Source organism: Chelon labrosus (assembly GCF_963514085.1).
Source record: "Chelon labrosus genome assembly, chromosome: 1".
NCBI classification, from domain to species: Eukaryota; Metazoa; Chordata; class Actinopteri; order Mugiliformes; family Mugilidae; genus Chelon; species Chelon labrosus.
The window spans coordinates 25,244,094-25,316,182 of NC_140337.1; the positions used below are offsets into that span (position 1 = coordinate 25,244,094).

General features: G+C 40.2%; 2 long non-coding RNA genes across 2 annotated transcripts; one reads left to right on the plus strand and one right to left on the minus strand.

The window, feature by feature from the left end:
- Positions 1-35,311: 35,311 nt before the first annotated feature.
- LOC311487705 lies at positions 35,312-36,748 on the minus strand. Its single transcript, XR_014699046.1, has 2 exons — positions 35,530-36,748; positions 35,312-35,382 (listed from the first exon to the last, which is right to left on the minus strand). It is a non-coding gene; the product is annotated as an uncharacterized lncRNA (long non-coding RNA).
- A 5,027-nt stretch (positions 36,749-41,775) lies between these two features.
- Positions 41,776-45,414, plus strand: LOC311487711. Its single transcript, XR_014699047.1, has 4 exons — positions 41,776-42,000; positions 43,341-43,396; positions 43,522-43,878; positions 43,981-45,414. It is a non-coding gene; the product is annotated as an uncharacterized lncRNA (long non-coding RNA).
- Positions 45,415-72,089: the final 26,675 nt, after the last annotated feature.

Genomic DNA, 72,089 nt, shown 5'->3' on the forward strand with positions numbered 1-72,089 from the left:
GGCAGCTAGCCTCCTGGCTGTCTCTGTCAGGTTAGCAATGTGCTCCGACACATGGTCAAACTCTGCCTCACGCCCTGACGTACCGGTACGAGCATCATCCATCACCTCCTCCTTGACTCTCAGACGAGCGTCGGACCTTTCCCGCCACGCTGCCATACTTCAGAGTTGACGACCAGTTAGCCGGGTCCGGGCTAGCCGCGTCAACGGAGGTTAACAAGTCAACCTCCGGCGTTTTACTTCTGACACCAATGTAACGTCCGGCCGGACGTTAGAATGATGACACGGAGTTGATGGCGAACCAGTCTTTTATTTAACGGAACCTCAATAGTTACTGTCGGCCGCAACTACGCCAAAGAAAACAACAACGACTCCTATATCCAACTTTTCTCTTTTTTAACTTCCGCCAACACAACACACATGACCCTCACTTCCTCTCTCTCACCCCGCCCCCTCGCTTTCTCATCCAACCACATATCTGCCTGTACCATATACATTCACAACCTGTCGGAAATCACAGAACTTAAACATTACAACATTAACATTCCTACAGGTCGTTACAATACAGACACACTGAAAGTGACCGTTAGCCAAATAACAGCAGCATGTTTAACAGCATGTTAACTTAGGACACCACGCAAAAAACAAAACAAAACAAAAACTCTGTCCGGATGATCTGTGGAGAACAAATGACAAGCTTTACGCGGGCCATTCAGAGTCAGAGAAAGGGCAGTATACGGCAACATAATTACAACAATTAGCCCATTTCAATAAACATGTTATTTAAAAATAGACAGCACTGGCTCTCAATCCACCAAAGCTGCTTTACACCGTTAGCGCATCGTGATTTACAAGTGACAGGCTGTCACTGACAGCTGCAGCAGCCTGAGGAAATGGGTGGGACTTACCCACATGGACGAAATGTGATTGGCTATCAGCAGGCAGCGATACATGAACACAATAGTCTATCACAACAATAGCCGCCCGACCCAGCCCCCCAGCCGACCACAACGCTGTTGGCCGTTGTGATACACCCCCTATCCCCCTTTATTTTTATTTTTCCCATGGCCCGGACCACCGGGGAAATCCCCGGGGAAATCACCGGTGTCCCCGTACGCAAGTCCGCCCTTGAACAGTGCGTCAGACACATCGTCCCCGACCAATCAAACCAGAGAACGAGGAGTCTTCATTCGTGGGTCTTCGTGTTTTTTTTCTGTCTCCTCACAGCTGGTCTGGACTGTTGTAACATGGCGTAGAGAGTTTATCAGCAATTTATCCTTAAAAGAGGAAAGACGTATACGTCTTTCCTCTTTTGGTGAGTAACTTATTTTAGTAGATAACTGATTATGTTATGATGTTGTGTGTTTGTTGTTGTCCAGAATGATTTCTTTACTGTATAACGGAACAATGATCAGGTCTGAAGAGTTATTGTTGTCAGGGTAGTTTTTATTGCGAAAACTGGATGTTTTGTGTTCACTGTGGGTTAAGACGAGGTGTTGTGATGCAGAAAGAATGCGTAGACTGAAAGAAGACTCCCCCTGGACAGAAATGTCCTACACAGTAAAGGGCACTGTGCCGTGGCGTGCCGTGAGAGATCGTCAAGTGTGCCGTGTCAATTTCACTTTATTTTTTTATTTTTTTGTTTTTTATTTTAACATTTTCGGTTGGTGGTGTGCCTTGTGAGTTTTTCAATGAAAAAAAATGTACTTTGGCTCAAAAAAGGTTGAAAAACACTGTGGTAGAGATCACAGCGTTTACCTCTGTTTCTGTGGTTCCTTGATCAACAAAGGTTCTGTCAAGACGCCTTAGAACATAACAAATTAAAAACTGTCTATTTAAGATTAGAGACCCATTGAGTAATGTCGTAAAAGAGGAACTAGGCAGGGATGTTGCCTCAGCTCTTCCCTCTTCATGTTATATATTGAGCCGTAAGCTCAAGATATCAGACAAAATAATGAACTAGAAGATATTAACATAGCAGAGGAACACAAAATAGGTCTGTTTGCTGATGATATGCACCTACTTAAAAAAACCAAAGGTAATAATTCCCAGACTTCCCAGAATAACACTGGTACTCTGATTAAATTACATACCAAACAGCAAAATTAGGAGTAACTATGAACTGATCAAATATCTAGGAGTAATAATCACACAGAACTTAAATAGCCTGTATGAATCTAATTATTGTACTTTGAGCGATAAAATTCAGAAAGACATAACATGATGGTCAACGTTAATTTTGGATTTCAGTTTGAGGACAGAGGTGATAAAAATTAATGTTCTTCTCAGGCTATTATGACTTCATCTCACTCCTCGTTAGGATCCCACAATCCCAGTTCTCTGCATGGAACAAATTAATATCTAGATTTATTTGGCAAGCGCTAAACCAAGGATAAAACTCAGAACACTGGGTTTAGGTCTGTGTCTAAATAATCATTCTACTGATATGAGTTTGCTGATTGACAAAGTTACCTCAGCACTTGATGATATTTGATACAGATAAGTGCAGAGTAGTCCCAGCACACCTGTTACCTCAGCTAGTAAACCAGCGTAGATGGGTGGAGTCTTTGTGTCCACTGATCCTGCTCTTTGTACTATCCTGTTATTACAGAGTAAATGTTTCAGGAAGTAGCTGCAGCAGAGAGTTTACCACTGACAGAACAACTGTATCAGAAGTGTCACCTCCTAAAATGATGGTTGTGATCATTGTTGGTGTTTGTGTCTGTGTAGAATCACAGTGTGAATGGAGGAGTCTGGAGGGATTGTGTTTCAGAGACCAGTCAAATATTCTCAGCAGTTTGATTTAACTCATGAACTCTGGATGTTTGAATCTGATAGAATCAATGACTCATGAATGAAAGAAGCTGTGTTCTCATTTAATGAAAAATAGATTCAGAGAGATTTATTGATATATGAAGGTGCTTTCTATTACTTATTTAAATGAAGGAAATCTAAGAGATTATTATCATGTCACTATTCAAAACCTCACTGGTGGAGCAGTCTGTAATTCATACCTTTACCTGGAAAATACCACATGTGGTTGGTCTGGACTTGAGTAAACAGTAACTGATTGGTTAATGTCAAACTACATGTCCTCATCACTGAAGGAGGAGGAAGCAGCAGTGAAATAGAAACTCTCTGCAGCATTTTTTCAAAGATGTGGTGTCTGGACAGAAGCCTGTGGTTTGGTAGGGTGGGGGTTGGGTTGTTTCCAGGGTTCTCAGTTTATTTTTAGGTGAACAGTCATGAATCTTCTCTATGTTGGTAACTGAGCACTGTTCCACTTTATTCTTAATAACTTCTTCCATGGAGGTTATGAGCTCTGATTGTTCTACTTGACTAATAATTCTATCTTCTAACAGTTAACAATGATCAGCAGCAATAATGAAACAAAGGCTTTATTCATGTTCTCATAGTTGAAATAAACAGAAACACTTTATTTGAAGATACAACATTTCACATGCTCTCTGTTTGAAATGTTATTTTTAAATGCAGTAAATAAATGTTCTTTTAAACTTTTACTGTTGATCCATGGTGAACAGAACCTGATCTGGAACTTGAAGATTTCTCTTTAGTGCATCAGTGACAGAAACACATTTGTTGATCAGAGAAAACTTCAACAAACAGCAGGTTTTTCTAGTGACTGCTTCCACTGCAGCGGTTGGAGTTGATGGAGTTTAGTCAGAAAGTTCTTTGGTCGGTGGTTTGGAACAAACAGGATGAAGAACAGGATCAGATGTTGGAACGACTGAATGAAGTCAGACTGTAGATTGTCCTTGTTGTATCTGCAGAGAGTGACCTTTGACCTCATGTGTTCATGACTCTTCACCTCTGTCTCCTCTCACAGGGAGAAGATGATCTGCAGGATCCTGCTGCTCATCATCCTCAACTCATGTGTCTGTGGTCAGTTTAGAAATTGACTTGATGAAGTCCAAATCAATTCTCAGTCTTCAATGATGGAGTTGAAAGACTCCCATGTTCCAGTTCTCAGTGTGTCTGCTCCTCTCTTTCTCTCTCTGTCTCCTCAGCAGCAACATTTGAAGTGAATGTGACACAGAGCTCCTATCAGGCAGAGGAGAACCACAACATCACCCTGGAGTGGACCTTCACCACCAAACCTGAAATGTCTTTCACTTCACTTGACATCCTCTGTTACACAGTAACTAAGGGGAAAGTCTCTGTCCTGTATCGTCTCCATGAAGGTGTTGAGGTGTCAGAGTCTCAGGATGAACGGTTTAAAGGACGAGTCCAGGGAGACAAAGATGTCTTCAGAGAAGGACGAATCAGACTTCATGTGTCCAGACTCAGGACTGATGACTCTGGTCTGTACCAGTGTGACGTGAACACAGATTATGGCTTCAGATCTGGCAGATGTGAACTCAACGTCACTGGTAAGTTGATAAAGTAGAAGTTACTCGAAGTCCTTTATAAAGATGCTGACTGATTTTTGAGACATGAAAAAGTGTCAACTAATATCTTGATGTTCTTTCCAGCAGCTGCTGGTCAGCCTCAAACTCAGAGACCAACGTTGAGTCTAGAACCAGAGACTGGAGGAAGGAGGAGACTAAATGATGGACTAACAACAGTAGCAGCCTTAACAGGGGCAGCATTAGCTCTACTGTCTGTCTGTGTTTTGGTTTGTTGTCAGAAATCAAGAAAAAAAGACAACCACATGTGTAAAACCTAAGACACAAAACCATCAGACTCCAAGACTCTTCTCCTCCAACATCACTTACTTATTCATGTTTTTCATTGTTAAATAATGTTCCTGTTACTCTGAGTCAGAGTTTAAATGATTTCTTCCATCATTAATAACTGATGTCAGTGTAAATGATTCTTCTAAAGTCTCTTTATATTTAGTCCAAAGACTCTAAACTGTCACCAGCTCCACTTCTTCTGATGTGACTCGTCATGTTTCTTCATCTAAAGCTCCATCCAGATGTTAACAGCTTTTATCATCACTGATGTCTTTCCTAATGTACAGTGGATTATAATTACTATTTGTTTATTGCAGAATGATGCTGCTGTTGTTATTGTTCATCAGAATCAGAATCAGAATCAGAAAAGACTTTATTGCCAAGCATGATCGTACATACAAGGAATTTGCTTTGGTGTTGTTACGCCTAAAAATAAAATAAAAATAAAATATAGAAACTATATTATAGAATAAATATAGAAACTTGCTCTCAGATATATAAAATATAAAATACAATGAATGACTTGTAAATAAAACGGTTGATCTTTAAACTTTTAACTTTTCTTCTGGAGTTTTGAATGGTGACATGATATTATTCCCACATTTCCTCCACATTCATTTTCCATTGATTAAAAGTCCATGTAATCAAACAGCACTTCAGTCAGACTAAGAGCAGAGAAACAAACTAATAGCTGTTGTTGAGGCTCCTTAAGCTGCTAGATACAGTATGTGATGCTGCTAAACAGGTTTCATTGAAGATAGTAGATATGGTGAAGACGTGGACTTGATGATGATTCATGGGACATCTGACTGAACTGTACTCTCAGACCAGCGTTAGCTTTGAAAAACATCCTGACAAATAAGTCGCTGTGTGCATCATATGAAATGATTTACACACTCAGAACAATGAGCAGCCACACATGTGGTGACCAGGGAGCAGTTTAGGAGGTTAGGGGCTTTGCTCAAGTGGAGGAAAGGTGTTGGAATTATAAGCATTTTATACATAGTCCTTGATTTTCAGAAGGGACTCAAAAGCTCTTTCATGGACAGATATGAGATATTCCTTCATTACTTCTTCATCAGTTAAGCAGATAAAATGACTGAGTTATCTCCCAGTGTGTTACTTGATTTGGAAATTGTTGCTGCAAAGTCAGAAGATGTGTTTAAAGGAGCTCCAGTGAAACTGGGCTTGTAATTCCTCCAGTTTGTACGTGAATATCCTCAAATTAAAGCTGAGAGTGTGAACTTTAATCCCAGATTCATTATAGAACTGTAACTTGAATATGTTCTGATCAACAGGTAAAACAACAGAAACAGTGTCCAAACACATATGGACATGAGTGGATTTATAAAAGTGGTGTTTTATCCCACGGGACTTGAATGCATCAGATCATTTCACAGCTTCTAAATGTGGTTTGATCTCCCTGATAACATGTGATGAAGTCAAACTGTGGACAAAGTGAGTTGAGGAGCTTTAACCTCCACTACATCCCTGGTTAGCAGGATGAAGGCGCCCTCTTGTGGTCTTCATCACATTTCAGAACAGATCTGATTTGTGCCTGAAGAAGCCTTGGATGAGTGCTGGAACGTCTTCAGGAGACAGTGAACTAACTGTTATGACCCAGGGTCATAATTTAGTATTTCTGTGGGTCGTGATGTGTAATTGTTCTGTGCTGTTGTTCCTCCCTGCCTGAGGGTGGTGGTGCTACCACTCTTGGGTCTCTCCAGGTGCTGGCTGATTGGACGAATGGACGGATGGACCAGCTATAAATGGCCGCCGCTTGAGACCTTCTTTCTCTCTCTCTTGGCCCTACTCCCAGCTGCACCAGGCTATATTGTACTCTATCCTGTGAATTTGTATTGTTGTATTGATTGTTAGTTTAGCAGTTCAGGTAGTAGTAGGGGTGAGTAGCTCTTTTTGTTTGTCTCCGTTTTCTCTTGTTTATTTTATAGGGAGTCAGGTTAGAAACCTGTATTTTGTTTTTCTTTGTTTTCCTGGTTAGGTAAGTTAGCTTTGGGTCAGATTGTTTTGTTTGTTGTTTTGGGCCATGCTCACCCTGAAGCTTCATACTACCATCATTTGTAAATAAATGAACTTTTGTTGGACTGCAGCTCTGTAGTAATCTTCGTCCTTGGGAGTGGGGAAAAGAGGGGAGCATTTATACCTTTTTCTTGTTGCGTTTGGTTCCCCTAGGCCGGACGTAACATAACACAAGTTATGAATATGTGATGTTTACGTTATCAAAGCAGCAGATGATGGAGAAAAACTCTGACCTTCTGGCCTCAAATGAGCCTTTAAATCAGAGGTCCTCATTTAGCAGGTCATGGACCAATACCAGACAACAAACCATTTACTACTGGACCATGAGGAGACAATATGATCCTGCAAACTCCCTGAATAATGAACACATCATTGTAGGTTATCTGTGCTGCAGACTCACTGAACTTGTCGTGTCCTCTCACCACCAGGGGGAGCTCTCTGTTTATGAGCTGCTGCAGAGAAACAACAAATGTCAGTGTGTGATAAATATGGGAACACAACCAGATCTCTTTTTACAGTGTTCCTCCAACACATTTCACAACTTTTAAACTAAATGAGTCTCTTTTCTTTGATTGGATTCAAACATCCAGAGCTCATGTTGTCATAGAAACTGAGTCAATGCTTAAATTCAAAAAAACATCTGGATTAAGACTGATACTAAATGAAAATGATTAAATGAAACTAAATGAAATGATGAGTGAACATGAGTCTTAACTGAATCTAAATGAGACTTTAGCTGAAGTCAAAGTGAACACAGCTCAGAGCAGAACACAGGACGACATGAAGACATGTCTGGAGCAGCTTCTCTTCAATGATTCCATCAGTCAGTGACAGAAAAATAGCTCAAAGAGTTGATGTTGTTGGCTTCACATGATGAAGCTGCTGTTTGTCACACATGAAGAAATGATCGTCTCCTGTCTTTATTCCAGGATCTCAAACAAAGCCCATGGAGAAAATGTGGAGCTAATATGAGAGTATAACTGAGGCAGTTTTCCTCCCGAAACAAAAAAAAAGTGACTTAAAGCTACACAACACATCTTTGTTGGTGTCTGCCTGTGGTTTTAATGACGAGTTCAAGTTTGAAAACACTGACAGTCATAGAGACATTTTGAAACAGGTCAGCATGTGACAACAGTAACACACATGACTCACGTCAGAAAGAAGTTTTCATCAGTGGATAATTTAACCTAATACGTTGTTTTGATTAATTACTGTCAAGTTGAAACAAGAATCAATCCTTACTTATAACTCAGCTGTTTTCATTTTTAAGGCAGGAGAGCTTTTAACAAGTTTTACTGACTTGAAATGTTTTACAGTGTAGTTTATTATAAACTGAAGTTTTAATGTTGTGGTTTTGTCACTGAAAAGAAGTCAACAAACACATTAGAAGCAGCAGGTTGATCAGTGAACTGTGGCGGATGTTTGAATTCTCCTTTAACCACTGTTCTATGATCAATGATGAAGCTTTAGAAGGAAAAAAAGAGCGTTCAACCTCTAGATAGATAGATAGATAGATAGATAGATAGATAGATAGACAACTTTATTGATCCCTTTGGAAGGTTCCCGCAGGGAAATTGACATCTCCATCGCATACAACACTGTCAGACATACAAAAAGTACAGTAAGCCAAACACCAAAAACACCCAGTAAAGAATAATAGATAAATAATAAAAATAAATACTGTGACTGTACATAGATGGTTGTTGCATAAATAGAGAAATACCGGGTACATTTTTATTGCACATTACTGTTGTAGGTTAGGTTGAAAAAAAGTCATTCAGGCACTTTTCTTTTTGTCCTCCTCCCCCCAAGTGAGTGGTGGTTGTACAGTTTGATGGCACGGGGGACAAAGGAGTTCCTCAGTCTGTTTGTCCTGCACTTTGGGAGGAGCAGCCTCTCGCTGAAGGTGCTTCTCTGGCTACTGATGATCGTGTGCAGAGGGTGGCTGGCATTGTCCAGGATACTCGTTAGTTTTTTAAGTGTCCTGCTCTCTGCTACAGTAGCTAGAGGGTCCAGCCTCGTGCCAACCACAGAGCCAGCACGCCTGATCAGCTTCTCCAACCTGTCATCAGAACCAACCCTAACTTTTACTGCTCTTGTTATTGTTAAATGTTAAATAGGAGTTCACTGACGTTTTTTTCTCTCTCTGATAAGCTAATAGTGCAGGTTGTCAATCAACCTCTGTCCACAGATTATATTGGAGCTGTTGTTAAGCTTTTGGTTGGCATATGTGTTGACGTTAAAGCCAAGGTGTAAGACTGAAGCTGCCTGTAAGCCCATGTGTATCAGCTAATTAATGTAACACAGTGATGGTAGAGAGCATGATCTTAGAACATTTGTAATGTTTTCAAGAAAAAAGAACCATGTTCAGGTGAGAGAGTAGCAGCACAGAGTGGAGAGAGGATGGAGAGGAAGAACCAGGTGAGAAAGTTGATAGTTAACGTTAGTCAGACCACATACTCATAATGCCATAGGACGGAATGATGTTGTCTCATATCCTCCTGACTACCAGTAGTTCAAGTTTGTCCTCTGTGGAGGACATTTGTAAACCTGAATATCTCCCACCCACTGCATAGTACTGAATTAACTCCTTTTGCTCTCTACAGAGGACGTTTAGGGCTTTTCAATGACACCAGATGTGAAGGGGTGGGGCTTTGGTAGCTTTGTCTTTCTCATTGAGGAAAATGTCTCCATCAGTTATATGATATCTTAAAAATAAAAACTTTTTTTTCTCAAAAAATAAATAAATAAATGTTTTCAGTATTCTAATTGCCTTACAAAGATGGTGGCATTTGTCACTCTTTGTTCTTCATTTTCTCATTTAAATGCAATTTCTTTTTTTTTCTTCCCATTTATTTCTCTTTTAAACCAAATGATAGTTTTGTGACTCAGCAGTTCGCTCTGCATCCTAAAGCTCTGATCCTACAGTCGCCCCCGTGTGGGTACAGTGCGTCATAGCAGACACATCGTCCCCGATTAATCAAATCAGACGAAGAGGAGTCTTCATTCGTGGGTCTTCGTGTTTTTTTCTGTCTCCTCGCAGCTGGTCTGAACTGTTGTAACATGGCGTATAGACTTTATTAGCAGTTTATCATGAACTACGTCTTTCCTGTTGTGGTGAGTAACGTATTTTAATAGATAACTGATTATGTTGTGATGTTGTGTGTTTGTTGTTATCCAGAATGATTTATTTACTGTATAACGGCACAATGATCAGGTCTTAGAGTTATTGTTGTCAGGACAGTTTTTATTTTATTGCGAAAACTGGATGTTTTGTGTTCACTGTGGGTTTAGACGAGGTGTTTACATCGTCTATCCAGAGCAGAAAGAATGACGACTGAAAGAAGACCCCGCCTGGACAGAAATATCCTACACAGTATTCTGCAGCAGAGACTGGAGAGTTGGTAGAGAGAACCGCATTTACCTCCGTCTCTGTTTCTGCGGTTCCTTGATCAACAAAGGTTCTGTCCAGACGCCTTAGAACATAACAAATTAAAAATTTAAGATTAGAGACACATTGAGTAATGTCTTAATAGAGGTACAAGGCAGGGATGCTGATTTGTTCTTAAATGCAGGATAGTCCCAGCACACCAGTTACCTCAGCTAAACCAGCATAGATGGGCGGAGCCTTTGTGTCCACTGATCCTGCTCTTTGTACTATCCTGTTATCTCAGAGTAAATTTTTCTGGAAATAGCTGCAGCAGAGAGTTTACCACTGACAGAACAACTGTTTCAGAAGTGTCACCTCCTAAAATGATGGTTGTGATCATTGTTGGTGTTTGTGTCTGTGTAGAATCACAGTGTGAATGGAGGAGTCTGGAGGGATTGTGTTTCAGAGACCAGTCAAATATTCTCAGCAGTTTGATTTAACTCATGAACTCTGGATGTTTGAATCTGATAGAATCAATGACTCATGAATGAAAGAAGCTGTGTTCTCATTTAACTTCAAATAGATTCAAAGAGATTTATTGATATATGAAGGTGCTTTCTATTATTTATTTAAATGAAGGAAATCTAAGACATTATTATCATGTCACTATTCAAAACCTCATTGGTGGAGCAGTCTGTAATACATACCTTTACCTGGTAAATACAACATGTGATTGTTCTGGACTTGAGGAAACAGTAACTGATTGTAAAACTAAATGAACAGAAAATGATCAAGAGCGACTCCGTTATTAAGAACATTTTAGCAGACCTCAGGAGGAGGAAGACTATAGACTTAAGGAACAATAGTCCTCTACCCTGGGACAGCTTAGACATATGAAAATCCTCTTCACTGACATACCTGATGTATTAGACTATATATTGTATTGGAATGTGTATGTGTGTGTAGGTATGTACACGTATATATGTGTGTGTGTATATATGTATGGAAGTGTATGTATATGTATATATTTGTATGTATGTGTGTATATATGTGTGTACAAATATGTATATATATGTATGTATGTATGTATATGTATATATGTATGTGTATGTATGTAGATATAGGTAGATGGGTGTGTTAAGGGCGTATTCACACCAGGAAGGTCCGTTAGTTCACTTGCTTTGGTCCGGACCAATTTATTTTTATTTTATTTTTTTTTTTAGTGCGGTTCGCTTTCACACTGTGATTAATTGCACCAGAATTAGACCAGAATTAGACCAGAATTTATAAACAAAAACACATGTGCTAAGGTCGTTCAGCCATTGGCTGGTAAACGTATAGGCGGGGTAAAGAAGGAAGCCAAATGTCCCACGTAAATAGGCTACAATGGAGACTTTGCGTACTGTAGGTCTACTTGTTATTATGCTAGCAATATGGTTTATAAACTGAGCGCTGGAATCCCCTCTCTCTCATTTGTTTACTTAAAATCTTGTATACTTCTGCATTTTTATGTGTTTTCTCCAGCATTTGAGATATCTGGACATCTGCCCAGATATCAGCGTGTCTCCTCAGAGCTCCAGGTGAAGCCACGGCTCATCTCTACCTAACCTACCTGCGTTTGTTTGCTTCACGTGTCTCTCTCTGTTGTGTGTGTCACTGGGCTATCCTACATTTCCCATAACTAGTGCAGTGCCCGTCGGAAGTATGTATTCCTATAGTGGGAGCTGAAGAAGATTTTTCAGTTGTGACCATTGTCGTGACCCATGTCTCCTCCCCACAAAGACATTAATTGTAATGTTTTTACTGGTGGTTTTAACTGTATTAGCAGTGCACATCTTTGTGCCCGTAGCGAGACACCTGCCCAGTTTCAAATCAGCGTGCCACAGACAGACAGACAGACACAAACTCACCAAATAAGTTAAAAGAAATTCTTGATTTATAGATAGATGATCAAATCACTCATGTTTTGTCTGTAAACTGTAAAATAACGTTGAGTCTCCGTTGCCATGGTTACCATCTAGCGTTTGAGCCAGCGCAATAAGAACTGTCATCAGGCAACTGGAAATATTAGAGCGGAGAAAACCTATTTTACCGATATATTTTACATTTCTTATCCAAACAACGTCAAACTTAGCAGTGCACATCTTCGTGCCCGTAGCGAGACACCTGCCCAGTTTCAAATCAATCGGGCCAACGGTTCGCGACATATGCGTGCTACAGACAGACACACACACAGACGCTTCTTGATTTATAGATAGATGCGCGAAAACTACGGGAGCTCGTCAAATCCAAAAAGGTAGATTTTTGCAACTTGGGTCGGATTGAGGTCGGGCTGCTTTCACACCATAAAGGAACCGCACCAGGGTTCGGTAGGAACCGCTCCGAGACCACCTCCTCAGCTGGGTCTAGGTCCGCTTGTTTGGTCCGCACCAGAGTTCGAGTGATTGTATTCACATCAGTCAAAAAGGTCCGAACCAAGCAAGGAAACGAACTTGAGTTCGTTTTAATCGAACTAAACAAGGCAGGTGTGAATACACCCTAAGATATGTGTGAAGATGTAGGGAGTGAGTATACATGGAAATATGGGTGTGTATGTATGAATGAAGGTAGGCACACACTTTTATATTTGGAAGGATTTATATAAACACAGGTAAATTGAAGAATGTACCTTGTCAATGGACTGTCTTGTACTGTGGTGTGGTGGAATGTGACCATGTTTGTAAACCATGTTGTTAAAGAAAATTGAATAAAGTATCTTTAAAAAGTTGAAGGAGGAGGAAGCAGCAGTATGTGTGTCTGTAGTGAGATAGGGCTGGCTTGTTTCCAGTGTTCTCAGTTTGTTTTCAGGTGAACAGTGATGAATCTTCTCTATGTTGGTAACTGAGCACTGTTCCACTTTATTCTTAATAACTTCTTCCATGGAGGTTATGAGCTCTGATTGTTCTACTTGACTAATAATTCTATCTTCTAACAGTTAACAATGATCAGCAGCAATAATGAAACAAAGGCTTTATTCATGTTCTCATAGTTGAAATAAACAGAAACACTTTATTTGAAGATACAACATTTCACATGCTCTCTGTTTGAAATGTTATTTTTAAATGCAGTAAATAAATGTTCTTTTCAACTTTTACTGTTGATCCATGGTGAACAGAACCTGATCTGGAACTTGAAGATTTCTCTTTAGTGCATCAGTGACAGAAACACATTTGTTGATCAGAGAAAACTTCAACAAACAGCAGGTTTTTCTAGTGACTGCTTCCACTGCAGCGGTTGGAGTTGATGGAGTTTAGTCAGAAAGTTCTTTGGTCGGTGGTTTGGAACAAACAGGATGAAGAACAGGATCAGATGTTGGAACGACTGAATGAAGTCAGACTGTAGATTGTCCTTGTTGTATCTGCAGAGAGTGACCTTTGACCTCATGTGTTCATGACTCTTCACCTCTGTCTCCTCTCACAGGGAGAAGATGATCTGCAGGATCCTGCTGCTCATCATCCTCAACTCATGTGTCTGTGGTCAGTTTAGAAATTGACTTGATGAAGTCCAAATCAATTCTCAGTCTTCAATGATGGAGTTGAAAGACTCCCATGTTCCAGTTCTCAGTGTGTCTGCTCCTCTCTTTCTCTCTCTGTCTCCTCAGCAGCAACATTTGAAGTGAATGTGACACAGAGCTCCTATCAGGCAGAGGAGAACCACAACATCACCCTGGAGTGGACCTTCACCACCAAACCTGACTCTTCCTACAAACATCTGTTTATCCTCTGTAGCTTGATAACCTATCTGAAGGAGTTTGTTCTATATCGTATATATGAAGGTGTTGAGGTGTCAGAGTCTCAGGATGAACAGTTTTCAGGACGAGTCCAGGAAGACAAAGACGTCCTCAGAGAAGGACGAATCAGACTTCATGTGTCCAGACTCAGGACTGATGACTCTGGTTTGTACCAGTGTGAAGTGGAGACAGATTATGGCTCCAGATCTGGCAGATGTGAACTCAACGTCACTGGTAAGTTGATAAAGTAGAAGTTAAGTTGATTTTTGAGACATGAAAAAGTGTCAACTAAAGTCTTGATGTTCTTTCCAGCAGCTGCTGATCAGCCTCAAACTCAGAGACCAACATTGAGTCTAGGACCAGGGACTGGAGGAAGAAGAAGACTAAATGATGGACTGACAGCAGTAGTAGTAGCAGCAGTAGTAGTAGCAGTTTTACTGGTTGTTTGTATTCTTTGGAAAAAGAGATCAAGATGATAAAGAAGGGAACAGAGTGAGTTATCAAGCATTAGTTCAAGACCTGAGTCACAAGATTAACTGATAAACTGTCTGTCTTAAATGATGGCCTTATTACTAAGGTTAGAAGTTTATATTAACAGTCTTCATAACCTTAACTATTATTAGTGTCTATAATGACTAAATCCTGACAGATTTGCCTTCACACAACTTCATACAACTAAATCCAGTAATGGAAGATTTTGGAGTTTTAAATAAGAGATGGACAGTTTTCAAGACTGTCCATCATTTAATGGGCCAGCTTATATATTTAAAACGATTTTCTCTTTAGGACAAGAGCAAGAACACAAAAACCACTACCTGATCTAACCAAGTGCTCCTCACTACAAAATACTAACAGTGTGAGAAAGTGTAATAGGTGGTTTCGACTTCTGCCTTAAATTGACGCATAAGCTACAGCAACAGCCCAAACCCTACGCAGACCCTAGAGGTGCAGCTGACGTGCACCTCTCCAGAATTATAACTATTCGCCATGGCAACGCAGACCGCAAGCGACCGCTTTAATATTTACGGCTGCTTCTCCATGTCTGCAGTTTTCAAATTAATTGATTGATTAATTGAAATTTCGGCGAAGATTTCAGTCGTCGTTGTTAAAAGTGAAGCAGGAAGAAGAAACACAAATTAACCCGACTGGCAAAAACAACATAGCACCGACTAGCCTTTGGATTGAGTTGCTCCAAGTATAAATGGCTCGCACAAGTGCAGGCTGCGTACGTACGTTGCGCTGTCTATGTCCTGCAGTACTATAAAAGAGCCTTAAGTGTGTGTGTGTGTGTGTGTGTGCATGTCATGTTCAGAAAGAATGTGTTTTGCTTTGTGCTGCCTCTGTAGGTTGAGCATGAACACGTGTGAGGTCAGAACAAAGAAGTTTGAGTCTAGTCTAGTCTGTGTTTATTGCTTATTGTTTATTGTTTATAGGATCCCCATTAGCTGGGGCTTACGTCCCAGCTATTCTTCCTGGGGTCCGACAATACAGACAGATAATAAATAATTTAATCATAGTTTATGATCTGTGTAGGACAACAAGAGGATGGAGGTGCTAACACCAACTCAGTGGTGTGGTGAAGCCAACTACACAACTAGACTATGAAGATTCAGAGCAATAATGCTCAAAGAATAACCCACTATATCACTACATCAACTGTACCTAGCCATGTGAGCTCAGAGTGTACACCATCTTAGCTGTGCATGTGCACTCAGTTAGCAGTCGTGAGAGGAAAGGAGTTCCTCTGTGTCTGCAGCTTTGTTAGCTGGTGAACTTGTCTGTTGTGGTTGCAGTTTGTTCTGTAGCATATTAAGTTGCTGAAGGTCGGTGGACTGTGCTCTGACAACTGACACAGCTAAGTTACACATCAGGTTAGCTTAGCCTGAGCGTTAGCCGCTAACTGTTTGTGGCCTTCATAGAAATCAAACCCTACCACAACCCGTGCCTTATACAATGTGTGATAAAGGAGGCTGTGGACTTTTGTACTGTTCTATGTAGATTTTTCAAAGCATGCTGACTGCCACGGTCCTCCTCTTCAACATGTGCTTTTGCTGACAAGCTTCTGTGTTATTGTCATTGTTCTCCATGTAATACATGGCAGAGAAGATGGTTTGTCTGTTCACAGCTACAGGCTAAGTTAATCTGATATAGTAAAGAGACACAAGTGATTTGTTTCACACGCAGACAAATGAGCAGTGCAGGTGCTTCCAGCTGTGGCTCAGCAGGTACAGTGGGTTTTCCACAAACCAGAGGCCTGATCCCTGGTACATGGACCACATGCCAGAGTCTCCTTGAGCAAGACACAGCAGGTCCAAGCTAGGCACTGGAGTATGAATGTGGGTATGCTTGTGTGAATGAATGTGTAGATGTGTCATTGCGACTGTGAAGCTCTTTGAGCACCAATGATGAACAAATACAACCCCATTTACACCTACTGCCCAACGGCTGCAGCCCAGAAACATCAAGAACACTCAAGATAAAAATACACCACCACACACCAGTGGATCCTAAGTGATTACTGAGACTGAATACTACTGTATGAGTCTAAAAACTGCTTTGAAGAAAATCCTGCATGTGATACCTTTAACTAAGGATGTTTCTAAACTATTTCATTGGCAAGTTTCTTCCTGAGATCAAGGGTCTTGTTGTGAAAGAAACACTGAAAAGATTCTGCTGACTGATTGTGAAAGCTTTGAAAGGAGCAAAGGTCCAGTGTGAAGGACATAGCTGAATATTAGAAGACATTTCTGACAGAGTGGAAATTTTAATTATTTGCCAATTTATGTGTTATTAAGGGACAGTAACATTCATTCATGCAAATTGTGCACTTTTTTGTGTTGGATGTTGTAGATGTATTTTATATTGTTGTATGTGGATGTCAGAGTATCTATGTTTGCCTACTGTAGCTAAACAAGACAAAAAACTATTTTGTATATATCCTGTTCCACTGGAATGTTTGTATATGGTAAATATTAATTATAATAATTTAATAAGGTATACTGTATTAGAGTTACAGTTGGAGCAGAGGGCTGCTGCCTCTAAAGTGTTACACCCAGGGAGCAATGTGGGGTTAGGTGTTTGCTCAAGGCAGCTCAGACATGGGCTGCACCTCTAACCACAACTCCACAGCTCCCTGTAATGAATAAAACTCTATTTACATGAAAGAAGTGTTTCTAGCTCTTTCATTTCTAATACAAGAGGTAAACTGAAAACACTTTATTACAATTATTTAGTAGCAATATTCAGCAAACAGCCTCACTGAAGCTGAGCTGCAATTACACCAACTGTTCACATGGTGGCACTATGAGTTTATAGCCCAGGGCCTTGGTTTGAATGAGGAAGACACACAGAGCACTGAGAACGCTGAAAACTGCTACAACAACATGCTGGGTTCTGCTCAAGGTTTTTTCCTGTTAAAGGGAGTTTTTCCTTGTCACCGTCGCCTTCAGGCTTGCTCTGGGGGTTTCAGGCCGGGTTTTGAAAAGCGTCTTGAGACGATTTGTATCGTTATTGACGCTATATAAATAAAATTGAACTGAATTGAACATACACACGACTACTTTCAGAACAAAACACTTTACATTTATACTCTCAAAAGACATTTGTTGCTTTGAAGCTACATGTGCAATGTGACTCATATGAACAAATTAAATAATGTCATTCTATTTTACCCATGCACGAACACAAATCTGCTTCCCAGGAGCACTGGTTTAAAAGTCTGAGACATCATCCTTGCTAGCATGACTTATTTTTTGTTTCTTGGTTTGGAGCTCTTTAAGATGATGAAGTGTTTCCTCTGATCTGTCATAGATCATGGAGTCAATGCTAAAAAAAGAAAAAAAAAAAGAATTGCAGACCAAATTGCAGTTCAGAGCTAAACAAATCAAAATCCAGAAAGTCCACGACGAGACAGAACGAGTTACTGACAATTTAACAGAAGATAACAAAGAGCAGAGTCCCAAAAGGAGGCAAAGGAGGAACAGAGGTAAACTGAAGAACTTAAGCCTGAGCTTAAAATCAGTTTATGGCTTGACTGGATGAGTGGACACAGGTTAGTCAGCAGCCCAGTGTAATGCACATGACCACCAGCAGAGGCACACCTGAGGCACAGACAGGAACACAGGGAAATGGCAGGTCAGCAGCAGGTTACAAATCTCCTCTTAAAACTAAAAGACTGAGCTGAATATTTCTAATAAATATTAGAAATTAGTAGAAGTAGAATGATTGGATTCTCTTGTAAAGACACACAGCTGCATTGCCATACCACCACCTACATAAAAACATTTTTCAAAGGTCAAAAAGTAGCTTACCCTTGGGCTAGCCTACTACTCACTACTTTTTTATTGATTTTCAATTTTCAATATATGTATAGATCGATATCTATCTATCGATCTATATATATATATATATAGAGAGAGAGAGAGATGAAGCAATGACCCTAACGAGCATGTCATGTCAAACCAGAGGAGGAGTCTTCTTCCAAGTCTCCTGTTCCTCTTTTGACTCTGAGTTGGTTCCTAACAGCAGTTCAGTAACAAGTCAGAGATAACAGCAATCATTCATCTTCTGCACCCGCTTATTCCTGTTAAGGGTCGTGGGGTCTGCTGGAGCCTATCTCAGCTGTCATTGGGCGAGAGGCAGTGGTACACCCTGGACAGGTCTCCAGTCTATCACAGGGCTAACACAGAGAGACAGACAACCATTCACACTCACACCTACGGCCAATTTAGAATCACCAATGAACCTAACCAGCATGTCTTTGGATGGTGGGAGGAAGCTGGAGAACCTGGAGAGAACCCACGCAGACACAGGGAGAACATGCAAACTCCACACAGAAAGGACCAGTCGGCCGAGACAACAGCAGTTTGTCCGTAACTATGTTTTCACTAAGTGTGGGATGTGTGTCTTTTGGTGAGTAACTTCTTTTTCTAGATTGATTATGTTGTGTTGTTGTGTGTTTGTTGTTGTACAGAATGAATTCTTTACTGTATGATGGAACAATGATCAGGTCGTAGAGTTAGTGTTGTCAGTACTTTTTATTTTATTGAGAAAACTGGATGTTTTCTGTTCACTGTGAGAGAATGTCGACTGAAAGAAGAAATAACCAGACAAGTCAAGACGAGTCTTCTTCCTACTTTATTGTGTTATTACAACTAAAATGAAGTGTAGTCTAATTTTTTCTTTGCTTTGTTGTCACGGTGACATTCCACAGTATTTAACAGAGGTTTCACAAAGTAGTGAAAAATGAGAAAAAAAACTCAAGACTTTTAGACTTTTAGAGTCTAATGTTGGTCCTCATTGTACTTCATAGTTTCATCAAGTTTCTTTTAGGCGAGTATGTGTGTCATCTACGGGGGTTTCTGAGGAAAACTTGAAGTGTTTCAGTTACAAAGCTACTCGACTTTTGTCCTTCTGCGTCAATTTGACCCAGGCTGGTTTGACTGCTTATAAAGCATGATGTAGAAATTTTTACAAAACATTTTTATGTTTCACCTTTTTATTGAACTTGTTTCCAACACATTAACATCAAATGTATATTTAGTTATGAAATTTATGGTATGATAGACCTAATTTACAAAAAAAAAAGTACAAATTGTTTTTCACTCTGCTTATGATCAGAGACATATGTGTTGATCCATTATCACAGACTGGTAGATGCCAACGTCCAGTCAGGATATTGTTTTGAAATCTTTTTAATGGCAGCAAATAGTCACATCTGTTGTTCTCCAGGTCAGTTTGACTCAAGATGCTTATAACACATAATGTGTAAAATGATCACACCATTCTGTGTTACATATTTTTAGCCAACTTCATTACAAGTCATCACCACAAAATTTAAACTTCTCCTACATCTGTATTTATGAAAATAATCCTAATTTACATGAAATTATTAGTTATTTGGGATAATTATTGATTGGTATATGTCAAGCATTAGCCAGGATACTCCCAGGTCAAAACCGACTGACTGTTTTCATCAATAAGGATAAGATCAATAAGAGAGTGAGATCTTTGACCTTCTTTATGAAATAATAAACACAGTGTGAGCGTGTGTGTGCATGAGGGTCCTGTTGGTCCCTGACAGGGGTCTGTGATCTGTTTACAGCTGTATACACCAGTGACCTTCAACAAAAGTAATAAACAACAAATCATTCAAAAATTAATTCTCATTTCACACAAGAATGCAATGGATTGATCTGAATGATTATCGACAAATATTACGTGAAAAAAGAGCAATACCTTGTCGAGACTGTGGACTCCCTCTTGTTCTTGTTATAGTCCAAGATGATCTGGGGCTTTTTGTCCTCCGTGGTGCTACTAAAAGCACTGTCCCAATGCTCAGTGCTCATGAGAAGCAGTGTCTAAATGCAGTGCTCATGTGAGGCGGTTATGGCTCAGTAGGTAGAGCGGCTTGTCCACGAACCAGAGGGTTAGATCCCCGGAATGTGCCAAAATGTCCTTGAGCAAGACACTGCAGACACCCCAGTTGCTCCCAGTGCATGGCACTGGTGTGTGAATGTGTGTGTGGGTAGATGTGTCTGTGACTGCAATGTGCTTTGAGTACCAATAGTTAGAAAAGCATGATATAAAAGCAAGGCCGTTTACCATGAGAAGCCATAGAGAATGTCTCCTCTATGTCACGCTGTCTCAGAGTGAAATGTGAAATTCCCCAAAGACGCTGTATTTATAATCTCAGTGTTTTAGTTTATAATTATCTTGTTCAGAATTGGAGAAAGGCAAAGGACAGGTGTGAAATTAACATGTTTACAAATGTTTACAATGTTTACAATGAATGTCTTTGACATTTGGTGTTGTCTGGAGGCTGAATCACATCAGAGATTGCAGGTTTTACACTGAAAGAATTGGTGTGTGTGTGGGTGGTTGTACGTGTGTGTGTGTGTGTGTTCATTGTGATGCAAAGCACAATAGTGTGACCCATTGCAGCTCTAAATAAAACCGGGTCAAATTGACCTTGGAAGACAACAGGTGTTTGATAAAACACACATAATTATAATAAATATAATCAGAATTAATGTGACTTGTAAAGAGCATAGCAGGGGACCATCCATGTAATCAGGCAATATGGAAGAAAACCACAGTTATGACAGTTTACATTCTGAAATGGAGTCAAATTGACCCAAAGACAACAGGAGGGTTAAAGGAAGGAAATCTAAGACATTATTATCATGTCATTATTAGAAACTGCACAGTTGGAGCAGTCTGTAATTCATATCTTTACCTGGTAAAAACAACATGTGACTGGTCTGAGGAAACAGGAACTGATTGGTTAATATCAAACTAAATGTCTTCACCACTGAAGAAAGAGGAACTCTATGTTGTCACAGACATGGTCTCTGAGCGGAAGCCAGTCTCTGTGGTTTGGTAGGGTTGGGGCTGGGTTGTTTCTAGTGTTGTCAGTTTGTTTTTAGGTGAACAGTGATGAATCTTCTCTATGTTGGTAACTGAGCACTGTTCCACTTTATTCTTAATAACTTCTTCCATGGAGGTTATGAGATCTGATTGTTCTACTTGACTAATAATTCTATCTTCTAACAGTTAACAATGATCAGCAGCAATAATGAAACAAAGGCTTTATTCATGTTCTCATAGTTGAAATAAACAGAAACACTTTATTTGAAGATACAACATTTCACATGCTCTCTGTTTGAAATGTTCTTTTTAAATGCAGTAAATAAATGTTCTTTTCAACTTTTACTGTTGATCCATGGTGAACAGAACCTGATCTGGAACTTGAAGATTTCTCTTTAGTGCATCAGTGACAGAAACACATTTGTTGATCAGAGAAAACTTCAACAAACAGCAGGTTTTTCTAGTGACTGCTTCCACTGCAGCGGTTGGAGTTGATGGAGTTTAGTCAGAAAGTTCTTTGGTCGGTGGTTTGGAACAAACAGGATGAAGAACAGGATCAGATGTTGGAACGACTGAATGAAGTCAGACTGTAGATTGTCCTTGTTGTATCTGCAGAGAGTGACCTTTGACCTCATGTGTTCATGACTCTTCACCTCTGTCTCCTCTCACAGGGAGAAGATGATCTGCAGGATCCTGCTGCTCATCATCCTCAACTCATGTGTCTGTGGTCAGTTTAGAAATTGACTTGATGAAGTCCAAATCAATTCTCAGTCTTCAATGATGGAGTTGAAAGACTCCCATGTTCCAGTTCTCAGTGTGTCTGCTCCTCTCTTTCTCTCTCTGTCTCCTCAGCAGCAACATTTGAAGTGAATGTGACACAGAGCTCCTATCAGGCAGAGGAGAACCACGACATCACCCTGGAGTGGACCTTCACCACCAAACCTGACATGTCTTTCACTTCACTTGACATCCTCTGTTACACAGTAACTAAGGGGAAAGTCTCTGTCCTGTATCATGTACATGAAGGTGTTGAGGCGTCAGAGTCTCAGGATGAACAGTTTTCAGGACGAGTCCAGGGAGACAAAGACGTCCTCAGAGAAGGACGAATCAGACTCCATGTGACCAGACTCAGGACTGATGACTCTGGTCTGTACCAGTGTGACGTGAACACAGATTATGGCTTCAGATCTGGCAGATCTGAACTCAGTGTCACTGGTAAGTTGATACAGTACTGTATATACACCGATTAGCCACAACATTATGACTCAGTGTTCTGCTGGGAAACTTCTGGACCTGGCATTCATTGGTGTGGATGTTACTTAGACATGTAGCACCCACCTAGACCAGACCAGGCACCCCCACCCCATAGCAATGACACTCCTTGATGGCAGCAGCCATCCCCAGCAGGATGCAGCCTGACACAGACACACACACAAAAACGCTTTAGGAACTAAAAAAAACAAACAAACAAAAAAAATGGCCTCCAAATTCACTAGATCCCAAACTGATCAAGAAGACATCACAGGACAGCCTCAGAAGGCCCATGTCCATTCTCTGATGAGTCACAACAAGGGAGACCTACACAGTATTAGGAAGGTGGTCATAATGTTATGCCTGATCAGTGTATGTACAGTATTTTGTATGTAAAACTATGTATATAGAACTATTTTAATAAACAGTCTGCTCACCAAGGTGTTCTTTTCTCAGAATGAAACCTGATAATTAAACTTTTCATTTGTCCTCTTCTAATGTTCTCTCTACCTCTCTCTTTCCAGCAGCTGCTGCTCAACCTCAAACTCAGAGACCAACGTTGAGTCTAGGACCAGAGACTAGAAGGAGGAGGACATATCATCAACTGATAGCATCAACAGTAGCCGCACTACTGCTGGGTCTCTGTTTTATACTTTTGACTGCTCAGGGATTTCAACAAAACGGAAAGAGACTAAGCAAGATGTTGAGTGTCTGTCAAAGAAAAGACCCATCAAGATCAAACAGACCCTGACATATCGCATTAAAAAATATATCGATATATTTTTTAATGCGATATGGAAATAGACCATATCGATATCGATATAGTTCAGATTTGACCTGTGATCCTTGCTCTATCAAGCTGCTGACCCGGAGCTCTCTGCACTGCTCCCCGCGAACAGGCCCCTCCCCTTTCATGCATAGAAGAGGGGCGCAACAACGTCTGCGGGAAAACAAAAGTTTGGGCTACCGACACGTCTTGTCCGTACTTGGACCGGGACTGCTAGGCTAACAGCTCTTAGATGGCACTGTAGGGTTGAAGTGCTTCGGTGGTATCCAAACTCTTTTATTTTGCACAATTTGCACAAAAACTCATCAGTCCCAGCAACGTGCTTTCATCCGATTCCTCCATTTTGGTAGCCGTTAGCTGAGACAAGAGACAATTAATAATGTCACCATGTAGTCAGGGGTGTGAATTGCAATCTGTCAAAATGACAGCTGGCCTTCAGATTTTTCCGTCACAGTTTTAAAAAAAACGGTCAATGGGGGAAAATATTTGGTTAACGCGACCCCTGGTTATACAGTAGGTTGTGCCATAAACAAGTTACAGCCAGGGGTGGAAGCACTACAAATCTTTTTCACCACCTAAAAAAGTGGCACAAGCTGCAGCTGCAGTGGCACAAGCTCCATATCGTATCGTATATCGATATTCAGCCTAAATATATCGGGATACTTTTGGTCCATATCGCCCAGCCCTACTTGATATGTTTGTATGTTGTTGTTTCTCTTCCGCTGCATGGGCATAAATTACATTTGCATATGTTAATTAATGTGCATGCTCCCTGTAATTTTAAGCTATATAATAAATATATATCCTTGGTGGTCTCATGTGTTTCTGTTCATTGTTGATGTTTAAAAACATTGAAAAGACTTCAGATGAATTGGATAAAGTTTGGCGGTGAACACGTTTAGTCCTCAGCAACTGAAGATTGTAGATATGTTGAAGACGTGGACTGGGCTTGTAATTCCTCCAGTTGTATGTGAATATCCTCAAATTAAAGCTGAGAGTCTGCACTTTAATCCCAGATTCATTATAGAACTGTAACTTGAATATGTTCTGATCAACAGGTAAAACAACAGAGACATTGTTTAAACACATATGGACATGAGTGGATTTATAAAAGTGGTGTTTTATCCCACGGGACTTGAACGCACCAGATCATTTCACAGCTTCTAAATGTGGTTTGATCTCCCTGATAACATGTGATGAAGTCAAACTGTGGACAAAGTGAGTTGAGGAGCTTTAACCTCCACTACATCCCTGGTTAGCAGGATGAAGGCGCCCTCTTGTGGTCTTCATCACATTTCAGACCAGATCAGATTTGTACCTGAAGAAGCCTTGGATGAGTGCTGGAACGTCTTCAAGAGACAGTGAACTAACACAAGTTAAGAATATGTGATGTTTACGTTATCAAAGCAGCAGATAATGGAGAAAAACTCTGACCTTCTGTCCTCAAATGACCCTTTAAATCAGAGGTCCTCATTTATCAGGTCATGGACCAGTACCAGACAACAAACCATTTACTACTGGACCATGAGGAGACAATATGATCCTGCAAACTCCCTGAATAATGAACACATCATTGTAGGTTATCTGTGCTGCAGACTCACTGAACTTGTCGTGTCCTCTCACCACCAGGGGGAGCTCTCTGTTTATGAGCTGCTGCAGAGAAACAACAAATGTCAGTGTGTGATAAATATGGGAATACAACCAGATCTCTTTTTACAGTGTTCCTCCAACACATTTCACAACTTTTAAACTAAATCAGTCTCTTTTCTTTGATTGGATTCAAACATCCAGAACTCATGTTGTCATAGAAACTGAGTCAACGCTTAAATTCAAATAAACATCTGGATTATGGCTGATACACATGTGTTGAGAAGTAGACTCTTACTTTCACACTGTCATTCTACACACACACAAACAACAAACACACTGCCCACATGGTGACAGATAGATGACTTTCAACTAAATATAAAGAGACTTTAAAAGAATGATTGTGCTGCCCTGGCAGAGCGTTGACTGTAGCAATGCTGTAGACAGACAGTCAACAATCCCAAGTCCTCCAATAAATACACAGCCTTGACTTTTATGGTATTTTAATAAAAACTTGTTGCTTCATTTGCTTTGTTTGGAAAACTGAAACATTACAAAAAATATACAGTTCAGTTAAAACAATGGAAACGTTTAAAACATGACATAACATAAAACAAGAAATATGTCAGAAACAAAACATATAATACTATTATAGACATATCACTTCCAGACAATTCGTTTCCAAGGCAGAAGTTTATCAGAAAAGAAACCAGTGACTGTTTTACTCTGAGCTCAATGAAAACTGTTAGACTGTATTTTACGTATTATATGTCGGACCCCAGGAAGTGTCAGTAAATAACTGTTTTTAACCTCTGAACTCATGAAGGTCAGCTTTCAACTTATTTAACTTAAAGACAATACAATTATAAACACTGACATTAGTTATTAATACTGTAAGAACTTCATTTAAACTCTGAGCAATATGAACATTTAGCACAGGAAAAAGACACTCTGAGACGTGGGTTTTCCTTGTGCCACTTTTATTTCTGGATTAAATACAGATTTCAACTGATCACACAAAGACCCAAGTGTGTTTTCCATCATTACCATTTGAATTTACTGTCGATGTTTATTTTAGATTACAGATATACAAATAGGTCAGCACAAAGCAGAGCTAGCTGTTATTCTGTTACTGGTAGTAGGAAAGGACATTCTGGTGACGGAGAGAGAATTGTGTTAGAGGGAGGAAAAGGAGGGTTAGAGGTTGGAGAAGGAGGTGAGTTTGATGGAGTTTGATGAGGAGCTGAAAGCTGAAAGGAAGAGATGTACTTGGGAGAGTAACGGTGGAGTCTGCACAAGCTATATATTGACATGTTAATGCATCTGTAAGCTGTTTTGATGTTGTTTCTGCTTTAATCTCAGAATCATTTGATAGTCGTAGTAGGTGGTAGGCAGTTGCAGTTTTTGTCAAGTTTTGTGTAAAACTCAGTAACAGTTGTGTGGAGAGGACATTCTGATTTAGGAAACACTTCATATTTTCCTCCCAGTTTCTCGTGGAGCTCCTCCAGAGTCTTAGTCTCCAGGTATTGTTCTGTAGGTTCAATGTTCTCACCCCAGTGTGCACTTGCTAACAATTTCTTCTCTTTGCTGCTGTAGCAGCAGAATGCTGACCAGAGCATAGAAGGAATATTAACCATGTTGTTGAGGGTGTTGCTGGGGCTGGGCTGTGCTCCGATTACTACAAAACCTTTTTTATCATTGTCGATGATGCAGTATTCATCCATAACACATTGGATGCATTGCTCCATGTTGGTCCAGCTTTCCTGGTTGAATTTTTCATTTTGTGGAACAATGTTGGTCAGGGTAAAGGTGGATAGTATTGCATCTTGATTAAATCCATAAGTGCTTGGTAACAAATGGCCTTTGTCAAAACCTAGCTCGTTTTTGTAGTCGGTGTACACAGCCTGGTGGTTGAAGGTTATCTTATTGTTTTCTGGTGTCATGTTGTCATCTAGGTTTTCAAGCTGTAACAATGAAAAACTAAATTACTGTTTCATACAAGGTTACATCAAAGTAGATTCAAAGTAAATATAGTATTAAGTTCCACATAAGTATAACATAAAAGTAAATTCAGATTGAGAGTTTAGACAATAATTTGGTCTCAACAATGTCCAAAGAGTCAGGTAGAGTAACTGACACTGAGGCAATGCACTGCAGCATCATAACAGTTTATTTCATGTATTTTCAACTGATTAACAACTTTTAACTGATGTCAAATAAAATGAGACTTGTCAAAAAACATCTACAAATACTTTAGTATTATGGTATTTTCTTTGTTAAAAAGCTCACCTGTGGTTCAATCATCCACTTGGATCGCTTAGGTCTTTCACCTCCATGACTCCCTCTGTAGTTTGCAGCAGAAAACACTGGGATCCTGTTCCTGGTGTCGTAAAGCGTCACAAAGGTTTCTTTGCCGTTCAAAGTCTGACAGATAGGTTTGTATCTGTTCTGGTCCAGGATGTTCCCTCCCTCCAAGATTCCTGGGATATTTGGTGGATTATTGTTAAGAAAGAATTCATTACACTCTTCCATCGATTTCACCACTTTAGTTTCTGTGGGAACGACGGACAGAAGGAGGAGAGCAGCGAGGGGCAGGAGAGCCTTCAGTAATGTCATGGTGGATCACTGTAAAAAAAAAAAAAAAAAAATATCAGTGTATTATAGTTTGTTGCATGTCAAGTTAAAGTTAAATGAACTGATCAACTGAAAGGACTCACAAATGTCACACCTCTATAGAAAGTCTCTCTCTCACGTATTTTCACAGTAAATAAACCAATAATAAACCAAAAGAATGATCTATTATTGAGGAATGATTTTAACCACTTCAACTTCAAGTGTCCATTCATAGTGTCTCCCTCCATCCTCATGACTTTTAACCATATATTTTTTCCACCATAAAAAGTAGGAGTTCACACTGTTAATAGCCTTTCAGTTCATTTGTCATTGTTTCCAACTGATATCCATATTGATAAGGAAAAGGCTGGATAAATAAGTCTAGATAAACTACCCATGTTAGATTAATAATGTCCTTCCAAAGATGGTTTTAAGCAATTCAGTTCTTAGTAGAGTTTTGGAAGAAATATGAATATTAGAAGAAGCTTTGGCAGAGTGGAAACTTCAGGGGTCCCAAGCAGAGTTCATTTTGATAGGCACTTTTAATTTAGTCTTAGTCCTCACATAGAAATGCTCATTAGTCTTGACTCATCTTCATCTCTCATAATTTCACTGCATTTTTGTCCGTTTTTAATTGTCACATTTAGTCAAACTGCAAGTAGCAACATTTACTTTATACGTTGTCTTTAGAGAAAATAATAATTTAGAATTAAGCTTATGTGCGACACCCTAAAAGAACAATATATTTCTTTATAAGAGAAGTTATTTGATGGATGGTAATATTAAAAATCTGTTAAGAAGTAAAAATAAGGTAGTATTTAATGGGATCGATTAAAACATCTAAAATAATCAAAATAGTTAAAAGGTGGTTAAACTGATAAAAGTGTTATTTTATATTGTATACTTTGTTGTTTCTCGATTGATCTGATTTCTAATCTGCCTGTGATCAACACAGTGGTCTTGCTCGTACAATCTGATCGATTGCTTTCGTCTCGTGCCCACGTACCTGGAACTCTCGTGGTATTTCATTCCAGTAAAATCCCTGCGGAGGAAATCTCGTGTTATTATTTACCCCTATTTTCAGGTATGTTACAGGTTGTGTGGGGTGTAGGAGGAATGCTTTTGAAGCGTATTAGTAACCTAAAATTAAGTTTGCCCATTGTTAAAAAAATGTATGTGTGTGTAGCGAGTCTCCACTTTGTCATAGAGACGTGATTAGTAACCCTGTGTGTGTCTACTAACTATCTGGTTAACTCTGATTCAATATGTAGATGTATTTCGTGTTATTTGTACAATATTGTTACGTGCGGCTGCTCTTCCCGCCTCCCCCTGGTGATAAGGAGGCGAGGGAGGCGTCTCTCCCTCTCTCCCCATCGCTGACGCACGTTGAGACAACGCCGGCCATGTTGTGTCCATGTCCGTGTTTCTTTGTGTTTAAGCAGGACAGGCGGATTATTTCTTTAATCTATGAAGTGTTAAAGCTTTGTAGGCTTTATTATTTTAGTTTGGATTGTAGGTGACCGGTAGTCCTGTTTTTGGTTTTTGTTCATTTTGTTTAGGCAGTGGTGGACAGTAACGAAGTAAATTTACTTGAGTAGCCTACTGTACTTACAGGTTTTGATTATCTGTAGCCTACTTTACTTGAGTATTATTTTTGGGGGATACTTTTACTTTCACTCCACTACATTTGAAGGACAAATATTCTACTTTTTACTCCACTACATTTCTGTTGATGCTCTCGTTACTCGCTACTCGTTATGGTTTGTCTTAGTCGTATGCGTCATGCCATACAATCCATACAATGCAGGAAGAAACTGGAGAAACACCTGGAGAAACTCCCACCGAGCACCCGTGGCCTTATCTCAAACTCATGTTTGAGATTTTTGCCACAAAAACTGATGCGTTTCAGTTTAAATGTTTGTTGAGAGAGAGAGAGAGATCCTGTTTATTTAAAAACAGTAATCTAATGTTGTGATACATATTTGAACTGGCAAGATAAAAGCTAATTAGCCAACCAAAGGATCAAATGTAACTACAATATGTACAAATAGCATTTGTTGATGAATGCAGCTGAGTCTGTGTTCTGAGGCTTCTTGCCTTTATTTGTTTATTTTAGAGCTAAACATATCTGTAGCAGAATCGCATCGGTGGATTATATAATCACAATAAAGCTACTTTCCTTTCCTGTATTTCCTGAGATACTTTTTAAATACTTTTACTTGAGTATTTTTTTAAGCAAATACTTTAGTACTTAAATAATATTTTGACTAAGCTACTTTTACTTGTATTGGTGTAATATTTGACAAGGAGTATCTGTACTTTTACTCAGGTAGTGAAGGTGTGTACTCTGTCCACCTCTGTGTTTAGGTTTAGCTTAATTTAATCTAGTTGGAATGAGGCTGGGGTCCTACGGCCCTATGTGGGCTGGCCCCGTTTCCGAGTTCCTCTTTTGTTTTTTTTTGGCCGGCACCTACTGTCCTTTTTAGTTCTTTGAGTTTGTTTGTTGTCTTTCTCCCCTGCTCTTGTTTTGAGTTGAAATAAAACACACTTTTTATAGAACCTCCAATTGTAGTCCGGCGTCCCTTTTATGTTGTGTGTCTATTGAGCCGTTTAAAAGAAGAGACGGTAACAAATATGTTTTATGCACTTTAAGTTAGTTAATGAGAAGTTTGCTGATATTTCATGGGTTTGCTGTGATAGCTAAAAACTAAATGAACATAAGGATTTTTTCTTCTGTAATACTGCAAATGTGTACATTCTGAAATGTAGATTACTTCTTTTGTGGATTGTTCATTTTTGTATATTTGCTCAGTAAAATCCTTGCTGAGGAAAACATTGTGTAATTAGTTCTCCTCTGCAGCAGAAATTTGAAATTTGTATGGAAACAGCACTCAGCTCTTCATATTCGTCTCCAGAGTTGGATATCAGCCCACTGTGCTGTCCTTGATCATTTGGATCAGACATTACAGAGAGATAAAAGAGGTAGCATAGCTCAAGTAAAAACCCTTCAAAACCATTTTCTTTGGTCATTTCTGTTCTGAAACTTCAAAATAAAATGTAGTAAACACAGACGTTCAGAAGCAGTACAGTGACTCAACACATATTTCTGAAATAATGTGTCTACCAGTGCATCAAAGAGGACAGAACGCAAAACAGCAACTTGTAAAGTACATAGATGAGACTAATTTAACTTCATAGCCTGCTTACCGTGATGGAGGCTGCAGGAATAGCAGGGTGATGCTCCTTCAAATGTCATATACTTCCACCTAATTTATAGTCACAGGGCTGGAGACACCTGGCAAGTTTTAGCCGCTAGTGTCAACTGAGATCAGATAGGCAAATGCCCCTTATCCAATCCAGGGGCACACACTTTGAAAGACAGTCAGCCCCCAGGTATTTTGAATGTCTGATATTCAAATAATATCTTAATAGTTTCATCTGTCCAGAGAATACTACTCATGTTCCATTTTTTTTGTCTAATCTGGCCTCTCTGTTCTTGAGGTGAATCATTAGTTTGCACCTCATGGTGAACCCTCTCTGCTGTATAACATGGAAGGATACTGTTTTCTTCTGTGGACTTTCAGACCTTTTCATGTTGCAGAGTTCATCACCGTGTTCTTTTCAGTGTTCAGTTCATTAACAAAGACGTTGATAAGTTAAAACTAATATATTAGTCATCATATATTAAATATAGGACAATGAAAACAATGACGGACATTGTGGCTTTCTCTGTTAATGAGTCGAGACTAGAGTGTTATTTAATATGATAGATGTTATTTGAATATCAGACATTCTCTTTGTACGGGCTGACTGTTTGCCTAGGTTGTTTGCCTATCTGATCTCAGTTGACAGTAGCTACCAAAACTATCAAGCTGCCTGAAGCCCTGTGGCTACAAATTAGGTGAAAGGATACGACATTTGAAGGAGCATCACTCTGATATTTATGCAGCCTCCATCACGGTCAGTGAGATAAATATGAAGTTAAATTAGTCTCATCTAAATACTTTAAAAGTTGCTGTTTGCACCACATTTTCACTGACACGTACATTTAAACAGTGTACAATAGAGTGTGTAAAGGATTAGCATTTAGCAAACTTAAACTGTCCATAAATGTACAGTCAGGTCCATAAATATTGGGACATTGACACGATTCTAATCTTTTTGGCTCTATACACCACCACAGTGGATTTGAAATGAAACAAACAAGATGTGCTTTAACTGCAGACTTTCAGCTTTAATTTGAGGGTATTTACTCACCAATGGTTTACATCTTGTGGTGAACCCTCTGTATTACCTCTGGTGAATTATTCTCTTGATTGTTGACTTTGACACACATACACCTACCTCCTGGAGATTGTTCTTGATCTGGCCAACTGTTGTGAAGGGACAGAATTCTTCAGTCATCCACCGCAGTTGTTTTCCGGGTCTTCCGGGTCTTTTGGTGTTGCTGAGCTCAACGGTGCGTTCTTTCTTTTTAAGAATGTTCCAAACAGTTGATTTGGCCACACCTAATGTTTTTGCTATCTCTCTGATGGGTTTGTTTTGATCTTTCAGCCTAATGATGGCTTGCTTCACTGATAGTGACAGCTCTTTGGATCTCATATTGAGAGTTGACAGCAACAGATTCCAAATGCAAATAGCACACTAGAAATGAACTGTAGACCTTTATCTGCTCCTTGTAAATGGGATAATGAGGGAATAACACACACCTGGCCATGGAACAGCTGAGCAGCCAATTGTCCCATTACTTTTGGTCCCTTAAAAAGTGGGAGACACATATACAAACTGTTGTAATTCGTACACCGTTCACCTGATTTGGATGTAAATACCCACAAATTAAAGCTGAAAGTCTGCAGTTAAAGCACATCTTGTTTGTTTCATTTCAAATCAACTGTGGTGGTGTATAGAGCCAAAAAGATTAGAATTGTGTCGATGTCCCAATATTTATGAACCTGACTGTACAACCATTCACACTCACACCTAGCAAAAAACTGAAAACCAGTCATGTTGGTTTTCAGCTGCCCAACTAATCCAACTAATACACATTAGAAACTCTGAGAACACGTTGGAGAAACTCCAAAGAGAGAGAGATAAGATGGTGGAGCTATAAGATAATTAACACAAAGCTGCTGACTCTCCAACTTTATCCACCAGGTTTCTTCTTGGATGTGTTTAAAGTTTCTCTGGTGAGCATGAGCCTTTAAATTACACTCACGAGGAAACAGCTGATGTGTTGCTGGCACATCACTACTAAATGAGTTACCATGGCAACAGCTCCACTCATACAGAAAATAGAGTTAAAATATATTTTCAATTGTTTATCAACTGGAGTAAACAAACAATACTGGAGTAAACAACAAGACATTCATTCATTCATTCATTCATCTTCTACACCCGTTTAGTCCTGTTAAGGGTCACGGGGGTCTGCTGAAGCCTATCCCAGCTGTCATCGGGCGAGAGGTAGGAGTACACCCTGGACAGGTCGCCAGTCCATCGCAGGGCCAACACAGAGACAGACAACCATTCACACTCACACTCACACCTACGGCCAATTTAGAATCACCAATGAACCTAACCAGCATGTCTTTGGACGGTGGGAGGAAGCTGGAGAACCTGGAGAGAACCCACGCAGACACAGGGAGAACATGCAAACTCCACACAGAAAGGTCAGTCGGCCCATGGATTTGAACCGGTGACCTTCTTGCTGTGAGGTCCACCTCGCCACTGTGCCGCCCAACAACAAGACAACAACAAGAAAAATAAATGAAACTAAATGAAATGACAAGTGTATATGAGTCTTAACTAAATTAAATGAGACTTTAGCTGAAGTCAGAGTGAACACAGCTCAGAGCAGAACACAGGACGACATGAAGACATGTCTGGAGCAGCTTCTCCATGAGTCCATCAGTCAGTGACAGAAAAATAGCTCATAGAGTTGATGTTGTTGTCAGGAACACCAGAGATAAAGAGGAGCTCAGGAGGTAGACATGTTTCTCAGCATCAGTTCAATGAAGTGATCAGTGCAGATTTCAGACCTGATGACGAGTCGTAAACTTTGGCAGATGAAGTGATGCACCCATCATGCCTAGTGTCTACTGTACAAGCCTGTGGGGGCAGTGCTATGATCTGGGGTTGCTGCAGTTGCTCAGGTCTAGGTTCAGCAACATTATGTGCCCAAAGAATGAGGTCAGCTGACTACCTGAATATACTGAATGACCATGTTATTCCATCAATGAATCATATTCCAAGATGACAATGTCAGGATTCATGGGGCTCAGATTGTGAAAGAGTGGTTCAGGGAGCATGAGACATCTGTCCAACCACCTTCTCTTGTTGTTTCAGTTCATGTTTTCCACAGAGTGTAACAAGGACTTTGACTTGTTCCAGCAAAAGAAATGTAGCTTTGGAACTGAGACACTTCTGGTTTTCCTGCTTGGAAACTAACTTCCACACGTACCTTGACAGTGTGTTCAGCTCCTCTTGACTCGTCTGGTTATTTCTTCTTTCAGTCTACATTCTTTCTGCTCTGGATAGACGATGAAAAGTATCACAACACCTCGTCTAAACCCACAGTGAACACAAAACATCCCTTGATTTTCAGCAGGGACCCAAAAGCTCTTTCATGGACAGATGTGAGATATTCCTTCATTACTTCTTCATCAATTAAGCAGATAAAATGACTGAGTTATCTCCCAGTGTGTTACTTGGTTTGGAAATTGTTGCTGCAAAGTCAGAAGATGTGTTTAAAGGAGCTCCAGTGAAACTGGGCTTGTAATTCCTCCAGTTTGTACGTGAATATCCTCAGATTAAAGCTGAGAGTCTGCACTTTAATCCCAGATTCATTATAGAACTGTAACTTGAATATGTTCTGATCAACAGGTAAAACAACAGAAACAGTGTCCAAACACATATGGACATGAGTGGATTTATAAAAGTGGTGTTTTATCCCACGGGACTTGAACGCACCAGATCATTTCACAGCTTCTAAATGTGGTTTGATCTCCCTGATAACATGTGATGAAGTCAAACTGTGGACAAAGTGAGTTGAGGAGCTTTGGCAAAAACTCATTAGGAAAAGAAAGGATATTAAGTCGTGGTCTTATCACCCTCTCACGGTGAATAGCCCGAATGATTTGTGCTTCAATGTCAATTGGATCTTCCTCAAAAGGAAACGTCATTGTGTGACAAGTGTGGAAACAGCAGCCTGGCTGAACGTGCACTTAAATACCCGAACATAACCTGAACAAAACCTACCCCTACCAGGTTAAGTTCAGAGCCTATGTTACCATAGTTACTTACATAGCCTGATCATTTCTGAGCGTTCTGGAACCGAAATCCCAGGTTTACCGCTAACTCTGGGTTTACATACCCAGTTAAGCCAGTAAACCTGCTTTCTGGAATACCCCCCTGGTAGCCTTATTATTATTTTTCTGCTTTCAATAAACAGAAGTGCCATTCATTTTCAAAATTACTTTGTATGACTGTTTATTTTGCAAAGTTATATCATAGTCATATTTAATTAAATGCACTGCAACATGAATGTTTAGTTTTGGCCCGTGAGCCTGTACCCTGATTCATTTTTGGCCCTCCACTGAGAAGTATTTGGGTACCCCTGCTTTAAGGCATCCATTTTTACTGCATTTGTGGTCTTTACCGTCCCTTGAGCCATCACTTTATCATACGATGCTGTAGCGTAGCTCCGTGCTGTGTTGTTTGACCGTGGAGTTCACAGACAGAGTGGCGATGCATGCGGTAAAGTTCTCCCTGGCGCCTCGCTGGGTGAAGTTCTCACTGTAGCATACCCTCCGACAGATTGTGGACCCAACTGATGATTTTATCCAAACTGTCTTTATTTTCACAAACAGCTCCATAAAAACCAACTTGTAGAAAATCAACGTGAGAACTGAAGAAACACAAAAAGTACAAATACATTTATGTTTCCACTCTGCACTGTACAATACACCGTAACTTCATCTCAGGTGAGCGAGAATTAGCTTAGCTTTAGCATAGTAACGTAAATTGTAAATATGACCGTAACACACACACTGACCTTATGCCTCCTCGGGGGGTAGCCAATACAGTCTTTGGTGTTTTATTCTTGAGTTACCGTTGCTTTATTGCCTTATTTTCCTTAGTTTGCCTTAAAACCTTTTACTTTTACCGTCAGCTCACTCATACCGTTCCTTAGTTTATACCGGAAGACAAAATATCGCCAGGAAGTAGCAAGGTATGTTAGCGATCTCTTCAAAATAAAAGCTCATTACAAAAATAACCTTAAACGGACAATATACATATAAAACCAGATGAATTACATTTTAACATAATGCACTCAGATCATGAAATGTATTTATGTAACAAAATCATGTCAATGCATTTAAAGTAACTTAACTATTAGTTTTTAAAGATCTTATTTAACCATTTTAGCAATACAAGGCTGCCCTCTTGAGGACAAAATAAGTAACAGCAATACATAAAACCAAAAAGTGGTTTGCTACAGGGGGAGAGCACGCTGACAGCGACCAGCGGAGAGAGAGGCGGAAGACCAATAGCCGGTGTACTAAAAACAAAAGGTTTATTAAAAGAACTTAAAACAGTAAAACCTTAAAAGGTTTTAAAACCAAAAGTTAAAAAGATGCAAACAAACATTAAAAACTGTCCGTTACTAAAATAAAATTAAAAAGAGTCCATCATGGCCGCCAGACCGGGGACGAGGCGGCTCAGAGGGGAGAAGACGGAGGCCTTCCACCGCTCCAGGTGCCGCAGGCGCCTCTTCTGGCCCTTAGCAGTGGGCTACCCGGCTGACACCTGGAAAATAAAAAAAGCACATGGCCAGTACGGGTGTCCACACATCGCATGGATTCCGGTGCCGCCGCACAACTACACACGAGAGCGTTACTGACGGCCCATAGGGCGAAACTTACCCGCCAGGCAGGGCTCACTGCCCTGCCGCTGCGAGAACTTCATGTAGTAACGCTCCGCGGTCTCTACATCCGTGCGGCCGGCACACCCGCTGCTGGGACACCCGCTGCCTTCGGCCGTTCTCTTCTCGTTCAAGGCCTCCTCCTCGTTCTCCTCCCCTCACGCCGCTACGACGTCCCTCCGGCGTTCTCCTCACATGATGACTCTGGTTCTTGGTCCTTGATCAGTCCTCACTCCATCCGTCCATCCGTCCATCCGTCCATCCATGGTTCCCTTTTGTTCCTACATATTATTTCTCTGTCGTCTCTTTCCCCATCTTGCCTTGCGTGTCTTTTCCGGTCGTACCTTTCTTTATATCCCTCCGCCACTCTCCCCCGCTGCCGATTGGTTCAGTGGTAAGGGGAGAGGGCGGAGCCTCCCAGGTGCACAGCGGTGGTGTGTTCACGGGCAGAAGTTAGTAAAAAACCACACGCATGCATTAAAAACATAATAAATAAAATGGTTAAAACAACACAAGTAAAAGCATGCAATGTTAAAATTCAGTAAAACAAACAATTCAAATCATGCTAAAACCCACACTTCTGCCCCGTGACACAAGTATTAATAATCATTTGTCATGATGATTGTCTCAAAACGGGTCAGCATTTAAGAACAAGAAAATTATGTGGAACCAGATTTTAAAAAGAGGAAGATGAAACAGGCTGTTTATTTGGGTTTTCTGTGGAACCAGGAACTCTCCATCGCATATAAGCCCATACATAGATGTCTGTAGAATCCAGGCCGACTGGGGTCTTTCTATTTGTGTGGAGTTTGCATGTTCTCCCTGTGTCTGCGTGGGTTCTCTCCAGGTTCTCCAGCTTCCTCCCACCATCCAAAGACATGCTGGTTAGGTTCATTGGTGATTCTAAATTGGCCGTAGGTGTGAATGTGAATGGTTGTCTGTCTCTCTCCCTGAGATAGACTGGAGACCTGTCCAGGGTGTACACCTTCCCCTCCAACACCCCCACGTTCCTTCACAGGGCAAGTGGTTATAGAAGATGAATGAATGAATGAATAACTGTTGTCAGACAGTCGGAGGTTTCTAGTTCAGGACCAAGGTCATCACTGAAACCTGGACGATGACTTCATGTTCTCAGACTCTGGTCCACTCTGAAGACTGCAGCGTGATCACCACCTTCCATTTGTCTGCTTAACCTGGTCTAGGTCCTTAGGTCCACTTCACCTCACACACCATCTACTCCACCTGGTCTCTGCCTGATCTTCTTCTGATATGGGCGGTCTTGCTCCTCTATATGCACCGATCAGCCACAACATTATGACTACCTTCCTAATATTGTGCAGGTCTCCCTTGTTGTGACTCATCAGAGAATGGACATGGGTCTTCTGAGGGTGTTCTGTGGTGTCTGGTTAACAGGATGTTGTTAGTGGGGGGCCTTGATCAGTTTGGGATCTTGTGAATTTGGAGGCCAGGTCAACACCTTGTGCTGTTCTTCATGTTTGTTTGTTTGTTTGTTTGTTTTCTTTTTTTTAGATGTTCCTAAAGTGTTTTTGTGTGTGTCTCTCTGTCAAGTTGCATCCTACTGGGCCTACTGGGGATGGCTGCTGCCATCAAGGAGTGTCATTGCTATGGGGTGGGGGTGCCTGGTCTGGTCTAGGTGGGTGCTACATGTCTAAGTAACATCCACACCAATGAATGCCAGGTCCAAAAGTTTCCCAGCAGAACAATGAACTGTCACAAGATGGTCAATGTTATTTCTCCCGTCAGTGGTCATAATGTTGTGGCTGATTGGATACATTTCTTCAAAAAAATCACTTTTAAAACCTGGTTATTCTGTTTTAGTTTATGCCAGTTCAAACCACAATGAGCTGTGTTGTTTGAAAAAGGAAGCTGAGTCTCTGAACGTGTGAAGGAGAGACATCGTGTGGTTTAGTTTCTTCAGCTTTCTCAGAAGTCTGAAAGGTTAATGCAAATTACAGGGATACTAGGAATTTTCATCTCGCTTTCATCTCCTCATCAAACTCCATCAAACTCACCTCCTTCTCCAACCTCTAACCCTCCTTTTTCTCCGTCTAACACAATTCTCTCTCCGTCACCAGAATGTCCTTTCCTACTACCAGTAACAGAATAACAGCTAGCTCTGCTTTGTGCTGACCTATTTGTATCCATAATCTAAAATAAACATCAACAGTAAATTCAAATGGTAATGGAAACACACTTGTGTTTTTGTGTGATCAGTTGAAATCTGCATCTTATCCTGAAATAAAAGTGGCACAAGGAAAACCCACGTCTCAGAGTGTCTTACTTCTCAATAAACATCTCCAATAGAAAACACCAGCTTTGTTAATAAATGGGAGTTTCACACATATCAACATCTAGACTGATGGGAAAGTTGGGACATTGTCATCAACTAACACTGACAAAGTCTGACCTCTCGTCAAAATACAAGTCAACTGCTTTGTCGTTCCTTAAGCAAGAATCTGTTGTTTGCTATTCCTTTTCTTTAGTTTGTTGCTGCACTAACTTGTTGGCAGTAAATTTAAATAAAGATTCAGGCAACATCCACAACCATGTGTTGTTTGTTGTGGCAACTGAAAATCAGTCGCTTGTCTAGTGCAGATGAGAATTGGTCAAAATACCAAGTTACGACACAATACTTAGTTTCTAGAAACCTTTATTGCTTGCAAGCAAGAGCCACTCATCAGCGACGGATGATGACTGAAGAGAGGCAGTCTCTCCTCAGCGTTTATACTATCCTAAACAATGTTCATATCTGTAGCCACATCATAAGATTACCACTAACATCTCAGCATATATCTCATGACACACATAACACTTCTCCTTCACTTTAACCATCATTGTGTGATATACAGTGACCTTTTTCCAGAACACATATACACGGAAGAGGAACCTCAATTTCCCTTTCAGGTGGAACTCCTTAAAGTTAGTTCCTTATGTTAATTCACATAACATATTACGCAATGGAGCATACAACAACATATCCATTCATACCTTGCAACCACATGATTATCACAAGGCAGAGCTTCTGACCATATCACAAGCTTCCACCCTCCATACAATCTAATGTTGCATCCACATATGTTAGGTTTCATATATAATATTAAAATAATAAGGGACATTTAAGAATTTCCCACTGTTCACACTGTTCAGTATATTCCTGTAAAATAACAGTAAAGAACTGGCAGCAGGTTTTCCATTATCTTACTGTAAAATTTACATATTTTTACTGTCACTATAATTTTCAGTTTTGTACTGTTATTGAAAAATACAGCTTTTACTGTTTGTTAAGATTACTTTCACAGTATTTTACAGTCAACTGGTTTGTTTAAAAATACATTATCAGTCTTCACAAAATCTACAAACTATGTGCTTTGTGAAAAAACAGATCAGCATGTAATTGCACTGTGGAAAAAAGAAAAAACAAAGCTTCTTAATGCATGAAGGACTTGAAATCCTCTTTCAGATCAGAACTTACAAGTTCCTATTTTTACATTCATTTAGCTTTATGTCCAGGAAGGTGTTTTAATGCACCAACAGACTAAAGGAGCTTCCTGCTTGGATGCATTCAGGAGCTGCTTTCTACCAGTGTGGGTCTGGGTGTATAAAATCATTTTACTGATATCTGCTGATTGACAGTTACCTCAGCACTTGATGATATTTGATACAGATCTGTTGTTCTTAAATGCAGAGCAGTTCCAACAGATGCATTACCTCAGCTAGTAAACCAGCGTAGATGGGTGGAGTCTTTGTGTCCACTGATCCTGCTCTTTGTACTATCCTGTTATTACAGAGTAATTGACTTTGACTTTTATTTTAACATGAATTTAGAATGTTCAGAAACAGGACACAAATAAGTCGGCGAGAATAACAGGGATTCAGACCTTCTACCCTGTAAGAATCAGAATCAGAATACTTAATTAATCCTTCAAGGAAATTGTTTTGTTGCTGTTGCTCCCCTAAAGTGACAGTTGAAAGCAAATACAATAGAATAAAAGTAATACAAACACATATAAAAAATAAAGTAAGATGCATTTTAAAGTAAAATAAACAGTATTGCACAAGTATTCACAATATACACAGGTAAAGAGGTTGCAAGTAAATTAACCGCGTCTGAAGTGTTGACAGTGTTAAGAGTTGAGCGCCTCCTGTGGCGTTCTGTGGTGCATTTGGGTAGAATGAGTCTGTTAGTAAAGGTACTCCTTAGACTGACCAGTGTCTTGTGGAGTGGGTGAGATGAGTTGTCCAGGATGGTCTCCACTCTTGCCAGCATCCTCCTCTCAGACGCTGTGTTCAAAGAGTCCAGGTCCAACCCTACAACATCACTGGCCTTACGGATCAGTTTGTTGAGTCTATTTGCGTCTGCCACTCTCAGCCTGCTGCCCCAGCATGCAACGGCGTACAGGAGCGCACTGGCCACCACAGACTCATAGAACATCCTCAATATTGTCCGACAGATGTTGAAGGACCTCAGTCTCCTCAAAAGGTAGAGTCGGCTCTGGCCCTTCTTGTAGAGTAGCCTCAGTGTTCTTTGACCAATCCAGTTTATTGTCGATGTGCACTCCCGGATACAAGAAAGAGGAGAGAGAAAGAGGGTGAAATTGAGAGGGAGAAAGAATTAAAGCAATAAGACAATCTGGTGTCTTCGTGTGCATGTGTAATGTGACTGAATAATCTCACCATTTTTAATGAAGTCCCACTGAAGTTCCATGAGTCTTCTCAGCAGGGTGGATGCATGTGGGTTGACTGTTGACCTCTTTTTGCTGGTGGCTTTGCCAGTTTTTTTTTTTACAAGACTTTGTCATGTCTTTGTCATATTCATCTCTTCTTGAACATCAAGGGCCTATTCATTCATTCATTCATCTTCTGCAATCGCTTGTCCTGTGAAGGCCTATCCCAGCTGTCATTGGGGCGAGAGGCGAGGTACACCCTGGACAGGTCTCCAGTCTATCACAGGATTAGAATCAATTAGAATGAACCTAACGAGCATGTCTTTGGATGGTGTGAGGAAGTTGGAGTACCCAGAGAGTAAATGTCTAGAAAATGAAGCTAGCTCATCACTAATATTAACAGCTGTTTGTGTTGTTGTGTGTTTGTTGTGGTTCAGAATGTTTTTTTTTAGTGTATATCAGAACAATGATCAGGTCATAGAGTTGGTTTATTGAGAAGACTGGATGCTGCTTTAGATGAGGCGATCTCTTAGTTTTATAATTCATCCGGGACAGAAGACAGAAAGAAATGTCAGAAATGCTGTGGGGCAAGTTGCTGGTTTGGCAGCCTCAGAAAGGACTTTGGGTGTGGTTTAAGAGTCGTCTTTAAAAACCGGTTGCGCTCACATGTGGGACAGTAGAGGGAGGATTTTTAGGCTGTAACGTTGGGGAGACAACAACAGTTTGTCCTTAACTATTTTTGTGTCTTTCCTCTTTTGATGAGTCTGTTTTTATTTTATTGAGAAAACTGGATGTTTTGTGTTCACTGTGGGTTCAGACGAGGTGATAGTTTTCATCGTTTATCCGGAGCAGAAAGAATGTAGACTGAAAGAAGAAACAACCACACGAGTCAAGAGGAGCTGAACACACTGTCAAGGTACGTGTGAAAGTTAGTTTCCAAACAGGAAAACCAGAAGTGTCTCAGTTCCAAAGCTACATTTCTTTTGCTGGAACAAGTCAAAGTCCTTGTTACACTCTGTGGAAAACATGAACTGAAACAACAATGTAGAGAAGGTTGTTGGACAGATGAGTTTTTCTTTGTTGCAGTAAGAAGGACTTGAAATCCTCTTTCAGATCAGAACTCACAAGTTCCTATTGTTACATTCATTTAGCTTTATGTCCAGGAAGGTGTTTTAATGCACCAACAGACTAAAGGAGCTTCCTGCTTGGATGCATTCAGGAGCTGCTTTCTACTGTAGTTCACCAGCCTTTTAGAAACACTAGGTTCTGGACCCAGACACTGTCCGAAACCAACCTGGACCTTTAACTGAGAAAATAAAGAGACTGATTCACCTTTTGATGGAGGATGTTATTATTATTTATTTAAATGAAGGAAATCTAAGAGATTATTATCATGCCACTATTCAAAACCTCATTGGTGGAGCAGTCTGTAATTCATACCTTTACCTGGAAATACCACATTGTTTTGGACTTGAGAAAACAGTAACTGTTTGGTTAATGTCAAACTAAATGTCCTCACCACTGAAGGAGGAGTAGCCAGCAGTGAAAGATATGAAACCAGACTGTCATGACAGATACTGTGTCTGGAATGTGGTTTGGCATGTTAGGGCTGGGTTGTTTCCAGTGTTCTCAGTTTGTTTTCAGGTGAACAGTCATGAATCTTCTCTATGTTGGTAACTGAGCACTGTTCCACTTTATTCTTAATAACTTCTTCCATGGAGGTTATGAGCTCTGATTGTTCTACTTGACTAATAATTCTATCTTCTAACAGTTAACAATGATCAGCAGCAATAATGAAACAAAGGCTTTATTCATGTTCTCATAGTTGAAATAAACAGAAACACTTTATTTGAAGATACAACATTTCACATGCTCTCTGTTTGAAATGTTATTTTTAAATGCAGTAAATAAATGTTCTTTTGAACTTTTACTGTTGATCCATGGTGAACAGAACCTGATCTGGAACTTGAAGATTTCTCTTTAGTGCATCAGTGACAGAAACACATTTGTTGATCAGAGAAAACTTCAACAAACAGCAGGTTTTTCTAGTGACTGCTTCCACTGCAGCGGTTGGAGTTGATGGAGTTTAGTCAGAAAGTTCTTTGGTCGGTGGTTTGGAACAAACAGGATGAAGAACAGGATCAGATGTTGGAACGACTGAATGAAGTCAGACTGTAGATTGTCCTTGTTGTATCTGCAGAGAGTGACCTTTGACCTCATGTGTTCATGACTCGTCACCTCTGTCTCCTCTCACAGGGAGAAGATGATCTGCAGGATCCTGCTGCTCATCATCCTCAACTCATGTGTCTGTGGTCAGTTTAGAAATTGACTTGATGAAGTCCAAATCAATTGTCAGTCTTCAATGATGGAGTTGAAAGACTCCCATGTTCCAGTTCTCAGTGTGTCTGCTCCTCTCTTTCTCTCTCTGTCTCCTCAGCAGTAACATTTGAAGTGAATGTGACACAGAGCTCCTATCAGGCAGAGGAGAACCACGACATCACCCTGGAGTGGACCTTCACCACCAAACCTGACTCTTCCTACAAACATCTGTTTATATACTGTAGCTTATTAACCAATCACAAGGTTCTGTATCACGTATATGAAGGTGTTGAGGTGTCAGAGTCTCAGGATGAACAGTTTTCAGGACGAGTCCAGGGAGACAAAGACGTCCTCAGAGAAGGACGAATCAGACTTCATGTGTCCAGACTCAGGACTGATGACTCTGGTCCATACTTGTGTGAAGTGAACACAGATAATAGCTCCAGCTCTGGCAGATGTGAACTCAACATCATTGGTAAGTTGATAAAGTAGAAGTTACTAGAAGTCCTTTATAAAGATGCGGACTGATTTTTGAGACATGAAAAAGTGTCAACTAATATTTTGATGTTCTTTCCAGCAGCTGCTGATCAGCCTCAAACTCAGAGACCAACGTTGAGTCCAGGACCAGAGACTGGAAGAAGGAACATAATTTATCATGCACTAATAGCAGTAGTAGTAGCTCTGCTGTTTCTCTGCGTTATAGTTCTGATTCGTTCCAGAGTTAAAGGCAGAGAGAAAACTAAAAAGAAAAAAGAGAAAATCTCAGTAGTTGTATAGATGCTTAGTGTCTCAAAGAGACAGTGCAGGGAGGTCAAACATAAAGCCTGAGCCATTTTCAATAGAAGTAACTGATATAACTGTTTCTCTCCACTAGGGGTCGCACTGGTTTAGTCAGAGGAGCAGACATAACACAACACCCAGAACTAAACAGCAGATATCAGCAATAGCACGTCTGTTTTCCTTCTTCAGAGATTTCAGGTTGTTCATAAAATGTTTTTTATAAAAGGAAAGTTAATTAAATGTAAACATTGTCATAATGTTTTTGTTCTTCTTTGCACTAAAACAAAGAGAAACATCTGGAGTTGTGATTATTTACAGGTTATTATGTTATTATGTTAGTGGCCCCCTTGAGGTCACATTGAACTGTGGCCCCTGATCTAAAATGAATCTGACAGCCTTGCACTAGTGTGTGTGGAGGACCTCTCTACATTAGAACTATAGTGTCACGACCTGGCTCATAAGCCATGACAAACGACAAAGAAACGCGGTAAAATACAAAGGTCAACTGATTTATTAAAGCAAACCAAAAGAAAAACCCATAAGAATGAATGAGATTTGTGTGTGAAGATCAGTGTGTCTGTTGATGGGTGCATGATAGTGTAGGTGTAGTGTTGAAAGGTGTTAAAACAAAACAACCAGGCCAAAGCCAACACAACCAAAACCCATGTTGGAGTCCAGGTGGTAGATGAGAGAGAGAGAGAGAGAATCATGACTGCCAGGTTTTGTAAGCTCTGGGAGACTGGCCAGGTGCTCCCAGTTGCTCATGATTAACCCCGCCCACTGAGGTACCTGCAGAAACAGAGAAGACAAGACAAGGGAAAACACACAACAGGCCCTAGTGGCAGGTGGCCGTCACAATAGTCACAGACCTGAGACTACTCTCCTTTGTTTCCATATTTGTCTGTGTTAAATAATGTTCCTGTTACTCTGAGTCAGAGTTTAAATAATTTCTTCCATCATTAATAACTGATGTCAGTGTAAATGATTCTTCTAAAGTCTCTTTAGATTTAGTCCAAAGACTCTAAACTGTCACCAGCTCCACTTCTTCTGATGTGACTCGTCATGTTTCTTCATCTAAAGCTCCATCCAGATGTTAACAGCTTTTATCATCACTGATGTCTTTCCTAATGTACAGTGGATTATAGTTACTATTTATTTATTGCAGAATGATGCTGCTGTTGTTCTTGTTCATCATAAATTGTTCTATGACATGTAAATAAAATGATTGATCTTTAAACCTCTAACTTTCTTTCTGGAGTTTTGAATGGTGACATGATATTAATCCCACATTTCCTCCACATTCATTTTCCATTGATTAAAAGTCCATGTAATCAAACAGCACTTCAGTCAGACTAAGAGCAGAGAAACAAACTAATAGCTGTTGTTGAGGCTCCTTAAGCTGCTAGATACAGTATGTGATGTTGCTAAACAGGTTTCATTGAAGATAGTAGATATGGTGAAGACGTGGACTTGATGATGATTTATGGGACATCTGATTGAACTGTACTCTCAGACCAGCGTTAGCTTTGACAAACAACAAATAAGTCGTCATGTGCATCATATGAAATAATTTGAACACTCAGAACAATGAGCAGCCACACATGTGGTGACCAGGGAGCAGTTTAGGAGGTTAGGGGCTTTGCTCAAGTGGAGGAACGGTGTTGGAATTATAAGCATTTTATACATAGTCCTTGATTTTCAGCAGGGACTCAAAAGCTCTTTCATGGACAGATGTGAGATATTCCTTCATTACTTCTTCATCACAGCAACAGAAACAGCATCCAAACCCACATGGACATGAGTGGGTTTATAAAACCGGCATTTTATCCCACGGGACTTGAATGCACCAGATCATTTCACAGCTTCTAAATGTGGGTTTCATCTCCCTGATAACATGTGATGAAGTCAAACTGTGGACAAAGTGAGTTGAGGAGCTTTAACCTCCACTACATCCCTGGTTAGCAGGATGAAGACGCCCTCTTGTGGTCTTCATCACATTTCAGACCAGATCAGATTTGTACCTGAAGAAGCCTTGGATGAGTGCTGGAACGTCTTCAAGAGACAGTGAACTAACACAAGTTATGAGTATGTGATGTTTACGTTATCAAAGCAGCAGATGATGGAGAAAAACTCTGACCTTCTGTCCTCAAATGACCCTTTAAATCAGAGGTCCTCATTTATCAGGTCATGGGCCAGTACCAGACAACAAACCATTTACTACTGGACCATGAGGAGACAATATGATCCTGCAAACTCCCTGAATAATGAACACATCATTGTAGGTTATCTGTGCTGCAGACTCACTGAACTTGTCGTGTCCTCTCACCACCAGGGGGAGCTCTCTGTTTATGAGCTGCTGCAGAGAAACAACAAATGTCAGTGTGTGATAAATATGGGAATACAACCAGATCTCTTTTTACAGTGTTCCTCCAACACATTTCACAACTTTTAAACTAAATTAGTCTCTTTTCTTTGATTGGATTCAAACATCCAGAGCTCATGTTGTCATAGAAACTGAGTCAACGCTTAAATTCAAATAAACATCTGGATTATGGCTGATACACATGTGTTGAGAAGTAGACTCTTACTTTCACACTGTCATTCTACACACACACAAACAACAAACACACTGCCCACATGGTGACAGATAGATGACTTTCAACTAAATATAAAGAGACTTTAAAAGAATGATTGTGCTGCCCTGGCAGAGCGTTGACTGTAGCAATGCTGTAGACCAGAGGTCTTCAACAGGGGGTCCGCGACCCCTAGGGGGTCCGCGGAGGTACTGCAGGGGGGTCGCGAAAATGTTTTGATTGATTAGACATTTTTTTATATTCACCTCCACAATTTTTTTTAAACACACATGAAGTTCTTTTTAAATGTTATACAGCTTGGGGATTATGGGGAAAAGAATCAAGGCTCTAACTATTATATAACATATATTTATGGGCGATTTCCTGATAGTAGTGATCATAAACGGCAACAGAGTCAACCATCTTGATGTAAATAAACGATCTATGCTGCTGTGCCATACTATAGGACCGGTTTAATATAAAACACAATTTTATACAATATATATATATAAGTAGGGGGTCCCCGCTCCATCTCTCCATCAGATTGGGGGTCCTTGGCCTGGAAAACGTTGAAGACCCCTGCTGTAGACAGACAGTTAACAATCCCAAGTCCTCCAATAAACACACAGCCTTGACTTTTATGGTATTTTAATAAAGACTTGTTGCTTCATTTGCTTTGTACGGTGGCCGAGAAGGGTCACAACACATGCATATTCAAAACTATCTGCAACGTCAAAAAAACACCAGCAAACTCAGAAATACACCTGCAAACTCACCTGGAAACGAACTGCAAACTAAATGAAACGAACTGCAAACTAAATGAAACGAACTGCAAACTAAATGAAACGAACTGCAAACTATGACAACGGAAATGATGTTTCCAGGGGACTATAGTCAGTGACGGACCCACATACCGTTTCCTCTGCTAGGTCAGAGAAAGTCTAATAGGAAGAGAAGTGGCACTCTCTGGTTACTTCCGGTTTCTGGACTGGCTGCAGTAACACGTCTCTGTCCATGCGGGGGCGCTCACAGGCGAGTGCAGAATGAATTGGAGCCTATGGGGTTTCACCCCCAGAATCCACTTTTCTCAGGATGTAATTTTTTATCAAGCAATTTGAAAGTTGCATTCGAAAGGGAGGGCTAAGATAATACACTCAGCTGAAAATTGCATTTTTAAGTTCATTTATCTGTTCTAAAAATCCGTTCAAAAAATGTGATGACGTCACATATTTTCATACTGCCAGAGGTGCTGCTTTACGGCAATTTCACCCGTGTACTTTTTACAGCACATATATAACGATATGAAAATAAAAGTGTCCGCAGGAAAACATAAATACAGCACACAAAAATTAACTTCAACAGAAAGTCCTCCTTAAGAAAATGTTTCTGATTCTGCTTTAGCTTCAGGTGCCATCAAACGAGGTCTCTGGTCGTAATCAGTCGCAAGTCCGTCACTAACCAATCAGCATTCATTAGCAGAATGCTAGCGTGTTCCGGCCAACAACGGCCCAACCTGTAAGAAATTGAAAAGACATAAGTACTCATTCATTCGACTTTTGGACTATAATCTATATTGAACTTGCGGAATCAACAATAAAATCTACGTTGATTCAACGACAAGCAGGAGAAAGAGATACATTTAGCCGTCTAGCTCCATAGAGTCCCATTCAGTCTGCACTCGCCCGCGAGCGCCTCCAGATGGAATTCTAATGGAACTGCAATCAAGATCGATACAATGGGGCTAATGGGAAGTGCCACGGCTCTCCGTAGACGGGCTCTGGCTAGGTCCAACCTGTGTCCGAAAACACTCCCCAACCACTATATAGTGCACTATATAGTGACCACGCCATTTTGTAGTGGTGTCCGAATGTTTAGTGTCCACTATATAGTGCACTGCATGTATCCCACAATTCACCGCGAAATGTAGTGAACATCCGATGGTCACTAACCGGAGCAAGATGTCCCATCATGCATTGCCAGAAGTTCTCTTGGCGCGGAAAGTAAATTAAATATGGCAGAAAATAAATAAAAAGTACAGGACAGTAATCAAAAGACTCTAATTTAATAAAAATGCAGTAGTAGATGGACAAGTATTATGTGAGAAGACATTAATGTGGTACGTTTTAATTGTGCGACAGCGATGACGTAATTACCGGCGCCAAGAGAAGTGTCCGAAAGTGTCCGATTTTTTTTTCTGTTGAGCTCACTATATAGTCCACTACATTTATTTACCTATTTAGGGAGTAGGGAGTAGGGAATGAGTGAGTGATTTCGGACAGACTGTAGGTTGGACCAGAGCCCGTCTACGGAGAGCCGTGGCACTTCCCATTAGCCCCATTGTATCGATCTTGATTGCAGTTCCATTAGAATTCCACTGGAGGCGCTCGCGGGCGAGTGCAGACTGAATGGGACTCTATGGAGCTAGACGGCTAAATGTATCTCTTTCTCCTGCTTGTCGTTGAATCAACGTAGATTTTATTGTTGATTCCGCAAGTTCAATATAGATTATAGTCCAAAAGTCGAATGAATGAGTACTTATGTCTTTTCAATTTCTTACAGGTTGGGCCGTTGTTGGCCGGAACACGCTAGCATTCTGCTAATGAATGCTGATTGGTTAGTGACGGACTTGCGACTGATTACGACCAGAGACCTCGTTTGATGGCACCTGAAGCTAAAGCAGAATCAGAAACATTTTCTTAAGGAGGACTTTCTGTCGAAGTTAATTTTTGTGTGCTGTATTTTTGTTTTCCTGTGGACACTTTTATTTTCATATCGTTATATATGTGTTGTAAAAAGTACACGGGTGAAATTGCCGTAAAGCAGCACCTCTGGCAGTATGAAAATATGTGACGTCATCACATTTTTTGAACGGATTTTTAGAACAGATAAATGAACTTAAAAATGCAATTTTCAGCTGAGTGTATTATCTTAGCCCACTTGTTTGAATGCAACTTTCAAATTACTTGATAAAAAATTACATCCTGAGAAAAGTGGATTCTGGGGGTGAAACCCCATAGACTCCAATTCATTCTGCACTCGCCTGCGAGCGCTCCCGCATGGACAGAGACGTGTTACTGCAGCCAGTCCAGAAACCGGAAGTAACCAGAGAGTGCCACTTCTCTTCCTATTAGACTTTCTCTGGTTGGACCTAGCAGAGGAAACGGTATGTGGGTCCGTCACTGACTGTGGTCCCCTGGAAACATCATTTCCATTGTCATAGTTTGCAGTTCGTTTCATTTAGTTTGCAGTTCGTTTCATTTAGTTTGCAGTTCGTTTTCATTTAGTTTGCTGTTCGTTTCATTTAGTTTGCAGTTCGTTTCCAGGTGAGTTTGCAGGTGTATTTCTGAGTTTGCTGGTGTTTTTTTGACGTTGCAGATGGTTTTGAATATGCATGTGTTGTGACCCTTCTCGGCCACCGTAGTAGCTTTGTTTGGAAAACATTACATTACAAAAAAAATTATACAATTCTTTCACTGCTGGTTCCTCCTCCTTCACAGGTGACTACATTCACCAATCAGCTAATGTTTCCTCAAGTCCAGACCAATCACATGTGGTATCTCCAGGTAAAGGTATGAATTACAGACTGCTCCACCAATGAGGTTTTGAATAGTGACATGATAATAATCTCTTAGATTTCCTTCATTTAAATAAATAATAGAAAGCACCTTCATATATCAATAAATCTCTTTGAATCTATTTTAACTGAGAACACAGCTTCTTTCATTCATGAGTCATTGATTTTATCAGATTCAAACATCCAGAGTTCATGAGTTAAATCAAACTGCTGAGAATATTTGACTGGTCTCTGAAACACAATCCCTCCAGACTCCTCCATTCACACTGTGATTCTACACAGACACAAAGAGGAAGAAAGGATGTCAACATGTGTTTCTGGGTCTAACGTCTACATATTCCTCCAGCATTAAAGACGCAACCTGTATACACACTGGCTGCAGATAACAACATCGTTTGGAGCACAATACCAAACCAACAAGTTCTGTCTACAAGGAAACACTCTACTGCACTTAGTGTCAAACTCTGGCTGGTAGAGAGAGAGAGAATGAATAGTGACATACCTGACATTCTCTGAGGGTTGAACAGTAACATTCCATGAGTGAAGTAGTAGACATAAAAATAGAGCTGGGTCTGTAGTTATTAAATCAACATGGCTGTTAAACAGACCCACCAATATGAACGTGTCACCATCATTTCTTTCTGTTCTGATGGATTATAAAACTATTAGATCACCTCATCTACAGCAGCAGCCTGAAAACATCCAGTCTTTTCAATAAACCAACTCTATGACCTGATCATTGTTCTGATATACAGTAAAGAAATCATTCTGAACCACAACAAAAACAGCGGTTGATATTAGTTATGAACTAGCTTCATTTTGTTTCTAGACATTTTCCTATTATCTGTTCTTGAATATCAGGGTCTTAGAAGAATAGATGTATTAATAATTATCATCATGATAATATCAAACAGGTAAAACAGTCAATACTGCAGTTACAAATATAAAACTAGATAACAGCCATGTTGATTTACAGTTTTTCTCGATTGTTTACACACAAAAACTGGTACTTGAGACACAATGACCACAACATGTAACTCGTGCACCAACCCCCTGAACCAATTCTGCTAAACTACAAGCACAATTCCTGCTTTACACTCAAATTGCAATTCTACAACACACTTTTTTCACAACACTACACACAATTCTCTGCATTTGGCACAATTTTCATGACGGAAATCTCTTGTTTTCACAAGGAACACACTACCATTCAAATTCTAAAGTTAAGTTGTCCTACTATGCACACTGACTCATCACATGGGTAAACACCTGTCACACAGGTTTACAATTAGCAATCAGAGCTTTAGCATAAAAAGGGCAACATGTGAGCTCTGTTTTGGAGCAATGGATGCCAACACTGGTTCATTGTCCACCCAAGTTTTTTAGTTGTTTATCTCCCTCCATATTCCCCATTCCTAAATCCTATTGAGGAATTTTTTTCTGCCTGGAGATGGAAAGTGCATGACCGAAGTCCACAAACGCGTATACCCCTTCTCCAAGCTATGGAGGACGCATGTAGAGACATAGCAGTTGATGCTTTACATGGCTGGATTCGCCATGCTAGGCGATATTTCCCCCGCTGCTTGGCCAGGGAAAACATTGCTTGTGATGTGGATGAGGTGCTGTGGCCAGACCAAAACAGAAGACAGGATGCAGTATAGTTTTTTTTTTTTTTTTTTTTAACAGTAACTGTATACAGTAAATTCTTCTGTTTTGTATGTAGACCACTGTACAGTATGTGGAACTTTGTGTTGGTTGGGATGTACACTGTGTACATTGTTTTTGTGGGAAAAATAAAATATATTTATTACCGTGTGTTTGTGTGTTCTGAGTATAAAAACAATATTCTCAAATATTTTACATTACAACACACTTATGTATATACTGTCTGTAGTAAGTGTAACACTGAACAAAAAAGGCCTCAGTCATTACGATGAATGGAGAAGTGTGTTTTACATTGAGCACGTCAGTGTTCAACTGGTTCTTATAAATGTCTATTGATATGATGGTTTGTGTGTGTCATTTGAAAACAAAATACCATTTTGAGAAGAAATAACATTGTTTTGAATGTGAAGTTTAATTTTGCAGGAGAATTGAGAGGTTTTGCCCATTGTGTGTGTTTTTGGATTTGTGTGTAGAGTTCTGAGAATATGAGGCATGCTTTCAGAAAATGTGTGTAAACAATCGAGAAAAACTGTAATAACTACAGACCCAGATCTGTCTTCATCTTTTTTGCTTTACTCCTCCTCAGAGTTACCTCAGTCAGGTCACATTGTAATCTGCAGTCATTTCATACAACTACTTGGAGCTGATCTTAGACACACCCTAACACATCCATACAGAAACTGGTTCTACTCTGTGTTACAGTAGACAGAGGACTTTGAGGCTGTAACATGGTGGAAAACAACAGCAGTTTGTCCTTAACTATTTTTGCGTCTTTCCTCGTTTTGGTGAGTCAGTTTTTATTTTATTGAGAAAACTGGATGTTTTGTGTTCACTGTGGGTTTAGACGAGGTGTTGTGATAGTTTTCATCGTCTATCCAGAGCAGAAAGAATGTAGACTGAAAGAAGAAACAACCAGACGAGTCAAGAGGAGCTGAACACACTGTCAAGGTACGTGTGAAAGTTAGTTTCCAAGCAGGAAAACCAGAAGTGTCTCAGTTACAAAGCTACATTTCTTTTGCTGGAACAAGTCAAAGTCCTTGTTCCACTCTGTGGAAAACATGAACTGAAACAACAATGCAGAGAAGGTTGTTGGACAGATGAGTTTTTCTTTGTTGCAGTAAGAAGGACTTGAAATCCTCTTTCAGATCAGAACTCACAAGTTCCTATTGTTACATTCATTTAGCTTTATGTCCAGGAAGGTGTTTTAATGCACCAACAGACTAAAGGAGCTTCCTGCTTGGATGCATTCAGGAGCTGCTTTCTACCAGTATGGGTCTGGGTGTATAAAATCATTCTACTGATATTTCCTGATTGACAAAGTTCCCTCAGCACTTGATGATGCATGATACAGATGTGTTGTCTTTAAGTGTAGAGTAGTTACCTTAGCTAATAAACCAGAGGAGATGGTGGAGTCGTCGTGGGTCTTTGGGTCCACTGCTCCTCCTCTTTCTACTCTGAACTGCTCACAACAGACATTTGTTGTATCAGAAGTGTCGCCTCCTAAAATGATGGTTGTGATCATTGTTGGTGTTTGTGTCTGTGTAGAATCACAGTGTGAATGGAGGAGTCTGGAGGGATTTTGTTTCAGAGACCAGTCAAATATTCTCAGCAGTTTGATTTAACTCATGAACTCTGGATGTTTGAATCTGATAGAATCAATGACTCATGAATGAAAGAAGCTGTGTTCTCATTTAACTTCAAATAGAATCAAAGAGATTTATTGATACATGAAGTTGCTTTCTATTATTTATTTAAACAACTTAAAATCTGTTCAGAACTACCAAAATTTCCCCACACATAAACTGAATTAATTTCCATGAAATAAACAGTAGGGGAATGGGACTTTGGTCGCAATTAGAGTCTTGGATATGTCAAAGATTAGCAGTAAAGCTGATTTGATTTCATTAGTATTTTTCATGTAGTGCCAGATACTCCCTCTGGACACTTTTGTGGCCAAAATGCCCCATAGACTTCCATTCAAACCACATGTTTTAACTCATGAACTCTGAATGTGTTGTGTTTCAGAATGATTTCTTTACTGTATATCAGAACAATGATCAGGTCATAGAGTTGGTTTATTAAGACTGGATGTTTTCAGGCTGCTGCTTTAGATGAGGTGATCTAACAGTTATATAATTCATCCACAACAGAAAGAAATGCTGGTGACATGTTCATATTGGTGGGTCTGTTTAACAGCCATGTGGATTTATCTACATAATTAAAGGCCCAGATCTATATTTGTGTCTACTGCTTCACTCATGTCAGGAATGTTACTGTTCAACCCTCAGAGAATGTCAGGTATGTCACTATTCATTCTCTCTCTCTCTGCCAGCCAGAGTTTGACACTAAGTGCAGTAGAGTGTTTCCTTGTAGACAGAACTTGATGGTTTGGTATTGTGCTCCAAATGTTGTCATCTGCAGCCAGTGTCTATGCAGGTTGCGTCTTTAATGCTGGAGGAATATGTAGACGTTAGACACAGAAACACAGACTGACATCCTTTCTTCCTCTTTGTGTCTGTAGAATCACAGTGTGAATGGAGGAGTCTGGAGGGATGGTGTTTCAGAGACCAGTCAAATATTCTCAGCAGTTTGATTTAACTCGTGAACTCTGGATGTTTGAATCTGATAGCGTTACATCCGGCCTAGGGGAACTGAATGCAACAAGGAAGGATGCTCCCCTCTTGCACTCCCAAAGATGACCATGGCCACAAATTGTAGTCCAACAAAAGATCATTTATTGAAAACAACGGTAGCATTTAGCTTCAGGGTGAGCACGGCCCAAAACAACAAACAAAACAATCAGACCCAAAACTAACTTACCTAACCAAAAACAAAGAAAACTAATTTCAGGTTTCTAACCTAACTCCCTATAAAATAAACAGGAGAAAAGGAGATAAACAAAAAGAGCTACTCACCCCTAGCACTACCTGGACTGCCAAAGTAAAGTCTCATCAAACATTACAGATACAAATTCAACACAACAGAACACAATACAACCGAGCCTGGTGCAGTTGTGAGTAGGGTGAAGAGAAGAGGGCAAACATCTCAAGCGGCGGCCATTTATAGCAGCTCCATCCGTCCATTCATCCAATCGGCAGCCGGCACCTGGAGAGACACCAATGGTGGTAGCACCACCCTCAGGCAAGGACGAACAACAGCACAGAAAAATCACACATCACGACCAAAAGAAATACTAAATTATGACCCTGGTCATAACAATAGAATCAATGACTCATGAATGAAAGAAGCTATGTTCTCATTTAACTTAAAATAGATTCACTATTCAAAACCTCATTGGTGGAGCAGTCTGTAATTCATACCTTTACCTGGTAAATACCACATGTGATTGGTCTGGACTTGAGGAAACAGTAATTGATTCATTAATGTAGTCACCACTGAAGGAGGAGGAAGCAGCAGTGAAAGAGTAACTCTCTGCAGCATGTAGTATGTTGTCTGAATGGAAGCCAGAGTCTCGGTGGTGTGGTAGGGTGGGGGCTGGGTTGATTCCAGTGTTCTCTCGTTTTTTTTGTTTTTTTTGTTTTTTTTTACGGAAGGTGAACGGCCGTGACTCATCTCTTTGTTGGTAACTGGGCAGTTATGTTCTACTGTATGTTAAAGACAATTTCACATGGTGTGATTAAAAACTTCTTCCATAGAAGTTATGAGCTCTGATTGTTCTACTTGACTAATAATTCTATCTTCTAACAGTTAACAATGATCAGCAGCAATAATGAAACAAAGGCTTTATTCATGTTCTCATAGTTGAAATAAACAGAAACACTTTATTTGAAGATACAACATTTCACATGCTCTCTGTTTGAAATGTTCTTTTTAAATGCAGTAAATAAATGTTCTTTTAAACTTTTACTGTTGATCCATGGTGAACAGAACCTGATCTGGAACTTGAAGATTTCTCTTTAGTGCATCAGTGACAGAAACACATTTGTTGATCAGAGAAAACTTCAACAAACAGCAGGTTTTTCTAGTGACTGCTTCCACTGCAGCGGTTGGAGTTGATGGAGTTTAGTCAGAAAGTTCTTTGGTCGGTGGTTTGGAACAAACAGGATGAAGAACAGGATCAGATGTTGGAACGACTGAATGAAGTCAGACTGTAGATTGTCCTTGTTGTATCTGCAGAGAGTGACCTTTGACCTCATGTGTTCATGACTCTTCACCTCTGTCTCCTCTCACAGGGAGAAGATGATCTGCAGGATCCTGCTGCTCATCATCCTCAACTCATGTGTCTGTGGTCAGTTTAGAAACTGACTTGATGAAGTCCAAATCAATTGTCAGTCTTCAATGATGGAGTTGAAAGACTCCCATGTTCCAGTTCTCAGTGTGTCTGCTCCTCTCTTTCTCTCTCTGTCTCCTCAGCAGCAACATTTGAAGTGAATGTGACACAGAGCTCCTATCAGGCAGAGGAGAACCACAACATCACCCTGGAGTGGACCTTCACCACCAAACCTGACTCTTCCAACAAATATCTGTTTATCCTCTGTAGCTTGTTAACCAATCAGAAGGAGTTGATTCTGTATCATGTACATGAAGGTGTTGAGATGTCTCAGGATGAAGAGTTTTCAGGGCGAGTCCAGGGAGACAAAGACGTCCTCAGAGAAGGACGAATCAGACTCTATGTGTCCAGACTCAGGACTGATGACTCTGGTCTGTACCAGTGTGAAGTGAAGACAGATTATGGCTCCAGCTCTGGCAGATGTGAACTCAACGTCACTGGTAAGTTGATAAAGTAGAAGTTACTAGAAGTCCTTTATAAAGATGCTGACTGATTTTTGAGACATGAAAAAGTGTCAACTAATATTTTGATGTTCTTTCCAGCAGCTGCTGATCAGCCTCAAACTCAGAGACCAACGTTGAGTCCAGGACCAGAGACTGAAGGATGGAGCATAACTTATCATGGACTAATAGCAGTAGCAGTAGTCGCAGGAGTAGTACCTCTGCTGTTTGTCTGTGTTATATTTCTGATTAAGTTCATCATGAAATCCTGAGAGAAAACTAAAAAGAGAAAAAAGAAAACCTCAGTAGTTGTATAGATGCTTAGTGTCTCAGAGAGACAGTGCAGGGAGGTCAAACATAGACCAGTACAGTTTTCAACAGAAGTAACTGATATAACTGTTTCTCTCCACTAGGGGTCGCACTGGTTTAGTCAGAGGAGCAGACATAACACAACACCCAGAACTAAACAGCAGATATCAGCAATAGCACGTCTTTTTTCCTTCTACAGACATTTCAGGTTGTTCATAAAATGTTTTTATAAAAGGAAAGTTAATTTAATGTGAACATTGTCATAATGTTCTTGTTCTTCTTTGCACTAAAACAAAGAGAAACATCTGGAGTTGTGATTATTTACAGGTTATTATGTTATTATGTTAGTGGCCCCCTTGAGGTCACATTGAACTGTGGCCCCTGAACTAAAATGAATTTGACAGCCTTGCACTAGTGTGTGTGGAGGACCTCTCTACATTAGAACTATAGTCACAGACCTCAGACTACTCTCCTTTGTTTCCATATTTGTCTGTGTTAAATAATGTTCCTGTTACTCTGAGTCAGAGTTTAAATGATTTCTTCCATCATTAATAACTGATGTCAGTGTAAATGATTCTTCTAAAGTCTCTTTAGATTTAGTCCAAAGACTCTAAACTGTCACCAGCTCCACTTCTTCTGATGTGACTCGTCATGTTTCTTCATCTAAAGCTCCATCCAGATGTTAACAGCTTTTATCATCACTGATGTCTTTCCTGATGTACAGTGTATTATAGTTACTATTTATTTATTGTAGAATGATGCTGCTGTTGTTGTTGTTCATCATGAATTGCTCTTTGACTTGTAAATAAAACAGTTAATCTTTAAACTTTTAACTTTATTTGAATATTGAATGGTGACATGATATTAATCCCACATTTCCACCACACTCTTTCATCATCCATTGATTAAAAGTCCATGTAATCAAACAGCACTTCAGTCAGACTAAGAGCAGAGAAACAAACTAACAGCTGTGGTTGAGGCTCCTTAAGCTGCTAGATACAGTATGTGATGTTGCTAAACAGGTTTCATTGAAGATAGTAGATATGGTGAAGACATGGACTTGATGATGATTCATGGGACATCTGACTGAACTGTACTCTCAGACCAGCGTTAGCTTTGAAAAACATCCTGACAAATAAGTCGTCATGTGCATCATATGAAATGATTTGAACACTCAGAACAATGAGCAGCCACACATGTGGTGACCAGGGAGCAGTTTAGGAGGTTAGGGGCTTTGCTCAAGTGGAGGAAAGGTGTTGGAATTATAAGCATTTTATACATAGTCCTTGATTTTCAGCAGGGACTCAAAAGCTCTTTCATGGACAGATGTGAGATATTCCTTCATTACTTCTTCATCAGCAGACTTGAACGCACCAGACCATTTCACAGCTTCCAGATGTGGTTTGATCTCCCTGATAACATGTGATGAAGTCAAACTGTGGACAAAGTGAGTTGAGGAGCTTTAACCTCCACTACATCCCTGGTTAGCAGGATGAAGGCGCCCTCTTGTGGTCTTCATCCCTTTTTAGAACAGATCAGATTTGTACCTGAAGAAGCCTTGGATGAGTGCTGGAACGTCTTCAAGAGACAGTGAACTAACACAAGTTATGAATATGTGATGTTTACGTTATCAAAGCAGCAGATGATGGAGAAAAACTCTGACCTTCTGGCCTCAGATGACCCTTTAAATCAGAGGTCCTCATTTAGCAGGTCATGGACCAGTACCAGACAACAAACCATTTACTACTGGACCATGAGGAGACAATATGATCCTGCAAACTCCCTGAATAATGAACACATCATTGTAGGTTATCTGTGCTGCAGACTCACTGAACTTGTCGTGTCCTCTCACCACCAGGGGGAGCTCTCTGTTTATGAGCTGCTGCAGAGAAACAACAAATGTCAGTGTGTGATAAATATGGGAATACAACCAGATCTCTTTTTACAGTGTTCCTCCAACACATTTCACAACTTTTAAACTAAATCAGTCTCTTTTCTTTGATTGGATTCAAACATCCAGAGCTCATGTTGTCATAGAAACTGAGTCAATGCTTAAATTCAAATAAACATCTGGATTATGGCTGATACACATGTGTTGAGAAGTAGACTCTTACTTTCACACTGTCATTCTACACACACACAAACAACAAACACACTGCCCACATGGTGACAGATAGATGACTTTCAACTAAATATAAAGAGACTTTAAAAAAATGATTGTGCTGCCCTGGCAGAGCGTTGACTGTAGCAATGCTGTAGACAGACAGTTAACAATCCCAAGTCCTCCAATAAACACACAGCCTTGACTTTTATGGTATTTTAATGAAGACTTGTTGATTCATTTGCTTTGTTTGGAAAACTGAAACTTTACAATATATATACAATGCTGTTAAAAACAATGGAAATCTTGAACATAAAACAAGAAATCCTTCAGAAACAAAACATATAATACTATTATAGACATATTACTTCCAGACACTTCGTTTCCAAGGAAGAAGTTTATCATAAAAAAAAAACAGAGACTGTTTTACTCTGAGCTCAATGAAAACGGCTAGACTGTAGTAAATAGCTCTGGCCATTAGGTGTTAGTAAATAACAGTTTTTAACCTCTGGACTCATCAAGGCCACTTTTCAACTTAATTAACTTAAAGACATAACAATCATAAACACTGACATCAGTTATTAATACTGTAAGAACTTCATTTAAACGCTGAGTAATATGAACATTTAACACAGGAAAATATGGAGGTTAAATATACTTATATATGATGTAGAAAATCCTGGGGTCTGTTATTTTTATGAATCAGGTCTTTGACTAAATCTTTAATTGTTATAGATCCTCCACTCACACTAGTGTTTCTTTGAGATACTCATCCTGAAAACTGTTCATCCTGAGACTCTGACACCTCAACACCTTCATGTACATGATACAGAACCAACTCCTTCTGATTGGTTATCAAGCGACAGAGGATAAAGAGATGTTTGTAGGAAGAGTCAGGTCTGGTGGTGAAGGTCCACTCCAGGGTGATGTTGTGGTTCTCCTCTGCCTGATAGGAGCTCTGTGTCACATTCACTTCAAATGTTGCTGCTGAGGAGACAGAGAGAGAAAGAGAGGAGCAGACACACTGAGAACTGGAACATGGGAGTCTTTCAACTCCATCATTGAAGACTGAGAATTGATTTGGACTTCATCAAGTCAATTTCTAAACTGACCACAGACACATGAGTTGAGGATGATGAGCAGCAGGATCCTGCAGATCATCTTCTCCCTGTGAGAGGAGACAGAGGTGAAGAGTCATGAACACATGAGGTCAAAGGTCACTCTCTGCAGATACAACAAGGACAATCTACAGTCTGACTTCATTCAGTCGTTCCAACATCTGATCCTGTTCTTCATCCTGTTTGTTCCAAACCACCGACCAAAGAACTTTCTGACTAAACTCCATCAACTCCAACCGCTGCAGTGGAAGCAGTCACTAGAAAAACCTGCTGTTTGTTGAAGTTTTCTCTGATCAACAAATGTGTTTCTGTCACTGATGCACTAAAGAGAAATCTTCAAGTTCCAGATCAGGTTCTGTTCACCATGGATCAACAGTAAAAGTTTAAAAGAACATTTATTTACTGCATTTAAAAATAACATTTCAAACAGAGAGCATGTGAAATGTTGTATCTTCAAATAAAGTGTTTCTGTTTATTTCAACTATGAGAACATGAATAAAGCCTTTGTTTCATTATTGCTGCTGATCATTGTTAACTGTTAGAAGATAGAATTATTAGTCAAGTAGAACAATCAGAGCTCATAACCTCCATGGAAGAAGTTATTAAGAATAAAGTGGAACAGTGTTCAGTTACCAACATAGAGAAGATTCATGACTGTTCACCTGAAAACAAACTGAGAACACTGGAAACAAGCCAGCCCCACCTACCAAACCACAAAGACTCTGGCATCTGTCCAGAGATAGTCTGGTGTCATATTTCTCTCTCACTGCTGGTTCCTGCTCCTTCACAGGTGACTACATTAACAGTTACTGTTTCCTCAAGTCCAGACCAATCACATGTTGTAGTTACCAGGTAAAGCTATGAATTACAGACTGCTCCATCTGTGCAGTTTCAAATGATAATCATGTCTTAGATTTCCTTCTTTTAGTTAAGGACAAACTGCTGTTGTCTCCATCATGTTACAGCTTCACATTCCTCCGTCTATTGTCCCACATGTGAGTGGGACTGGTTTTTATATGGACGTGTCAGAATTCAATTCAATTCAGTTTTATTTATATAGCGTCAATAACAATACAAATCGTCTCAAGACGCTTTACAAAAACCCGGCCTGAAACCCCCAGAGCAAGCCTGAAGGCAACGGTGGCAGGAAAAACTCCCTTTTAACAGGAAGAAACCTTGAGCAGAACCCAGCTCATATGGAGGGACCCATCTGCCTGAGGCCAGCCAGGTAGAGACAGAAGAAAGAGAGAAGAGAACAGCAAAGAGAGAAGAGAAGAGAACAGCAAAATAAACATACATCTGTCATAGATACACATATCTGACTAAAGCGTATATGTGGAATCTTATGATACAAACTGATGATGTTACATGACAGTTTGAAAATGTAAGAGGAATCATAGGCAGGTTGGAGAATTGTTGATTCAGGTAGGAGTGGATAACTGCAGGATTCCATGAAGACTGGGCAGGCTGATGAGACCACGACAACAGATGTAGTATAGAGCTCCACAGGAAACACACAACTCAAGGCCAGAGATACTCACAAGAAGATAGAGGGGAGGGGGGTAGGGGGCTACATAGTAATAGCACAGAATTGCATGACTAGTAGTGGATAGGAAATTAAAGGGCAAGAGCTCTGTGCCAGAGAAAAGAAAGTGAATGTGTCTAAGATCAGCTGACAGGTGGCTGTCAGCTGCAACACCTGCAGGTTGTGTTTACATACCTGAACAACCAGTTATAAATGACAGCAGATTGTAACTTCTGACTGACGTAACTGTCAGGAGGAGTAAAGCAATAAACATAAAAACAGAGCTGGGTCTGTCAACATGACTGTTATCTAGTTTATATTTGTAGCTGCAGGTGTCGACTGTTTTACCTGTTTGATATTATCATGATGATAATTTTCAGTTCATCTCTTCTTGAATAACACTGGCTTAGAAGAAGAGATAATAAGAAAATGTCTAGAAACTAGTTCATAAGAAGCTAGTTCATAACTAATATTAACAGCTGTTTGTGTTGTTGTGTGTTTGTTGTGGTTCATTTGTGGCTCTATACCCGTTTATTCCTGTTAAGGGCCGCGGGGGTCTGCTGGAGCCTATCCCAGCTGTCATCGGGCGAGAGGCAGGGGTACACCCTGGACAGGTCGCCAATGAACCTAACCAGCATGTCTTTGGACGGTGGGAGGAAGCTGGAGAACCTGGAGAGAACCCACGCAGACACAGGGAGAACATGCAAACTCCACACAGAAAGGCCCAGTCGGCCCATGGATTCGAACCGGTGACCTTCTCGCTGTGAGGCATCAGTGCTAATACTACCTCGCCACTGTATAAGAGAACAATGATCAGGTCATAGAGTTGGTTTATTGAGAAGACTGGATGTTTTCAGACTGCTGCTTTAGATGAGGTGATCTAATGGTTTCACAGTTCAGAACAGAAAGAAATGCTGGTGACACATTCATGTGTTTAACAGCCATGTTGATTTAATAATTACAGACCCAAGTCAATTTAGCGTTGTTGTTGTTGTTATAAGTTGACATACGGACCGTTAATTCTCTCTCCGTCTGCCAGACAGAGTTTTACATTAAACAAATGCAGCAGAGTGTTTCCTTGTAAACACTGAACTTGTTGGTTCCGTATTTTACTGCGCTCTAAATGATGTTGTTATCTGCAGCCAGTGTTTACGCAGGTTGTGTCTCTAATGCTGGAGAAATATGTAGACGTTAGACACAGAAACACAGACTGACATCCATTCTCCCTCTTTGTGTCTGTGTAGAATCACAGTGTGAATGGAGGAGTCTGGAGGGACTGTGTTTCAGAGACCAGTCAAATATTCTCAGCAGTTTGATTTAACTCATGAACTCTGGATGTCTGAATCTGATAGAATCAATGACTCAGCGTCCTGCTAGTGAAAAGTAGTCCTAAGAGGTCCAATATCACTAAATCTTAAATATTAATTTGTCATACTTTTCCTTCAAATTCCTTCAAAAACCTGAATACAGAATTCTTCAAACAACTTGACAAATACACCCCTCGCTTCTTTGAGATTTTCAAGAGCAAGGGGGGGGGGGGGGGGGGGGGGGAGTGTTGTATCTGCAACAAGTCAGACCAGAGGTAAGTTTCTCAGATACAAAGTAATTCATTTTTCATCATGTGGGGAACAAAATATGCAACCCCACTGTGTGTGCAGAGCTATTAATTGATTATTCTTTACCACAGGAGTGATGTGTGTTTGACATGATTTTTCAGAGTACAGATATTACTGCGAAGCGAACGGCCTTCTCCGTGGCCTTCATGTGATCCTTGGAGATGAGAACACAGACTTCTTCAAGACATGCTTTGTAAGCCGTCTTTAGTTAGCTTTAGTTTTAGTTACTGTTCTTCCACTCAGCCTGAATCAGTGCTGCTGTACTTCTTACGTGATGCACTGATGACCTGTCCCCAATCAGAACACTTTTAGTGGTATCTGCTGTCTTTCAAAAGGATTCAGTCGCAGTTCTCTAGCATCACCCCACGTGAAACCCCAATGTCTTCAAGAACAAAAAAAAAAACACGAATTTCACTTCGCTGATTTTAAGTAGAGGGGTTCTACTGATATCTCTTATGACCGCATGAAGTGTAACACGTAGTTAAACACAAAAGTGTTTTGAACTTTCCCTTGCAACAACATCAACACTTATTTATCGCTGATGCTCTTGGGAAATGCGCTCGCTATACTGTCACAGGAGACTGATGAGTGGACTGTCATAGGTGTGACAGCTGCAAACTGTAGGAGTTTCACATTCCTGTACTACACTGGAGGTTTACTCGTCAGCCTCCTTTGGTAGTAGCGAGTGCATTGCCCAGAAGCTGCAGTGATGAAGAAGTGTTATACTTTTAGTGGCTGTCTTGTGTTTTCTGCCATAGAAATTCAAGGTGACATCTGATATGTAATTTTGGCGTTATTGCTGCTATTGTTGTTAGGACTACAAAAACCCAGACATGTCTCACACCCCCATTGGGATCCTGACCATCATTCCTGAGGACAGACAGGCCTCCCCTGACTCACTGCACCTTGAGTCTTCAGGTACTGCAATCATTTTGGAAGGAAGAATTGTCATGGATGACCTTAGAAATCTTCTATCCTGGACCTTATTTCTCCATGTATTTGTGTTCAGAACAAAAAAAAGTTTAATCATTAAACTTTGTTTTCCATTCAGACTGTTGTCTGTTGTCTCTTCGTTTCAATAACTTATCACTTTTGGTTCAGCTTACTTGAACATATCAAGGCAATCGGCTTCCTGATATTTTGCTAGTAACGTGAACGCTTAAACTTGTAAGGATAACTTATTTTTATGAGTACTGCTTAATTAACATAACTCACAAGGCAAAATTGACCTTCTATAGTCAACCTAACTAATGATTTTGAGTTAACTATACTCCAGTTTACTGCCATTATATGAGTTGTCTAAACACAGTTATTTTCAGCTATAACACCTTAAAATGAATTAGCTACTTTACTTGGAGATTTTGAGGCAATCGGTTTCCTAACTTTTTTTAAGTAAAATGAACTTATTACAATTTACAGTGTTGTCAAAGTTGACATTCAGACCGTTAATTCTCTCTCCGGCTGCCAGTCAGAGTTTTACATTAAACAAATGCAGTAGAGCGTTTCCTTGTAGACACAGAACTTGTTGCTTCAGTATTTTACTGCACTTTAAATGATGTTATCTGCAGCCAGTGTTTACGCAGGTTGTGTCTCTAATGCTGGAGGAATATGTAGACGTTAGACACAGAAACACAGACTGACATCCTTTCTTCCTCTTTGTGTCTGTGCAGAATCACAGTGTGAATGGAGGAGTCTGGAGGGATTGTGTTTCAGAGAGCAGTCAAATATTCTCAGCAGTTTGATTTAACTCATGAACTCTGGATGTTTGAATCTGATAGAATCAATGACTCATGAATGAAAGAAGCTGTGCTCTCATTTAACTTCAAATAGATTCAAAGAGATTTACTGATATATGAAGGTGCTTTCTATTATTTATTCAAATGAAGGAAATCTAAGAGATTATTATCATGTCACTATTCAAAACCAGCAGATGTTGGCTGGAATTCAACCATGCATTCCAGCCAACATCAGTACTGTAGTTCAACCTTTTGTGTTTTTATTCTTGTCATAAAGAGACAATCTTTTTGAATATATAAGCTGGCTCATTAAATGTTGGACAGTCTTGAAAACTGGCTCCATTACTGGCTTTAGTTGTATGACGTGAAGGCAAATCTGTCAGGATTTAGTCATTACAGACACTAATAATAGTTAAGGTTATGAAGACTGTTAATATAAAATTATAACCTTAGTAATAAGGCCATCATTTAAGACAGACTTGTGTCACTGTTACAGTTCTAGCAGAGTCAGTTCATCTTGTGACTCAGGTCTTGAACTAGTTTCATAACTCACTGTTTTCTCTTTGTCTTCTTTCTGTGGAGACACATACGAGTGAGACGGGTACATTTAATGTTTAGGAATGACCAACCCTGCCAGGCAATATTTATACTACTGGTACCAACACAAAGGCACTCAGGTTTGTTTTGTTTAAGCAGCAAGAGACGAGGCTCCAGTTAAAAGAATACCAACACTTTGTCTTCAGATTTTTATTAAACAATATTTACAAGGGAAACAAATGTTTTACCAAAGACAACAACTGTACACAAAATAACCAAAAGTTCTGAAAAACTATCAGCTGCAGTAAATTTACAGACCCACAGGCAGCTGAACAAAGCAAATCATCAAGTATTTCCAACTTAAAGAAAAGAAAACAAACCATGGTTTGGTCAAACAAGGTGAACAAAACTACTGATCCAAAAAACTAAATAAGATCCTCACTAAACAAAAATCAGATGAAAAGAATAACCAGAATAAGAGAGTTAACCCCACACCTGTCAGATAAAATGTGGGCCCAAGGGAAAGAGGGCTAACAGTAAACAAGTGTCAAAGGCCTGCTCGTAATTATGAAATGTAAGTGATCCAGCAGGAACTAGACAGAAATAGAGAGGTGGTGTCAGTACATCCCAGTCAAGCCTGCTGCTTTTTTGAGGTGTTCTAATAGTTTTATAATTCTTGTAGCTTCATTACAAGTCATTCATTCATTCATTCAATCATCTTCTGTAACTGCTTGTCCTGTAGAAGATGAATGAATGAATAAATGAATGAATGTTCAGGGATGAAAGATTAAAAAACCTTTTGGAAACACTGAAAGACTCACGAGGGAAGACTCCTCCTCCTCCGGTTTGATTGGTCGGGGGAGAATGTGTATTAAAACCTGAGCGCACAGAAGGGAACAGAAAGGGGAGGACTGTGAGGCTGTAACATGGTGATGACAACAGCAGTTTGTCCTTAACCAGCTTTTATTTTATTGAGTAAACTGGATGTTTTGTGTTCACTGTGGGTTTAGACGAGGTGTTGTGATAGTTTTCATCGTCTATCCAGAGCAGAAAGAATGTAGACTGAAAGAAGAAACAACCAGACGAGTCAAGAGGAGCTGAACACACTGTCAAGGTACGTGTGAAAGTTAGTTTCCAAGCAGGAAAACCAGAAGTGTCTCAGTTCCAAAGCTACATTTCTTTTGCTGGAACAAGTCAAAGTCCTTGTTCCACTCTGTGGAAAACATGAACTGAAACAACAATGCAGAGAAGGTTGTTGGACAGATGAGTTTTTCTTTGTTGCAGTAAGAAGGACTTGAAATCCTCTTTCAGATCAGAACTCACAAGTTCCTATTGTTACATTCATTTAGCTTTATGTCCAGGAAGGTGTTTTAATGCACCAACAGACTAAAGGAGCTTCCTGCTTGGATGCATTCAGGAGCTGCTTTCTACTGTAGTTCAGCAGCCTTTTAGAAACACTAGGTTCTGGACCCAGACACCGTCCTAAACCAACCTGGACCTTTAACTGATAAAATAAAGAGACTGATTCACCTTTCGATGGAGGATGTTATTATTATTTATATAAATGAAGGAAATCTAAGAGATTATTATCATGTCACTATTCAAAACCTCATTGGTGGAGCAGTCTGTAATTCATACCTTTACCTGGTAAATACCACATGTGATTGTTCTGGACTTGAGCAAACAGTAACTGACTGGTTAATGTAATCACCACTGAAGGAAGAGGAAGAAGCAGTTAAACTGAAATATGACACCAGACTGTCATGGCAGATCCTGTCTCTGGACAGATGCCAGAATGTTTCTGCTTGGTAGGTGGGCCTGGCTTGTTACCAGTGTTCTCAGTTTGTTTTCAGGTGAACAGTGATGAATCTTCTCTATGTTGGTAACTGAACACTGTTTCACTTTATTCTTAATAACTTCTTCCATGGAGGTTATGAGCTCTGATTGTTCTACTTGACTAATAATTCTATCTTCTAACAGTTAACAATGATCAGCAGCAATAATGAAACAAAGGCTTTATTCATGTTCTCATAGTTGAAATAAACAGAAACACTTTATTTGAAGATACAACATTTCACATGCTCTCTGTTTGAAATGTTATTTTTAAATGCAGTAAATAAATGTTCTTTTAAACTTTTACTGTTGATCCATGGTGAACAGAAGCTGATCTGGAACTTGAAGATTTCTCTTTAGTGCATCAGTGACAGAAACACATTTGTTGATCAGAGAAAACTTCAACAAACAGCAGGTTTTTCTAGTGACTGCTTCCACTGCAGCGGTTGGAGTTGATGGAGTTTAGTCAGAAAGTTCTTTGGTCGGTGGTTTGGAACAAACAGGATGAAGAACAGGATCAGATGTTGGAACGACTGAATGAAGTCAGACTGTAGATTGTCCTTGTTGTATCTGCAGAGAGTGACCTTTGACCTCATGTGTTCATGACTCTTCACCTCTGTCTCCTCTCACAGGGAGAAGATGATCTGCAGGATCCTGCTGCTCATCATCCTCAACTCATGTGTCTGTGGTCAGTTTAGAAATTGACTTGATGAAGTCCAAATCAATTGTCAGTCTTCAATGATGGAGTTGAAAGACTCCCATGTTCCAGTTCTCAGTGTGTCTGCTCCTCTCTTTCTCTCTCTGTCTCCTCAGCAGCAACATTTGAAGTGAATGTGACACAGAGCTCCTATCAGGCAGAGGAGAACCACAACATCACCCTGGAGTGGACCTTCACCACCAAACCTGACTCTTCCTACAAACATCTGTTTATCCTCTGTATCTTGTTAACCAATCAGAAGGAGTTGATTCTGTATCATGTACATGAAGGTGTTGAGATGTCAGATTCTCAGGATGAACAGTTTTCAGGACGAGTCCAGGGAGACAAAGACGTCCTCAGAGAAGGACGAATCAGACTTCATGTGTCCAGACTCAGGACTGATGACTCTGGTCTGTACCAGTCTGAAGTGAAGACAGATTATGGCTCCAGCTCTGGCAGATGTGAACTCAACGTCACTGGTAAGTTGACAAAGTAGAAGTTACTAGAAGTCCTTTTTAAAGATGCTGTCTGATTTTTGAGACATGAAAAAGTGTCAACTAATATTTTGATGTTCTTTCCATCAGCTGCTGATCAGCCTCAAACTCAGAGACCAACGTTGAGTCTAGGACCAGAGACTGGAGGAAGGAGGAGACGACGTGATGGACTGATAGCAGCAGTAGCAGCTGTACCAGCAGTAATAGCTCTGATTTATCTCTGTGTTATATTTTATGTAGCTTTCATAATAACACAGAAACAAATTCCTTGTACAGCTGTAAATACTCAGAGAGACAACCTGTAATGTCACCAGATTTATTTCCATCCAGTGTTGCATTCATTTTTCACCAAGATCTTGTATTGATGATGGGAGAGTCTGACCACTGCACAAAGCCTTCTCCAGCACATCCCAAAGATTCTCAATGGGGTTAAGGTCTGGACTCTGTGGTGGCCAATCCATGTGTGAAGATGATGTCTCATGCTCCCTGAACCACTCTTTCACAATCTGAGCCCCATGAATCCTGACATTGTCATCTTGGAATATGATTCATTGATGGAATAACATGGTCATTCAGTATATTCAGGTCGTCAGCTGACCTCATTCATAATGTTGCTGTACCTAGACCTGAGCAACTGCAGCAACCCCAGATCATAGCACTGCCCCCACAGGCTTGTACAGTAGACACTAGGCATGATGGGTACATCACTTCATCTGCCAAAGTTTACGACTTGTCATCAGGTCTGAAATCTGCACTGATCACTTCAATGAAATGATGTCTTCATGAAGACATGTCATCCTGTATAGATCTGTCGTCCTGTGTTCTGCTCTGAGCTGTGTTCACTTTGACTTCAGCTAAAGTCTCATTTAGATTCAGTTAAGACTCATGTTCACTCATCATTTCATGTAGTTTCATTTATTTTTGTTGATGTTGTCTTGTTGTTTACTCCAGTACTGTTTTAGTCAGTTGATCGTCAAAAATCCATTTTAACTCTTGTATGTACTTGTATGAGTGGAGCTGTTGCCATGGTAACTCATTTAGTCGTGGTGTGCCAGTAACACATCAGCTGTTTCCTCGTGAGTGTGATTTAAAGGCTCATGCTCACCAAAGAAACTTTAAACACATCCAAGAAGAAACCTGGTGGAGAAAGTTGGAGAGTCAGCAGCTTTGTGTTAATTATCTTATAGCTCCACCATCTGGTCAAGTGGTGTCATTTCAGTTTGTAGCCAGAAACACTTCCAGCACTTTACTTTATATTCATTCATCTTTTGTAAATGTTTGTCCTTTGAATGGTCACGGGGAGGCTGGAGCCATCTCAGTTGTCACTTTATTTATATTTCTGGAGGAATTCTTCCTCTTGTATCTCATATCTAATAAATTATTTTCTAAAATTATATGAAACTCTGCATTATCTTCTCATACTGTATTTTCCAGTTGTTCCCAGAGTCAGCTGATATATCTTTATTTCATGACAGTAACAGACTGAACTGAATATTTGTAATAAATAAATAGTTGTTTGTCTAAAATAGTGAGTATCCATGATTAGTAGATTATTGGTTCAAATGAGCCTTTAAATCAGAGGTCCTCATTTAGCAGGTCATGGACCAGTACCAGACAACAAAACATTTACTACTGGACCATGAGGAGACAATATGATCCTGCAAACTCCCTGAATAATGAACACATCATTGTAGGTTATCTGTGCTGCAGACTCACTGAACTTGTCGTGTCCTCCCACCACCAGGGGGAGCTCTCTGTTTATGAGCTGCTGCAGAGAAACAACAGATGTCAGTGTGTGATAAATATGGGAATACAACCAGATCTCTTTTTACAGTGTTCCTCCAACACATTTCACAACTTTTAAACTAAATTAGTCTCTTTTCTTTGATCGGATTCAAACATCCAGAGATCATGTTGTCATAGAAACTGAGTCAATGCTTATATTCAAATAAACATCTGGATTATGGCTGATACACATGTGTTGAGAAGTAGACTCTTACTTTCACACTGTCATTCTACACACACACAAACAACAAACACACTGCCCACATGGTGACAGATAGATGACTTTCAACTAAATATAAAGAGACTTTAAAAGAATGATTGTGCTGCCCTTGTGAAGGTGTGTCCAGCCGGAGGCCGGACCCCAGGAGACAAAACCACGTGTTAAAGTCAATGTATGTATGTTTATTAACAAAACTTTGCAAGGTGGTAAATCCAAGAATAAAGAAACAAAAATGCAAACAAAAAGCGCTGGAAACTCCAGGAGGAACACACAAAAACACAAACTCAAAGCAGCTGCCGGGGCAGGACTCTGGCTCACCCTAGGAGGCACTGGAAGGTCAGAAAAAGAAACACAAGAGATAAATCCAAAGTTAGCAAAAGATTAAAACTTAAAGACGCAAGGCAAAACCAGAAGAGCTGGCACAAACCGTGACATGTGGAATTAGCTGGAGCTGGAGGGAAACCACAGCCTGCCTTTAAAGAGTGCTGATTAAAAAGTGGTTGCAGCCGTGTCATGTGCTCCGATGCCTGCCCACGTGAGCCCTACTGTGCTGTCAAACGAGTCTGTGAGGCCATCAAAGCTGCAGCATCACTTGGAGACAACCCACAGCCACTTAAGAGACAAACCCGTTGAATCCTTCCAAACTTGTCTCAAACCAGTGACGTTGAGTTCACATCTGCCAGATCTGGAGCCATAATCTGTCTTCACTTCACACTGGTACAGACCACAGTCATCAGCCCTGAGTCTGGACACATGAAGTCTGATTCGTCCTTCTCTGAGGACGTCTTTGTCTCCCTGGACTCGTCCTGAGAACTGTTCATCCTGAGACTCTGACACCTCAACACCTTCATGTACATGATATAGAACCAACTCCTTCTGACTGGTTATCAAAGGCCAACAGACATTCATGAAAAAATCAGCCAAAGTTGCTCTTCGGATTGCCCAGAAGAAACAGCCATACACACTTGGAGAGTATTTAATATTGCCTTCAGTAACTGACATGTGTAAAACAATGTATGGGAATGATACTGACATTAATAAACTGAAAACTGTTCCACTGACACAACCATTGCTTGCTGTATTGACAAAATGGCATCGGATGTGAGGGTGCAACTGATTGACAAACTGAGATTGGCAGATGCATTCGCCTCAAAGGACCCTTCTGTGAAACTCCTGAAGTCTGCAGACGATACCACCATCATTGACTCATCCGGGACGGCGACGAGTCTGCATACAGAAGGGAAGTGGAACAGCTGGTCCTCTGGTGCAGTCAGAACCACCTGGAGCTAAACCTGCTCAAAACTGTGGAGATGACAGTTGACTTCAGGAAGAGACCCCCCCTCCCCCATCAACCCCTCCTCTCACAATCCCCAACAGGACAGTCCCTACAGT